The 72,089-nt window shown below is 35.3% G+C and overlaps 3 pseudogenes; 2 read left to right on the top strand and 1 right to left on the bottom strand.

The window, feature by feature from the left end:
* The first annotated feature begins 27,865 nt into the window (after positions 1–27,865).
* On the top strand, positions 27,866–28,509 carry LOC145713956 (ferritin heavy chain pseudogene; annotated as a pseudogene).
* A 17,407-nt stretch (positions 28,510–45,916) lies between these two features.
* Positions 45,917–47,091, bottom strand: LOC145713818 (small ribosomal subunit protein uS2 pseudogene; annotated as a pseudogene).
* A 17,800-nt stretch (positions 47,092–64,891) lies between these two features.
* On the top strand, positions 64,892–66,309 carry LOC145714225 (RNA-binding motif protein, X chromosome-like; annotated as a pseudogene).
* The last annotated feature ends 5,780 nt before the right edge of the window (positions 66,310–72,089 follow it).

The following is a 72,089-nucleotide window of genomic DNA, read 5'->3' as shown; positions in this document are numbered from 1 at the left end:
CTTTTAAGATTCCATCAAGCCCCCTATTTAATATGGTTTTTAAATTTCACAATATGCATAAAAATTCACTGCCAAGGAATATTTCCATATCATACAACACAGGTGCAGAATAGCAGGGAGCTTGAAGTCCTTGGCAAATCTAGTGTGCACAGTAGATGTGCGTGAACAAAACTACACAGCAACATCAAAAATCTTCACATATCTATTCAAGTAAAATTAATCTTTGCATTTCATGAATAGAAATTTAAAATAAGAAATCAAACCACTTCTTTACATTTCCAAAATAACAACTAAAACTGTCTGGGACAAGAAAATTTGTAGCTAGAAAGATTTGTAGTGCAGATCTAGAGGGCACTTCTGTTTCCATTAGAGAAGGAATTCATCTGTAAATGGGAGTATATATTTCATCCTAATAGGATGGGAGAGATATCTGTTTATGTGCAAATCTTCTATTTCAAATAAAGTTTGTGAGCATCGCATGCCTAAAGAACTACCTCTTTTTATGGACGTTTGTAAGCCAAGACCTAGAATTTCTCACCATAATGTTAAGTCTATGTCATCACTGTATCTTATTTCTGCAATGGTTTCCAAACTAGTCTCTCTTCTCCTTACGTTTATTTTTCTAAAATATAAATCTAGTCAAATTCATGATTGTTAATTCCCCAGGCTCATCTAAACTTACTTATACACATAAACACACCTCCCATACACACATAATCAAGCAAACATACTCCTGCATTCCAGAGTCAGCCATTATGTCCTTTCATACCTCTATGCCTTTCTATGTGACCTTCCCTATTGATAGGACTTCACTCAAGCCACTGTGATCCCATTTCAATTCCTCTCTCTTTCAAGGCCAGTTTTATTATTGGTTTTGTTAATATCTTATGGTATTAATAGGATATTAAAGGACTCTCCTTTTCTAGTTATCCTCTACTAAAGAACTCACTCTAGTATCTGAGAGAAATGAGTCCCTAATGACTTTAAAATCTGGGAAATCCCTGTGCTTATTTATTCATACATCAAAGAAGCCATTATTATGGCCTCTGTCCCAACATTATCTGGTTTCTGTGGCTCTCCATTCAAGCCTTGAGCTTCATGCAGCAGTGTTCACCCTTACAAATTTGTTGTTCAGGTCCATAAAATCTGCTTTTCCACATTTTTGTTATGTGACTTGCATTTCATAGAACATGTTTCCTCATCTATAAAATGGAAACCATATCATCAAACTTAGATTTTGGTGAAAATTAAAGGAGTATTTTACATAAATGCTTAATACCACAATCATCACACAACAATATTCAGCATATATCTGTGGAAGAGTAGGAGGGAGAGAGGAAGGAAGAAGAATACTAAAAAGGCAGAGAGAGGGGCATCTGGGTGGCTCAGTCGATTAAGCAACTGACCTTGACTCAGGTCACGGGTTCGTGAGTGCAAGCCCTGCATCAGGCTCTGTGCTGACAACTCAGAGCCTGGAGCTTGCTCCAGATTCTGTGTTTCCCTCTCACCCTGCTTGCTCTCTGTCTCTCAAAAATGAATAAATGTTAAAAATAAATAAAATAAATAAACAAAAATAAAAAGGCACAGAGAAAACAAGAAAAAAATAGTTTTAATAGTACTTATCCTATGTGATAGCCTTCAACTAAATCTTATTTGTTGATTAAGATGAAAAACTATATTTGCAAAATAAGAGTCACTGGTAAAGTTTCCTATTGCTTACTGGTGATGGCTACTTTCAGTGAAATAAACTTTCCTTGGAGAAATTATGTGGGTTTTTCCACTGCTATAATTACCTGCATTGGTATTAGTTGTCATACAGAAATAAACAAAAGTGTCGTTGGATCTATTTGGATTTTAAGCACAAGTGAGACTTTAAAAAATAACCTGATCTCAAATCTGTAGGTTTTAGGAGAGGGAAATCAGGAGAGCCTGATACATAATTGTATTAATATAGTCTCCTCAAGTTTTCAAAACCCATTCATAATCTTTCTTTTTCTTTCTGAGGTTTACAATATAGACAAATCCAAAAGTATAATTATCTCCATTTTATAACTGAGAAAATTCCAGATAACTTGAGTTATCTAAAGTGTGGAATCCAAGTCAAAATATTCTAATTATGTGTATTATTTCTACACTGACATTTAGCAATATCATGGACAATGAAATATTTACCTTGAAACCTTAGGCTCCAAATAGGACCCAAACTTGGCTAAGAACATATGCACTGGGGCCTCTAATTAAAAAAAAAAAAAAATCATAAAGATAGACTTTCATTCTCTGGAACCAGTTGTACGCTGCTCTTCCATTTTGGCTGTTAGATCAATTACAACTTTGTCATTTATGTGGCAGGAAAGGAGATAAATTTCACTCTGTAAGGATGGAAAAGCCACAAACCAAATGGAATTTGATTGAATCACCAATGACACTCATGCCATGCTCTCCTGATCTCATCTTTTAAACAGAGGTTAAGGATATTTTCCTTTTGTCAATGCATCCTTAGAGTAAATAAGGAATCTTTCTTGTGCACAATAAAAACTATGCCTTTGGGGTGCCTGGGTGGTTCAGTTAAGTGCCTGACTCTTGGTTTTGGCTCAGGTCATTATCTCACGGTTTCATGACAGCACAGAGCCTGCTTGAGATTCTCCCTCTTTCTCTACCCCTCCCCCACTTGTACTCTCTCTGTCTCTCTCAAAATAAATAAAATTAAATAAAATAACTAAAAAAAACTATGCCTTTAAGAAAACTATTGCATACTTTCTTCAGCAGACATTTGCATCATGAGAAAGAAATTGATTGTATATGGAAGAACTGAAAGATAATGAAATAACCACTCCTGTTGTTTAATATTTCCAAAATGGCAAACCTGTGATTTCTTATTTATCCTCCTTTCACTATTTGTTTTTTGGCCCAAGCACAAAGCACATAACTTTTTGAATCAAACTTCAAAAAAGAAAAAATTATTGTAACTCATCATTTCTATCTTTTTGAAAAATAAATACTTTTCCCCATTTGTAACAACCCTAGTAAAAACAAGCATTGTCTAATTATTAAACATTGTTAACTAGGTTGATTATATTCATACTAAAGTTTTTTTTTTTTAAGTGAATAACTGCTTAGGTTAGGAAAACAGATTACACTAGGCTATAGCAAATTTTCTGTTAAAACTTCCTTTGGTGACACGTATGTCCATGTAAGCTTCTACTTTAAGCCAGCCATGCCCCTAAAGTTGATGGTACATCATACACACCTTATAATAATCAGTTGTACTACAGTGTCACATAAGGGGTAACAAAGCCTTTGGAGAATTTGGCTCTAGGAATATAGAGTTTGATAAAGACAAAGGAAATTATTTTTCATTTCTTGGAGTTTGCATGAAAGAGTATTAAGAGCACAACTTTTGGAGCTAGGCAGAAATGAATTCATATTCCAGTACTGCCATGTTCTTATCCTGTGGCTATAGGCAAGTCATTCTGCAGAATATCACAAACTTGGAATAACGACACCTATTCCACCTGGATTTTTGAAGATTAAATGAAGTTAAGAATACTTATAAAAGTCTTGATCATCAGTTTAAAATCGTCAATTTTTATCACTTGGTAATGATGTAATTGAATATTGTGCTAAACATGAAATATCTCTTTGCTGTAATTCCAAAAGAGTAAAGAGGAAACTTAAGGAAACATCAGACAAACTTTGATTAATTTCTCTAATTCCGGTGCTTATACTCAACGTATATGACCAGGGAACAATGGAAGCAAATTAGAATATTCTACCAATATGCTTTCCCTAGATTCAGTCATATCTTAAATAAAATTAGACTAGACTTCATAGAAAATTGTGAGGAATGAAATTGCCCCAAGTACCACAGAGAAGCACACTAATTTTCTATGTAACATAAGTTTTGAGCTCAGTAAGAACTGTGTGAAGTGTTCCTTACTGAACTTCAGAAGATAAATGATATCGGAAATTGTCCCTTGCTAATATTCAAAAGCACACATTTCCAAGCATTGGCTTGGGAATTTAAAAACTTAATCACGATCTTGTGCCAGTGTAATTTAAAAACTGACCACTTATTTTTCATTTTCAAATTCTTCCTGACAAAGGTGATTATGAAGGAAAATAAGAACATATTGTGAATATCATAAATTATACAATGCCAGCCAATTATTGAGTGTCACTAAAAATCATCCCATTATGGATAATTGTGATCTAAATGTATGTGAAAACACATCTACTCTATAGCATCAGAGAAGCTTCAGCCTGACTTCTTTAAACCTTAAAATACATCCCTAGCCAGAGAAAATAAAGAGTTAGATTATTTAATACAATGAAAACAGTTACATTTCTGTTAGCTTTCAGTAGCTGGTTCCCATATATTTGTAGCAGTTGAAGATTTCCTTCAATCTTCAACTAATTGAAGTTAGTTGAACTAACTTACTTCATTACTTACATCAAAGGCAGCAATGATAGTTTTCATTTCTCAATAAACACTTGGAGAAAGGGGCCCATCTCATATAATTAACAAATGTGATACAAGAAGTTCAGAATATTATTGTAGGGATCTGACGAAATGGGGGTAAGGTTGGGAAGGTAGCAGAGCAACTTCCTAAACACCAGAGGAAAACGTTTTAGTAAAATTATTTATTGGTCCCTAAATTCATACTGTGGGTTCTAGCTTGCAAATGGACTATTGGTTTAAAAAGAACCATTCTGAGTCCTTAATCTACAGTCTTTTTTCATGTGAGCAGGGGAATGCTACAAGTGGTTCTAATTATACTAGTTATAACTCACCTACCTCATTCTTTCCTGTGTCCAGGAAGAGGCAACTAACATCTAAAAATCATTCAGATAAGACATGGTAACAATCTAAGTGTCCCTTGATGGATGAATGGATAAAGAAAATGAAAAAAAATGTGAGGTGTGTGTGTGTGTGTGTTTGCGCGCACGTGTGTGTGTATATATGTATATATGTGTATATATAGAATATGTGTACCATACATATCATGTATATACATCATATATATGGACAGATAGATAGAAAGATGACAGATAGGAATATTATTCAGTTCTAAAAAAGAAGGAACTCCTGCCATTTTCACAACATGGATGGACCTTGGGGGCATTAAGATAAGTGAAGTAAGTCAGAAGACAGAGGAAGACATATACTATATGATCTCACTTATATGTGGAATCTAAAAAAACACCAAACTCACAGAAACAGAGAGTAGAATGGTTGTTGCCAGGGACTAGGAGTTTGTGGAAATGGGGAGATGTTGGTCAAAGGGTTATAAGTTCTAAGGACCTAATGTACAGCATGGTGACTACAGTTAACAATACTGTATTATATATTTAAAAGTTGCTAAGAGAGTAGATCTTAAAGGTTATCACCACACACACACACACAAAATTCTAGTTACAAAAGGTAATGGAGGTATTGACTAACCTTATTGTGATCATTCCACAATATATATGTGTATCAAATCATAACATCGTACACCCTAGACTTACACAATATTATATGTCAATTATATCTCAATAAATCTGAAAAAATATTTTAATTAAAAAATAAAAATCACTAAAATTTGCCGCATGTGGCATATTTTCAATCATTCCTCTATTTTCTTTAAAGAAAGCAAATTCAGCATGACAAACTATCAAAATTTTCACAATACAATACAGAATATCAGTACCAGTATTTAGTGTATCTGTATTCAGCGACCAAGAATAACTCTACAATATCTACTACTTAATACACCATTATTATTGAACCTCCAGGAGAAAAAAAAATCTGTAATGGAAACAAATTTTAAGGTTCCTTTTTTGCTGTTGTTAGAGAGATAAGACAGATACTCTTAAATAGCAATTCAGGACAATAACATAAGAAATGTCTAGAACCTATATAAATGTAGCCTTTTATAAGCTAATTTTTGAAGTCTAGTTCCTATTTCATAGTAATCTTTGGGATTTATTGATTCCTGACAAAGGTGAATGTTGGAAATGTACTACCTCCTAACACGTTTAATAGAAAAAATATAAGTTTATTTCACTGGCTAGCCGCAAAAGGAAAAGGGGGAAAATGAAGTGAAAGTATTATTATCAGCCTTCCAAACTTAGAAAAATCGAAAGTGAAAAAAAATTGAGTCTTTACATAATGAATAGACTACTTTCTCAAAGTCAGCCTTTTAAAATAATTACTACCACATATTGATTGAAACCAATAAGCTAAGTGTATGATTAGTGTCATTTTAAAACCATCAGCTAATTTAACACTTAGAATATCTGGTACTATTTGTCTGGTTTTGCTGATGCATAAATGACTATACAAAAGTTCACACAACATGGAACAAGTGGAGTCAAGCTTTCAACTGAGGGCTATTTGACACAAAACCCCAAATCTTTCATCACCTCCTAAGAAGGGACTAAAGAATGCTTGCTGCATTCATTCTGCACCCATGTACCTTAAATGAAGTAGCAGTACACTGAGAATATATATCATGGATTATCTCAATTCCCAAGTCTGCTATTATATCATAAAGCTATTATTTATAACTTTTTGCCAACTAAAAGAATACTCACTATTAAAACTAATGTAAAAGCAGGACTTCAATTTAAAGACATATAATGTCACACAATGTAGGGGTGTGGTTACATCTCACATTTGTGTAGTGACTTTTACCTTTGCAATGTAACAGTTTATAAAAAGACAATACTATTTAAAAGATTTTAGTTATAGGCTATTTTCCAGAAGCAAGTGTCTTGGGAATATGTCTCATTTAGCTGTTCTTTAGCATAATGTATCCCCTATGGCTCATTTTCCTAGTTAATGATCAACATCAGCAATATGTCTTTTTAATGTGAATATGAAACTTGTGTTCTGCAAGACTACGGTGGCAGAAGATAGCAACAAGCTTTCCATTTAATTTTGCTTTCCCTTTTTTCAGCAAAGCCGTCTCACTGATAGTTTACAAAATTTATTATTTAGAAAAAGTACTTTATTTACTCCTGGGTAAGGAAAGGAAAAAGTTAATAAAGTTCATAAAATTCCATTGCCTAATGAACTATATTCAAAAATGCACTCTAATGCCCCAAAGATTTATATATAAAGGGCTTGCAAACACTTAACCGTATGACTTAAATCAGTTAAAATAAATACAGTTGCAACTCCAAAACTGACTACACTGAAAATAATTCCAACGTTTCTGAGAATATTCTGTCCATCCTGTTGGGAGAAAGTCATCGCTATAAACAGATGCCATTTTTCTATAAACTGGCTACAAAACAGGCAGTATTCAGTATAGCTCATCTTATTACAAAGATACAGGCAGCCAATGTGTATGGTGACTAGTTCCACGTTTCACGGCCCACTATTGATCTGATTATAACAAATTTTATACAAGAAAAATCTTACAGTGTTTTCTTAGTAGTGTTAAGAAGGAGAGCTAAAATAAATTTAGTCAAGGCTTTCAGTAGTCCAATACCCTCATTTATATCATTACATCATCTGGTAAAATATTACCAAACTTCCAAACTCTCATTAAAGCAAAAATATAAAAAATTAGTTCTGAAATCCTGCAGGAGGAAATGGAATGGACCATGCAGGAATAAATGATGTTCCCTTACTCTTATATTCAGAAATACCTCTTCATGTCTGCGTTTAATACAAATATATTAGAAATTTCCAGCAATATACCATATTAATTTTTTAATTTCACTATAAAACATACATTTCCAATGCCATGTATTCTAAAGTGATGTTTTTCCATTTCTTAGACTGGCTTGTGCCTTGATTTGTTTCTTGATTTATAAATATTTTTAGGAAAATAAATCTGAAAAATTATCTGTATAGAACAGTTTCTTAGTGTTTCTAATGCCCATGGGTTTATTAAATGCTATTTAAAATAATGGATTCAAGAAATAAGTTTGCCATTCATCAAACACAGGGTTTCCTAAAGTCATTTGACCTCAGAACATTTTTCTTCCAATTTTCAAGTAATGTCTATCTATTAAACTTTCACAGATCAAGTGGAAGAACCTTAAGAAAACATTCACATAAGAGAGTTTCATCTGTATTTACAATTTAGTTTAAGTAATACAAATTAATATTTTTAAATTAATATATTACATTTATATATTATAAATAAAAAATAAAAATACTGTTTCTGGAATTTAAATATTCAGTATATGAATTAAATAATGCAATAGACTAGGCAAAAGGGAAATAAAATCGAGGAAATATTGCAAAATGTTGAGCAAAAGGTAAAGTGATTATATGAGAGATAATTAAGAAATGTGATTAAGAGGCACCTAGTGCCTCAGTCAAACATCCAACTCTTGATTTCAGCTCAGGTCATGGTTTGTGGGTTCCAGCCCTGCATGGGGCTCCATGCTGACAGTGTGGATCCTGCTTGGGATTCTCTCTGCCTCTCTCTCTGCCCTCCACCTCCAATCATGCTCGCTCGCTCGCTCTCTCTCGCTCTCAAAATAAATAAATAAATAAACTTTTTATATTAAAAAAAAAAGGAATGTGGTGATTAAGTCAAATACAATACTAGTGCATGTCCTAAAATCAGAGAACATAAACAATCATCAAAGAGACATTGATAAATATCCCTGAGTTGAAGAAAGATCCAAGTTTACAGAATAAAATAGGTCTATGGAATAAACTACTGAATTAAAAAGAAACAAAAATAGCCTATGCTGAAATATATGCTGATGAAATTTCAGAATATCAAAGATAAGCCTTTTCAAAGAGATTTCAGAGCAGAAAAACAACATTCCTACTGAGGTCTAAGAATCAGACATGCATCAAACCCTTTACCAGAAATGCTGGATAGAACATGTGAATAAAATAATTCCTGATCAAATATATTTTGTACTGACTATTCATACCCACTCAGAGGACCAATTCTATGACATAAGACACATACACAAACGCTAAGGAAATTTTCCCATCATGCAATCATATTTTTTAAAATTCTAAAAGGAAGGCTTTTAACAAAATACTTTTATAATAAAGGAATGATATGAGAATTTTAAACAATGGTGGCACAATGTAATAATCTATAAGAAGAAAAGAAGTCCAAAGAAATAAAAGTAAATACATTAGATCTTGCAAATTAGGACATTTTCTTTGAAGCAGTAGGCAATTAATGTCACAGAGTTGTATTTTTCACTCTATAGACCCAGTTGCAAACCTGAATTCTTCCATGAATGATACCAGTTAAATTTTTATCTCTTTATGGTGCTTATAACAATGCCTATGAAAAAGCTGTTTTGTAAAGAGTTTACATATAGACAATTTTACTTCAGATTACTCATTTACCATATATTTCACGACAGAATAAATTGTTTTGAATGTGCTTATCTTATCAAGGGAATGTTTACCATTTCCCTTGTTAGATACAGATGAATGATGTTTTCCAGCATTACTAGCAAGTATGCCTTGGTCCTCCTTGTCAATGAGGCACGATAATTGCCTCTTTTGTCTTTGGCTCCTCCTCTGTAAACTGGACACAATGTTTCTTACTTTTAAGTTTCTCGTCAAATCAAACAAATGGATTATGTATACATAAAGAAAATCTACATAACATGATTTTGCATAGTGTCAGACACAAAATAAGCATTCAGTATAACAGTTGTATTTTATAAAACATAATCATAATGAGAACTAAGCTATAGTCAATGCACAAAGAGGAAGAAGAACCAGACAGATCTAATTATATCTCACAAATATTTTCATATACTGATTTTAAGAACGTTCTTTAAGGTCTCAATATATTTAGTATATTTCATAATGTCAAACTGGTAAGACAGATTTTGATACAGATATATTTTAACTTTCTTCTTTGGAGATATGCTATAGAACTTGTGTTAAATTCAAGAGGTAATTCTTCAATGATATCCTGTAACAACACTCAAACTACTAGCTAATAGGAGTACTTATCTAAAATATACTAAGGTTGGAAAGAGGAAAAATGACAACTGAGTAGGAGGGCCCTACCTTCATCTTGTTCCAAAAACACAACCAGGTAACTATCAAATCACCCTGATACCTGAGAAATCCACCTGAAGACTAAAAGAACAGGGGCGCCTGGGTGGCGCAGTCGGTTAAGCGTCCGACTTCAGCCAGGTAACGATCTCGCGGTCCGTGAGTTCGAGCCCCGCGTCAGGCTCTGGGCTGATGGCTCGGAGCCTGGAGCCTGTTTCCGATTCTGTGTCTCCCTCTCTCTCTGCCCCTCCCCCGTTCATGCTCTGTCTCTCTCTGTCCCAAAAATAAATAAAAAACGTTGATAAAAGAACAAACTCCACAGCTAAAGGGAGAGAAGAGGCCTCATGAAAGAAGGTAAGAAGTGCAGAGACATGGATTAGGGGAGAAAGGAATCACAGGTGCCAAGGAGGGGAGGGAGCTGTGGTCATGGCTAAGGAAGAAAGATAGAGAAAGAGAGAGAGAGAAAGAAAAGGAGAACACTTCCCCAAAGCCACTGGTTTGGAAAACGAGAGGGCTTAATTTTGTGAGTTCTTATAACCGGTGGGGCTTACAGCCTGGAGATTTAAGGTCCAGAGCAAGTTGGCTGGGCTAGAACCTGGAGGGCACTGCATTGCTCCTAGAGAGAAGACGGAAAACAACTCAGGGGCAGACAGCATAGAAACAGTGATCTGAAGAGCATCTGAGGCTCATGAGGAAGATTATTTGCTCTTCCCAGAATGCTTCCATAAAAGGCAACCTTCATAGAGATGCCTCTCTGTGAACAAAGGAGCTGGCTGGTACCATTTCCCTCCCCTCCCCTTTAGTACAAACACAGATCCATCTGCAGGAAGCAGTACAGTGCCCACACTGGTTGCTTAACTTGCTTACACTAAGTCCCACACTCCTGTGCTCTGGCAGGACTGCCCTTCTCAGTCAAGCTCACCTAAGCCTCAGGGCAGTGAGGTCTCTCCCCCATGAAATGAGGACAAGCCCCTGACCACACCAAGTCTCCTGGCCAGAAAGTTCTTCAGGGTCTCAGTTCTGGTAGAAAGAACTCATTGTTAATAATACAATAACAATAGGAACTCACTGATAATAATACAATAACTTACATCAATAGACAGACAAACTAAACAGAAAATAATTAAGGAAACAATGGCTCTGAATGCCACACTGGACCAGATGCACTTAAAAGATGTATTCAGAACATTCTGTCCTAAAGCAGCAGAATACACATTCTTTTCAAGTGCACGTGGGACACTGCACGTGCAGATGCAGAACATATAACATATTAGGTCACAAATCAGGCCTCAACACATACACAAAGATTTAAATCATATCATGCACCTTTTCTGACCACAACACTATGAAACTAGAAGTCAGCCACAAGAAAAATGTGGAAAGACCACAAATACCTGGAGACTAAACAACATGCTACTAAACAATGAATGTGTCAACTGGGAAATCGAAGAAGAAATTAAAAAAAAAAACATGGAAACCAATGAAAATGAAAACACAACATTTCAAAACCTGTGGGAGGCAACAAACGGGGTCCTAACAGGGAAGTATATAGGAGTCAGGCCTACCTCAAGAAGCAAAAAAATTATCAAATAAACAACCTAACCATACACTTAAAGGAGCTTGAAAAGAAAAACAAATGAAGTCTAAAGCCAGCAGAAGGAAATAATAAAGGTCAGAGCAGAAATATAAATGATATAAAAACTAAAAGAAAAAGAACAGATAAATGAAACCATGAGTTGATTCTAACTCCTAGCCTAGATTTATCAATGTAGTGTTGGAAGTCCTAGCCAGAACAATCAGACAATGAAAAGAAATGAAAGGCATCCAGATCGGCAAAGAAAAAGTCAAACTTTCAGTATTTGCAGATGACATGATGCTCTATAGAAAACCTTAAAGTCTCTACCAAAATTGCTAGAACTGATACACAAATTCAGTAAAGTCTCGGGACACAAAATCAAAATACAGAAAACCAGTAATGAAGCAGCAGAAAGAGAAATTAAGGAAGCAATCCCATGTACAATTGCACTAAAAACAATAAGATAGCTAAGAATAAACCTAACCAAAGAGATGAAAGACTTATAGTCCGAAAACTATCAAACATTGATGACAGAAATTGAAGAGGACACAAAGATATGGAAAAACATTTCATGCTCATGGATTGGAAGAACAAATATTGTTAAGATGTCTATACTACCCAAAGCAATCTACACATTTAATTTAATCCTTATTAAATTACCAATAGCATTTTTCACAGAGTTAGGACAAACTATCCTAAAATTTGTACAGAACCACAAAAGATCCTGAATAGCCAAAGCAACCTTGAAAAAGAAAAGCAAAGCTGGAGGCATCACAATTCCAGACCTTAAGTTACATTACAAAGCTGTAGTGATCAAAATAGTATGGTACTGGCACAACAACAGACACATAAATCCATGGAACAGAACAGAAAACCCAGAAACAAACCCACAACTACATGATCAATTAATCTTCAACAAAACAGGAAAGAGTGCTAAACGGGAAAAAAATACTTCAGGTGGGAAAACTGGACAGCAACATGCAAAAGCATGAACCTGTATCACTTTCTTACACCGTGCACAAAAATAAATTCAAAATGGATTAAAGACCTAAATGTGAGACATGGAACCATAAAGATCCTAGAAGAGAACACAGGCAGTTACCTCTTTGACATGGGTCATAGCAACTTCTTCCTAGATACGTCTCCTGAGGTAAGGGAAACAAAAGTAAAAATAAACTATTGACACTTCATCAAAATAAAAAGCTTCTGAACAGCAAAGGAAATAATCAACAAAACTAAAAGGCAACCTACAGAATGGGGAAAGATATTTGCAAATGACCTAAGTGATAAAGGGTTAATATTCAAAATATATAAAGAACTTCTAAAACTCAACACCCAAAAAATGAATAATCCAATTTAAAAAAGTAAAGAAGACATGCATAGACATTTTTCCAAAGAAGACATGCAGATGGCCAACAGACACATGAAAAGATGCTCAACATCACTGATCATCAGGGACATACAAATCAAAACTACAATAAGATATCACCTCAGACCTGTCAAAATGGCTAACATCAAGAACACAAGAAACAACAGGTGTTGGTGAGGATGTGGAGAAAAGGGAACCCTCCTCCAGTGTTAGTGGGAGTGCAAACTGGTTGTAGCCGCTGTGGAAAACAGTATGGAGTTTCCTCAAAAAGTTAAAAATAGAACTACTCTTTTTTTAAGTTTTTTTTTTTTAATTTAATGTTTATTTTTATTTTTGAAAGATAGAGGCAAAGTGTGATCAGGGGAAGAGCAGAGAGAGGAAGACATAGAATCTGAAGCAGGCTCCAGGTACTCAGCTGTCAGCACAGAGCCTCACACAGGGCTCAAACCCACGAACCATGAGATCATGACCTGAGCCGAAGTGGAGGCTTAACCGACTGAGCCACCCAGGTGCCCCCAAAATAACTACACTTGAATACAGCAATTGCATTGCTAGATATTTACCCAAAAAATAATACAATGATACCCATTTAAAGTGAGACATGGACCCTGATGTTTATAGCAGCATTATCTACAATAGCCAAAATATGGACACAGCCCAAGTGTCCTTCGAATGATTAATGAATAAAGAAGGTGTGGTATACATATATACACAATGGAATATTACTCAGCCATGATAAAGAATGAAATTTTGCCATTTGCAATGGCATGAACGGAGCTACAAAGTATTATGATAAGCGCAATACATCAGAGAAGGACATATATCATGATCTCATTCATATGTGGAATTTAAGAAACAAAACAAATGGGCAAAGGGGAAAAAAGAGAGACAGAGAGACAGAGAGAGACAGATAGAGAAAGACATACCAACAAACAGATCTTTAACTACAGAGAACAAACTGGTGGCTACCAGAGGGAAGGAGGTAGGTGGGGAAATGTGTTAAATGGGTGATCAGGATTAAGGAGTGCAGTTATTATGATGAGCACTGGGCATTGTATGGAAGTGTTAAATCACTATATTATACACCTGAAACTAATATTACACCATATGGTAACTAACTGGGATTTAAATAAAAAATTTTAAAAATAAATAAATAAATAAAATATACTATAGTTCAATTGGGTATCTTCAATTTTTTTCATATGATTATTTATTAAAAATGAGTTTTTTGTACCTTATAGCCACTTCATTTTTTTCCCACTGTTCAATAGTATAATGTATAAAGGACTCATATCCAGAATATATAAAGAACTCTTAAAAACTCAACAATAAGAAATCAAACAACCTAGTGAATATACATAATCACTAAAGAAGATACACAGATGGCAAGTAAGTATATGAAAAGATGTTCATCATTTGTCATTATGGAAAAACAAATAAAGCCACTATGAGATATCAACATATACCTATTAGAATAGCTAATATCCAAAAATTGACAATACAAAATGGTAATGAAAATTTAATACAATAGGAACTCACATTCATTGCTAGTGGGAATGTAAAATGATACGACTACTTGGGAAAACAGTTCGGCAATTTCTTATAGAGAAAAACAGTCTTACTGTAGGATCCAACATTCATACTCGCCAGTTAATTGAAAATCTATGTTCACACAAAAACCTATACACAAATGTTTATAGAAGCCTTATTCATAATTGTTCCCAACTGGAAATAATCAAATTGTCCTTCAACAAGTGAATGGATAAACACATTTGGTATTGGAGACAATGGATACTATCAGTGATAAAAGAAACTGATTCACACAAGATGGATTTTACATATTGCTAAGTCAAAGACACCAGATCCAAAAGCCTACGTATTGTGTGATTCTGTATTCAGTATGCTGGAAAAAAAACCAAATTATAGGGATGGAAAACAAATCAGCATTTGTCAGGGATTGGGAGGGACTGATGAACTACAAAGGGGACTCAGGGAAAGTTTGTGGATGATGCAACGGTTCTATATGTTACTAGGTGAAAATATATGATTCTATGCATTTGTCAAAACTTACAGAACAATACATCACAGGGTGAACTTTAATGCATGCAATTTTTGAGAAAAAAAAAAAAAACATAGTATTCCAGGATGGAATGTACCCTGATTCTATGCATTTGTCAAAACTTACAGAATAGTACATCACAGGGTGAACTTTAATGCATGCAATTTAAAAAAAAAAACAAAAAAAACATAGTATTCCAGGATGGAATGTACCCTGTGACAAATAAATCTAACTATATTACCTATATATGATAATAACTAAACTGAATGGGGTAGAGAAAAAGGAGCTGACATAAGTGAGTTTGGAAAATGTTTTGTTTGGGAAATCTAAGACTAAGCACAGAAATAACTGCACATAAACACAATCTTAGTTGATAAATTTGTTTCTTATGGGGGTAGGGTTTAGAACTATGAAACTACATGCACACTAAGATTGAACAAATAAGTAAATAAATGGTAAATGATGTGTCAGGTTCCTTACTACCAGTAAAAGAAGTTACAATAATCAAAGGGAGAAGGCTAAAATGAACTGTAATGATACTAAATTAGAGTCATTGACATTAGTATGAACTTGTGTTTAGTTTAATATGTATAGAGATAGATACCTAAAGAAATGATTATAGATATGTGTGTATACATTTGTTAGTATACATGCATATATTTCTTAGCTCTGTCTGCCAAGAGACTAGCAACAATGACAACCAATACGCAACAAGCATATCCAGCATCAGATGTTGGTTTCTAAACAGCATTCTCAGAAATAACAGAAAACAAAAAAATCCAAGACATCCTTGGAGAAGTGACTAATTCTAGGGCTGGGACAATGAAAATACAAGATGAGCCTGGGTGTATTATGTAGTGCCAAAAAAAGGGAAGTGCTGAGAAAGCAAAAGAATAGAGGCAGATCAAAGGAACACAGGAGCCAAACTAAAGGTGAACCTGATGGCCTAAGTTAGAATAATTTGAGCAATGTAATTAACTAAATTTTAAAATTATTGCACAGTATAAATGTCCTTAAGCCCATACTGATACACATAATTGAATACACAGAAAAATGGGGAAGAAGGTACAAATCTTTGTCACAAAAAATTTCAAATAGTATATGTAGATACGCCTCCCTCTAGGAGATGTGTCTTATACCCACTTCTGGTAGGTAGTATGGGCTGTAATCAAAAATATGTAGTATGGAAAGGAAATGATACTAACCTTACTTTATAGCGAAGAAATCTGGCAGACCTCGTCTTAGCCAAGTAATCAAGGTTAACATCACCAGTTATAAGTCATGCTAGTATCATGTACACCCTAATAATAATACAATGTGATTAAGAAAGACATTTCTCCTGTATGGTATTCTTCCCTAAAACCCAGAATCCTGGTCTAATCACCTACCAAACCCAAATTCAGGGTCATTCTACAAAATACTTGGCCAGTACTTCTCAAAACTATAAAGGCCATCGGAAAACAAGGAAAGGCTAAGAACCTGTCAAAGTCCATTGAAGAGTAGTGATGAAAAATTAATTCAATGTGATATACTGGATTGGATTCTGGAAACTTGAAAGTACTTTATTGTAAAAAAAAAAACCTACAAATCTGAATAAAGTCTAGAGGTTAGCTATAAAAGCAATGTACCATTTTTTTAAGTTTTAATATGTGTTATGTAAAATATTAACATTAAGGAAAGCTGGGTGAACACTCCATACAATCTCTGCAACTGTTTTATAAATCTAATATTCCAAAATAAAAGCTTTAGTTTTTTAAAGTGCATATTGCATTATGATGGATCAATATAAGATAGCTGTTGAACAAACTAGAGAGAAAGAAACTGCAGCTCCTTTAAAATACAGATTTGTGGGCACCATCTCCCCATATAAACTGCATCAGAATTTTCTAGAAATGAAGCCAAGAATATGCATTTTACATGGTCTTTATTCTTATGCATATCAAAACCTGAGTATCACTTTTTAGGAGCCCTGTGCCTTTCATAGGCACAAAACACTTCCAAAGTAGTAATGGTATCAACCAAGGTAATCAAATCTGGAGAAAGTTAAAATCAGCAGGAAGGAAAAGGAAACCTTATACATAAGTCATATATAAGTGCCATATATATATATATATATATATATATATATATACATACACACACACACACACACACACACACACATACATACATATACTAGTTCTGTGTCTCTGGAGAACCCTGACTAATACAGTGTCTATTCTGATCATTTTTTCTACCAATAACACTGCAAGCACATTTTCTTATGAGATACATTGCTATTTTACCAATGTTATATTCACTGATATTTTTTCCACAAGATATGAAATTTAGATACATTGTAAGCAATATGTAGACTTAGATATTCCCATTTTGTTCTTTGCACCAAATAGCACAGAATCAGCATTCCATATCCTGGCTCAGTATCAGAATCACTTGTGGCACTTCTTAAAAGTACATATGCCAAAATTCTATCCTGAACCTGCTGAATTGAAATTGCCTCAATTGATTTTGATTCACAGCCAATGGTTGAAATTCCTACACATAAAATCACTTGACCACAGTATCTCACACAGAATACAGTCCAAGACCACTTTTTTAAATAAAGAACTTGAGGCTGAGGGAGAACAGATGGCTTACTCAAATAGATAATAAGAAGGAACAACATCAGGCTAATATTTTTGTGTTTGTAGAAGCTTCATTTTATTTTCTTATAGATAAATTCCAGGAAAAAACATGAAGAGTGTTCCTCAGTGTATACATATTTTATTACCTGATCCACATCTACAATTGACTAATATAGATAGATTATAATATTCAAGTAATAATCAAGCAGATGTACTTCTATTTTATAAGGTGGGTCATGCCAGGTACACATGAAAATATCTGGAATATAGTTAGAAGACCTCTCAAGTGGCTAAAATCTTGACCATTTCTTGTGTTGTTAAAGTAATAAAACACCATCTGAGGACATGTAAATGGCACTACGTTATGTTCACTGATTTAATCAAAAGAAGGCTGACCGCACATTCTTACTGATGGAACTTTGATGGATTCATTCAAAGAGCTACTATAAATCTTAGCTTATTTTCTAGTAACTAGCAAAAAACTTTCCAGAATCACTTCATATTATGGATATGAAAAATGCAGAGTAATCAATAATCTCAGTTCTCTACTAGTGCTGGCTTAATCTTCCTACATGGCTACTAAGGCAACATTTGTTTCTTTTAAATAATTAAAAATTCACAGAAAAAAACCACACATATAATCAGCTAAAATACATGTTCCTGCTAATTGTACTTTACTTGGCTAATGCCCAGCTTTGGAAGGGTGGGCAAAAATTTTCCATATTATTACTATTTATAAATTATGCCACTCTAACCCAAATTATGAAATATAAGGTATTAATTTATGTTAATCATATCTCTTTAGAATAACATATATATTCGTACCACAATCCACATTAAGGTCCAAATTTTAGCTAACATTAACACTAGCTATTAAATCATAATATGTACATACAAAGGTATACATTCACTACATATATACATACCATTTTTTTTTAAATATTTATTTACTTATTTTGAGAGGGAGAGCAGGCAAGCAGGGAAGGGGCAGAGAGAGAGAGAAACCCAAGCAGGCTCCGCACCATCAGCAAAGAGCCTGATGTGGGGCTTGAGGCCACAAACCATGAGATCATGACCTGAGCTGAAACCAAGAGTCACACGCTTAACCAACTGAGCCACACAAGTGCCCCCACACCATGGTTTTCTTTCTTTTTGTTTTTTTAAAGTTTATTTATTTCTTTTGAGAGAGACAGAGACAGTGCAAGTGAGGGAGGGGCAGAGAGAGAGGGAGACAGAGAATCCCAAGCAGGCTCCCCAATGTCAGCAGGGAGCCCAACATGGGGCTCAAACTAATGAAACTGTGAGATCACAACCTGAGCCGAAACCAAGAGTCCGAAGCTTAACCGACTGAGCCACCCAGGCACCCCATGGTCTTCTAACATGTCACTGAACCTATTGCAAATTATGAAATGAATTACTATTTTATAAAAATAGTCCTATTATTATATTATTACCTGTTCTCTCTTGTTCATTTGACCCAATAACACTCCTTTTCAAGAAGACAGTCTGAGGGATACTCTACATCATTCAGCTATGAAACAGTTTTATAAGACCTAGTGTCCCATACATAGATTTACTCCAATGAACTCATTTAATTTAGAATGTAATCAAACCACATATATTTAATAGCATGGCTAGGAGAATCACCACCATGGTTTATAATAAAACAGTGTCTCTGGGAGAAAAGAAAGTGGATTTTTGGTTCTGCATAGAATCTTATTATTCCTATTTTCATTTCCCCCTCCTACATTTGTAACAACTGAATAAACTTAATATGTTTTTGTCATCTTGTAGCTGTAATCTCTGAAGACAAAATGATTACTAAAGTACTCTGATGTGATCAATGTATTTACCAATCTATAATGGTATAGGAATTAATTTTCATAATCTGGGGAATTGTGTACCTTGATTCATTTATAAAATTTTTTTTCTAAAAATTAGGGACTGTTACCATGAAAAAGGAAAGAGAATTAAGGGAGAAGGGCCACAATGGGAAAACCGCATTTCTCTACAGCATAATTGAGGAATACATTTAAGGACCAAAGTAATGATTTAGAGGGGGAATGAAAGTATTGATGATTGACAGAGACATGGCAAAATAGGGAAGGAAGCACTGTAAATACATTATTTTGGATGCAGAACTGACATGTCCAGTTATCGTTAATGCTTTTAGTCTTTGGCAGTTATTTATGATAAAAGGAATGCTAAGCAATTACATGTACAAGAAAAAAATATTCCCTGCCACCGGAAGTTGCTCTCAGTCCAGCTTTCCCCTTCTGCTCCAGGCCAGGGACTTTACCACACACACAAATGAAAGAGTAATTCATTTCAATAGTTTTCTCCCCCTCAATTTCCAGTTTCAACAGGCTCTCCCCTTTCAACAGGGCTTCCTTTGGATTCACCTTCCTTCCCAAATCCACCAGTTAGTCCACAACATCTTTAACTCAGGTTCTGTAAAAGAATGCTAGGTTTTGTCTTTACACTCAATCCTTCTTCCAATACATACACACACACACACACACACACACACACACACACACACACACATGCTATACAAATTCATATTCCAATGTTTTTGAAGAATCAGCCCTTTTCTGGCAGTCAAGGGAGAAAATCAAGGGATAACACTACTCAATGGAGAACCGAGTCATAAAGGTAATAGCATTTGCCACATTATTAATGAGCCTTTCCTCATGAGTTGCTTGTCATGTAGCACAACCTACACAAGCAAAAGTGAAATGTTAAATAATCTTTCTTACTTAAATAATATATCTAAATCCATTCATTCATATTGGAATAAATGAAGTTTAGAATCATTTTGGCATAAAGCTACTAAGTATATTTCCTAGAAATTTGAAATTCCCTGAATAGGTTGATCTGACTTTAAACGTTCAGAGATGTTTTTGGAAAATGGCAAAAGCCTTCAAGAAAATAAGTCAAAAGGACACTTTATTTTTCATGTATAAGTAAGAACTGAAGAATAAAAGCTCAAAGGGAAGATAATAAATGTGAATAACATACAGGCAGCACTTGACAAAACTCTGCTTTTATAAGTTATGCTTTTCACTGAGTTTTAACATTTGCTGATTGAGGTACATTTTTCTGAAAGAGGAAAACATCAAATAAGCCATTCAGAGTGTGGAAGAAAAGTTTACCAAATTTAAAAATGAGAGTAAATTGGTTACTCATGTCAAATTATAAAGAATAATGATCACATTAAATATAAGCTTATCCTATTAACATTCTGGGTTAATATTACAGTAAGATATGGAGTCATAGCAAAATGTTAAAAAATTATGTTTTTTTCCCCATAGGAAAACTGGTTTCCCTAAAAACATAATTTTAAAAGTATTATGTTTGGAAAGACATACACTTGTGTTCAGTAAAACAAAATATTTGCAGCTTCAACTAAGACATTCTGGATCTTTAGATTGTAAAAATAAATAAAGGAAACCCCATCTAAAATGGAGCTGGAAAGCCCTGACGGGGGCACACTACCACTACCTCTCATTGTCAACTGCAGACCCCAATGGGAAGAATCCGACCTTGAATTCCTCAGCAGGAAAAAAACAAATTGGTTTATTATCCCAGCAAGAGGAAGGAAATTTGTCTTCTTGCCCAGCAACACCAACAGCCAATGAGAAACCCCCACACTCAGTCAAGGAGAAGTTTGAACTCTCACCCTTCTACGATGGACTTTTGTTCTAAACAGCCCTTTCCAATTTCCTTCTTTCATCAGTAAAAGTAAGTCACTTTCCTTTGCTCTCTAGACATGCATATGGTTTGTCATAGTTTGCCTGTCTCGAACTGCAATTCCTCTGCTATTTGCAAATAAACTCGTTGTGCTGGTTAAATAACTGGTGATTTTAAGGTTGACAAGGTTAACTAACATAGTTTCACTAACTCTATTTTCCCTAAACATAATTGCTATGTAGGAAAATGTATGTGAACTTCTGTAGTAATTTGTTCCTGTGACAATAGAAGTAATGATTTTAAACAAAATATTATTGAATACACTGAATAGTTCCAAGTAAATAAATTAGTATATATTCTATTGATTATCAACTCAATGACAACTAATTTTATATTGGTCATATTTGCGTTTTGTTGGTGAACAAAGTGAACTGAAACAGACTCTTGGGCTATGATATTAAAGTCAATGTCTATTGCCATCATTCAACATTCAACACAAAGTTCGACATATATTACATCCTAAATACTTACTGATTAGATATATGGTGTGTTTGGGATATTCTAACTCAGTGTACTCTAGCTGTATTTGAGAATTCCATGGATCTGTTCTTTTGTTTGCGTCTAAATTAAAAATTACTGGAAGCATTTTCAGGATCATCTTGATTTCGTCATAGCTCAATACAGCCTCACAAACTCAGTGTCCATATTTGTTTGTGTGCTCTAAGTCAGGCTGTGTGTGACTGCTGTATGACTGGCATGTCCTCGTGTAAAATGACAACTGTTGTATATCCACCCTTTTGGTCATGTTGACTTGTTTTACCAGCTGCCAAGACTAAAACCCTTTAATTTTTTTAAATGTTTATTTTGAGAAGGAGAAAGTGTGTGCATGAGAAGGGGAGGGGGAGAGAGAGAATCCCAATCAGGCTCTTGACACAGGGCTCAGTCTCACAAACTCTGAGACCATGACCCGAGCTAAAATCAAGAGTCGGATGCTTAAGTGACTGAGCCACTAAACCACCCCTAAAACTTCCTTTTAAGGTGATGACTGGAAATGAACAATAGTTTAATAGAATGACTTCAGCACGTTCAGTTACTGAAGTTATTGAGACTTTTAAAAAAATTGTTTAATGTTTATTTTTGAGAGAGAGAGAGAGAGAGAGAGAGAGCGAGAGAGTGGGGGGAGGGGCAGAGAGAGAGGGAGACACAGAATCTGAAGCAGGCTCCAGGCTCTGAGTTGTCAGAACAGAGCACGATGCAGGGCTCGAACTCACGAACAGTAAGATCATGACCTGAGCCGAAGTCAGACACTTTAACCAACTGAACCACCCAGGCTCCCCAAATTATTCAGACCTAATACTTCATGAAATAAGCTGCATCAGAATAAAGTATCACCTTGCTTTACATGGGTTAATAAAAAAATAACATAGATGGACAATATTTAAATGATGGCTTCCACAAACTGAAAGCAAAATCACATTATGAGCCATTATATTAACTAAAGTGTATCAATCATCTCAGTAAAGAGGGGTCAAGAACTAAGATGATGAATGTATATTGGGGCATATAGGCATGCCATGGCACACCCAAAAGAAAACTTGCATGTTAGTAACTAAATCTAGTCTCAGTGAAAAGTGATTGTGTTTACACAGACAAAAAACATAATGTGATGCATGACTGGAATTTCTTAACTTTATTAGTTTTATAGTCTTATTTGCATATATTTATAACAAATATTAGTAAATGAATATAAATAAAAATCTAAAAATTACTGTTTATTTGTATATATAGTTATAAAATCATACATTTAAGCATACAGATTTTTATGCCTAGTTTTATGTTGATGCATGTTAAAATAAAACTATAATCGTAATCTGTCACCATTGGGTATCTTTGATTTTTTTTTCCTTCTAAAGGAAACAGTTTAAATACATATTCAACATCCATTCCGACGCATTGTTTTAATTTGGAAAAATTAGACTAAAGCTTCTCTTAGGCCTGTCAATCCTTTAATTCATATTTTTGAGCCCCTACTATGTGAAATTTAGCATCAAACAATTAAACAGTCTTTGTCTTAAAAGAGCTCATCATGGTCCAGCAAACTTTCCAAACTACCTAGAGAAGAATCAGTTCAGACTGTCACTTTCTGCTTTTACAAGATGTGTACTTGAGCATATTACATGCTCTCTAATTCACAATTTCTTTACCTATAAAATACAGGCGATAATAAAAACTAACTCAGAGAGTATCTGTAATAATGAGATAACAGAGTCAGCAGCCCAGAGACAGATCAATATTGACTTTAGATTGATAGGTAATATTGATTTTAGATTGATACTTAACTTTTTAAAAGTTTATTTATTTAGAGAGAATACAAGCAGGGGAGGGGCAGAAAGAGAGGGAGAGAAACGATCCTAAGCGGACTCCACGCTATTAGCACAGAGCCTGATGTGGGGCGTGAACCCACGAACCACGAGATCCTAACCTGAGCCAAAAACAAAAGTTGGACACTTAATCAGCTGAGCCACCCAGGCGCCCTGATACTTTACTTTTCATTACCCTTCACTAAATGATTTGTTTATACATATGCATGCACACACACACATACATGTATACATCTATCTATATGTGTATGTGTGTGATGTGTGTGTGTGCATGTATATATATATATATATACACACATATATATACACATATATACACAGTGTATATATATATATATATACACGCACACACACACATCACACACACACTTTTATTTATGGAGAGTGACATAAGCCACCAATGGCTGCTACTTATGGTCTAATTACCTATGAATATACCATAAAGCCTATTGTATGTATTAATTTTTTTAATGTTTATTTTTGAGAGAGAGAGAGAGACAGAGCATGAGAATGAGCATGAGCATAAGCAGGGGAGGAGCATAGAGAGAGGGTGACAAAGAATCTGAAGTTGGCTCCAGGCTTTGAGGTGTCAGCACAGAGCCCAACACAGGGCTTGAGCTCACAGAGTGTGAGATCATGACCTGAGCCGAAGTCAGATGCTTAACCAACTGAGCCACCTAGGCACCCCTGCATGTATTAATTTTTAAAGAATTATATGGTAGATTGAATATCACTTCACTGCAACAAAATGCAAATATGAGTTTATAGAAAAAGTTTCTATGTTAGTATCTATAAAAGTACCTAGCATATAATAGGTGCTCACTAGAAATATACTGAATGAATGAACAAGGGTTAATCACTAATATTGTGTCAGAACTTACTGTCTAGCTATTAATGTTATAACATTTTTAAGTGATAAAGAGAAGTGAAAGTCAAAGAATTTTCACCTCTTATGGCACTGTAAGTTTTATTTGTTGACTCTGCATTTACTATGACTAATGCTGTGATGGTTAATTTTACATGTCAACTTGACTGGGCCAGGGGGTACCCAGATATTTAGTCAAATATTATTCTGTGTATGCCTGTGAGGGTATTTTTCCACGAAGTTAACATTTGAAACAGTAGAGTGAGTAAAGCAGATTGCCCTTCCTAATGTGAGTAAGCCTTCACTCATTTGAAGGCCTGAAGAGAACAATGAGGTGGACCTACCGCCAAGTAAGAGAGAACCCCTCCATCCTGATTGGCTTTGAGCTGGGAAACTGATTTTTTTTTTTTTACTACCTTTTTGACTTGAACTTTCTGGGTTTCTAGCCTGCTAGTCTTTGAGCTACACCATTTGTTCTCCTAGGTCTCAAGTTTGCCAACTGTAGATTTTGGGACTTACTAGCCTCAATAATCACATGTAAATCCTTACATTTATACACCCATACACATATATATACTAATGGTTCTGTTTCTATGCAGGACACTATTACTAATACAACACAAACACTGACCACAAACATTTCAAAGAAACCTTTATCTTATATTCCTGTGGCAATATTTTTAAGAAACATGATCTGCTTTGAAGTTTTCTCATTCTCTGTATTTTTATATTTCTCATTTTAGAAAAACTGAATGTAATGCTTTCATTTATACTTATGTATATTTATTTTGTAGAAATTTGAAGTTCCAGTTCATACTTCTTTATTGATTTCCTTTAGAAAAGTTGGTTAAGTGTTAAGTTGCTCTTATTTATAATACATATTTTACCATTACCTTCTTTCCCTAGGAGGTAATGATGAGGAATGAAATATTACAGAATTACCACTATCACCCCTTAGTAGTCATTCAACAGTATTATTATTTTAAATATTTGAAGAGTATAATTATAGAGATAAATTAGTTATTAAACAATCTTAAGATACAATGAGAAAATGTTCTAAAAAATCAAGATCTCTTCTGCTTAAACAGATTCTTACAGTGAAGTCTACAATGGAATCTTCCAAGAAAATTTTGAAAGTCTACAATTATATTAACACCAAACCCTGGTGTTAAGAAAATACAGGATACAATTTTCTCATTGAGAAAATGATCACGTAGTTCTTTTCCATCTGTAGTGCCATTCTATCATTAAAATCAACTTATCAAGTAGATGTTATTCTCTTTATTTACAGAATCAACAATCACATGCCTCTAAAACTGCCTAGGTAAGTTTATATTGTGACATCTGATATTTGATCTTTTGTTTTCATCATAAACAATGATTATAAAATAGTACCAATGTTCAAAGAGAAATAAAGAGACCAAAAATTACTGCATTAATTAAAGCCTTGGGATTAAGCCTTTCTATGAAAATAGGCATTTTATCCTCACTTTATCTGAGAGCACCTATAATATTCTGTCACTGTATCTTGTACCTTGAGAACAGAGAGCACATTTGATTCTTCTGTATATTTGCAGAATCAAACAGTGTCTGACACATATTTGGAATATCTAAGTGGTTGTTGAATTAATGCACAAATAAATAAATTATAAATACCTAGGTTAGTCTTAAGTCTCCCATTAATATATCCTTGAGTTATAAGAATATATTGCCTTCTAAATTTCCATATACATGCATGATATCTTGTATGTATGTATTTGCAACAATAAGGGGAGAAATAAGGCAGCTTTGTGTTTGTTTAGTTTGTTTTGCTTCTCCACTAGAATGCAAACCTCATCAGAACAGAGACTTCTCTCCTTGTTACTAATGTATGCCCAAATTGCAGACCAGTGCCTGGGCCATATTAGTTAATCAGTAAATATTTGCTGAATGACTGAATGAATTAATGAAAGGCAGTCTGAGATCGGTGGTATTCCCTACCACTGTGTCTCATTCCATAGAATATAACTGGGAGAGAGAGAAAAAAAAAAAAAAAAGCTTTCTGAGTGGCAGTGAAAGTACAGATAAGGTTGGAGGGGAGGAACATATCCACATGGTTAGTGGTGCTTTTTCTAAGAATGCACCTAAACTTTTGTTTTCTGTGAGAGAAAAGAGAAATCTGAATTTACCCAGCAGGAAGGGAATTAGCAAGCCAGGTAAGAGGGAGTAAGCAAATCCAGGATGTCAGTGAAGAGATCATTGACACTGTCCATATTGGGATCCAGACAGGGCAGAAGGAATGTGTTTTTAGGACTAAGCTGAAAGTTTATGAAATGGGAGAGAATAAAGGGAATGAGGAACAAGTGCAAAAACAGTGGAAGATCGAGAGGTAGAAAGACTCGCTGAGATTTTGGAGGTGCTGTTCTGCTGGCAGAAAAATCTGAACCTGACCACGAATAGGAGAGAAGTGAAGTCACTGAAACTAGTAAGGTCTAGGAACTGAGTGAGGAGGCTATCAGAAGTGTCAACATCATGGATGTTGAGCCACAGAGGATAGCTGCCATCCAAATAAAGCCTTATGATACTAAATATACCAATGATACCACAAAAGCACCGTATTTAATGCACAATCACATCAGGACAGTATTCATGTAAATTGTTCAAAGAAACCATGCATGTGATTAACTCAAAACCGTTGCACTTACATTCGTGAGTAACATCTTTATTCATTCATTTTAATGTTCATTTATTTTTGAGAGAGAGAGAGAGAGCGCGAAAGCAGGGGCGGGACAGAGAGAGAGGGAGACACACGGAATCCAAAGCAGCCTATAGGCTCCAAGCTGCCAGCACAAAGCCTGATGTGGGGCTCAAACGCACAAACCGCAAGATCATGACCTGAGCCCACGTCGGAGGCTTAACCAACTGAGCCACCCAGGCTCCCCATGAGTGACATTTTGAAATATTACAGAGACCACACACTCAGCACAGAGTCACCCTGTGTCACTCAGGTTACTTAGAACCTAGAACAGCACTCGCGCTCCACCTACCCTGCCCTTGCCTCTAGGCCCTCCACAGTCCTGGGCCCCTTTCCCTCTGACCCCAATGATCGGTGAACGGATCCTCACCTGTCATCCAACTCCTGGGTAATGTGATGGACCCTCCAGTTCCAGCCCAGAGCTCCAGAGCCGCCAGCCCAGGAACTCACCCGCCTCTGGCCTTCCTCTTCACCCACTCTGAAAAGGCACCAGGGACCCGCCGCTACCGCCTTCGGCCTCACCTCCCTCGTTTCTGAGCCACCTTCGCCTTCGCCTTGGTGCCAGCGCCGCCAGCCATGGCCACCGCGCCGTCCTCTCAAGTGCGCCAGAACTACCACCCCGAATGCGAGGCTGCCAGATCAACCTGGAGCTCTACGCCTCCTACGTGTACCTGTCGATGGCCTTCTATTTCGACCGCGCCGACGTGGCCCTGGAGAATTTCTCCAAGTTCTTCCAGCGCCAGTCCCACGAGGAGAGCCAGCATGCCGAGAAGCTGATGCAGCTGCAGAACCAGCGTGGGGGCCGCATCCGCCTCCGCGACATCGTGAAGCCTGACCGCGACAACTGGGAGAACGGCCTCAACGCCATGGAGTGCGCCTTTCACCTGGAGAAGAGCCTGAACCAGAGCCTGCTCGACCTGCACCAGCTGGCCACCGACAAGAACGACGCCCATCTGTGCAGCTTCCTGGAGACCAACTACCTCCACGAGCCACGAGCAAGTCAAGGTCATCAGAGTTGGGGGGCTACATCACCAGCCTGCGCAAGATGGGGGCCCCGGAAGATGGCTTGGCAAAGTACCTCTTTGACAAGCTCACCCTGGGCATCAGCGACAAGAACTGAGTTGGGACTGCCTTCCCATAGCCACAGGGTGCATGGTGACTTCCCCTGGTCACCATGCCGGGCATGCATTTTGCAGTATTGCTTTTGCAAAACGTCCCAGTTTTTTTTTCTTCCAGTTTTCCATAAATAAAATTATTTGGTTTCAATCACGTTATTTGGTTTCTGAATAAATGAAAGTCTCTGGTTGATTTGTGTGCACATCTCTCACCTTTTAAGTTTTAAAATCAGTAACGAGGAGTCCCTTTGCCCACCCAACCCCACCTGTATGCAGCTCAGGATCTCTTAAGATGGAGGGAGAAGGTATTCCATGGGACCCTGGAAAATACAATATTAATCTTACCCTTATAAACGATTTGGGTATATGAGGATGGGGGTTGAATGGGGTGAGTTTGGGCCCTGATGAATGTGGGTATATGTGAATAGTAAAAGTATAGGAACATGGCCTGATGATCGTGACTGCAGTTGCCTCTGGGGAAGAAGTGAAGGGAACGGGATTGGGCAGAGTTTAAAATAGAGAGGGTTTTGGCTTTATCTGAAATGTTTATGTTCATTAAATAATACAAATGCTAATGGTTAAATCTGTATAGCAAGATGGAGATCTCAGAAGTCAGAATGTCAGAGCACTTCTGACAACCTTATCCTGGGCAACAGTGTTAATAGGAAACAAGTCTTAGGCCAGCTTCACCCTACATACTGGTAGTAATTTCCTGTGGTCAATGCTTGCCATACATGTTGCATTACAAAACTACCACTTATGTGTGTTTTCTTTAATTTGTATCATAGGTATATCTGTATATGTGTATGTGTATGTGTATATGTATTCATTCCAGCCAGCAGCAGAGTTCATTGTGAATATCCAGACCAGATTCTGAATGTTTACTTAGGAAGACACTCTTTGCTGAAAAGCACTGCATTATTGGAAATGATATAACTGCTTTCTAGACCTTTCCTAAGCCAGGTTGTATTTCTGCCTTTGGGTTTCATGAATCTAATTTTGATTTAGTTTTTGTTATTTGCTATCAGGAAAACTTAAGCCGAGGCACCTGGTGGCTCAGTCAGTTGAGCCCCCAACTCTTGATTTCAGCTCAGGTCAAGATTTCACAGTTGGTAAGATCGAACTTTGTTCTGTCAGTGGGGAGCCTGCTTCTCTCTCTCTCTCTCTCTCTCTCTCTCTCTCTCTCTGCCCCACCCCCTGCTCATGCACACTCATGTGCAATCTTTCTCTCTCTCAAAATAATTAAACTTTTTAAAAAAAGAAAGAAAACTGAAGCCAATATATCTTCTTGTTATCACCACACCTTTACCAGGTTCCACTGTAATTATTTCTAGTAGAATATAAAGCTCCTCTAGAGCAGTAAGTGACATTTTCTTCTTTATCCCCAGTATAGAGTCCACTGAAAGGAAAAAGAATGAAAGCATGGAAGGAATAAAATTTTTTAAATTACCTGGATGGAAATACAGAGTAGTTGAAGGGGGCTACCATAGGCATCCCTTCTCACCTGAAAGTATTTCCTTTATAATTTACAGCTTTTAATTCCTTAGACCAGCCTTCCCAAGACATCAGTATCAGCCAGTGCCACAAACTATTGGCACATGTTCAGTGAAAAATGAATTCATAAATATATACATATACACACATGCACATATACACATACACATATATAATGTTTGCATTTGTTGAATTAGCAGGATTTTTTGTTTTATTTTTAAGTTTTTGTTTACTCTGGAAATTCTAAGTTTCTAATGTAAAAAAAATATATACACAATGAATTTATGACAAGGGAATAAAATATTCACCATTTCCCAAATATCTGATCATGGGATCCTTTTTCTATGAAATCTCACAGAACAGTATTCTAAAGAAAATGATTGGAAACAACATCAAAAGATCTCATTGTATGTTGTTCCAGAAGCACATGACTGGCAGCTAAACCTCACTCTCTTTCACTAAAAAATCACCATGAAAAACTGGAATCTTTGCTGTGAAGTTTCTAGCACAGTAAGTTTTAAGGCAGAAGTGTAATATGGAGAGTCCTCACCATGACACTGGATAGATATCACACACCTTCCATTTTGTTTCCTGATGGATAACTCCCAACACTGTATTTTTCCATCATATCCTAATCTCCATTTGTAAAAGAATGACTTCTGGAAATGATAACATTGATAGTTCTCCAGTATTTAAACCCAAGTTGAGCGAAGGTCCAAAGCTGCTAAGTAGCTTATATTATTCACCTATGTATTCAACTCACCAGCAGCAGAATTCTTAATTTTGATTTTCCAGATTAGACTGCTGAATTTTTGTCAGTAATATACCTTTTGGTCAAAAGCAGTTGGTGCCTGAATTTTCTGGAAATGAGTTGGCCGTTCCTCTCTCCAAAGCATGCTAAAATCCCTCAAAATGCACATATTTAATTCTGAGAAAAAAAAATAAGGCATATATGCTACAAAGCATTTAATTAGTAAAGTCCAAGATTGTTAAATTAATATATAATGAGTAATGTGCTTAGTGTGCAGCACCTTACCCCTCTTTTTCCTCCAATGGAGGTCATCAACACTGTCTGCATCATTATTTGATTTAGGTTGAGCACCCTATTGCAATGCATTCCTCTACAGGTTCCATAGAGGGTCTATCATGTTTCTTTCTAGGCCTAAAGTACATGATACAATTCTATAGACTGAAGATGCATTATTCCCAAACAAGAGTGGGCACAAGGCAATATCTAAATGTGAACTCTTGCAGATTTTTTAATTTAAATTTGTTCCCACAACTAGTCTTACGTATCAATTCTCATGACACCTCCAACAAATTTGATAAAGTACCTATTTTATTCTCAGGCAGATATCAACAACATACAAAACCACTATCTCCTATATAAGGAAAATATTCTATCATTTTAATAAATGATTATATTATGCTAGAGAATAAGGTGATTAAAGTAAGCTTCTCGACAAGAAAAGTATTTCAGTCTGGCCCACATTATTAACCACAACGTTCATCTGTTTACTGTGTGGCTACTTAACTTGATTCAATAAGCATTCATTTTAATAAATGAGTTTGTGCTAGGGAATCAAAGTTAAATAAGACATGAACTTAGCCTAGTTAAACCAGATGTATTAGCATTTTGCCAATTTTCTAAGAGTAAAATACAAGTCCAATATGAGATTATTTTAACAACTAATTAAATCAAGAGTATAAGTAGGAAGTGTTTTCATTTATCACTCTCCACTTTACAAAGAGGTATGCTACACAGTCATTCAACAAAATTTCACCAAGAGAATGTAGCATTTTTCAGTAATGTATGAGGAAGAATATAGGCCAGCTATTCTTCCTCTTAGAACAGTCGACTGTAAACAAATCTAAAGCATCATCATAATGACAACCAACTGGGTAAATTATGCTGTCAAAATAACATGTTAAGAAATTTCCTCCTTCTGATAATGAGGGATGGATGTTACCTGAGGGGGACAGAAAATTTGAGAAAGAACAATAATGCAACATGAATAACAGATTAAATTTCATCAAATAAAGATTCCTCATTTGTTTACATATTTTATGCTGTTGTCGCCTGGAGACAGGAGGCACTTGAAGGTATATTTTACTATATATACTTGAAGGTATATTTTCATTCACTTACATGAATTACCACATTTCTGCTTCATCACAAGAGGTGGTGTTATTGTTATCCCCATTTTACAGATGATCACAGTGAACTCAGAGATACATTAATTCTCTGATGCCCCACAATAAGTGGCTGAACTTGAATTTCAAGTTGACATAGTCTAACTTGAGGATCTAGGCACCTAACCATTAGTCTATATGGTAATAACTAAAGGAGAAGCTTACAAGACCTATGAGTTATATATAACATGACAAAGTCTGCTGTGAGAAGTTAGTAAGGAAGAAATCCTACAAGCCTGATTGTACTTACAGAAATCTTAACCCAGCAGGACATATCTGTAACAGATTAATCAGTTAATTGCCAACAGTACAAACTGACAGCCTCTGGTCTAAGAAGTCAAAGAGATTTATGGAATTATTCAAAGGACGGTAAATTTGGACACAGAGCCTTCTACTTTGCATTTCTGTAACTGCACAAATTCAAAAAAGTGAACCCTGGCTGTGATTAGGCATAAGTCAATTGCTGGGAACTTGTGAAGAAATTCAGTGAAGCTATGAAATAAAAATAGAAAGATTAAATGCAAATAGGAAGAGATTATTTTAAATGGCTAGTAGAGTGAGCATATTTAACCAATCAATATAATGCCTAGTAAGAAATGAAATTACATGAATGAGCATCGATTTTTCCCATCCAACATTCTGTGGTTAGTTACAGAGTATGATTACTCTATTGCTACCAATCTGAATTTCACATTTTGAGAAATGATTTTTTTTAATTTTTTTAACATTTATTTATTATTGAGAGACAGAGAGAGATAGACTGTGAGCAGGGGAGGGGCAGAGAGGGAGACACAGAATCTGAAGCAGGCTCCAGGCTCTGAGCTTGTCAGCACAGAGCCTGATGTGGGGCTCAAACTCACAAACCAAGAGATCATGACCTGAGCTGAAGTTGGACGCTTAACCGACTGAGCCACCCAGGCGCCCCTTTGAGAAAAGATTTTCAATCCCTTTCTTCTAGAGGCCTCTAATAAAGTACTAGAAAATGGCTCTTTTTGCTATAGTCCCCCAAAGTTTGCTTTTCTGGTTCTAAACATCATATAGAAAGAGTGGGAATGGCAGGTCCCAAGAGTCATTATTAGCCAAGTAGGAGAGGATGAATTTATGATAGGATACATCCACATAGTTAAGCGCTTTCTCTACTAATGCACCTAAACTGTATGTTCTCTGCAAGAGAAAACAGAAGTCTATACTTACTTAAAAGAAGGGAATTGGCAAACTAGGTGAAGAGGGTGAACAAATCAGGATGTCAGTGAAGACATCATTGAAACTGTTTTAGGGTTCAATCAGGAAAGAGTGTGTTTCTAGGACTGTGCTGAAAGATAGAGACTAGAGAGGATAAAAAGAGTGAAGAATAAGTTCAAAATGGATGAAAGATGGAGTAGAAAGATTCACTGAGACTTTGGAGGCGGTGCTCTGCTGTCAGGAAGGCGTGAACCTGATCATGACTAGAAGGGAGAAAAGTGGAGGTTCCTGGAGTTAATAAGGTGTAGGTACTATGTGAAGAGACTATCAGAAGTGTCACAAGCATCAACATAGGCTCTTTAGGCTCTTTTCTGTACATTTAGGTGATCTGCTTTGTGTTGAGAATTCCATTCTTGCAGGATGCCAAGAACTTAAAATAATAAAACATAATAATAATTAACATTTCCATAGCACTTTATAATGTGATATCATGGTGGTCACTTTTTCTTATTTTCACCTCTCATAGACCCCTTTGTTATTATAATTGCAAAATTCATTCAGACATTTTGCCTTCTCTGCCAAAACATCTCTTTTTTGGGGCTGCTTCTAAGCTTCTCTTTTTTTTTATTTTGCATTATTCAAATTATGCTGGGTTTATTTATATAACATTTAAAATGTACAAAATGATACTTTAATTTATCTAAATACTTTTGAAATCTATGATTCTAAGCATGCTCCAGTTTATTTTTTTCTTCTATTTTTTTATTTTTTTTAATATAATTTATTGTCAAATTGGCTAACATACAGTGTGTAAGTGTGCTCTTGGTTTTTGGGGTAGTTTCCCATGGCTCATCACTTACATACAACACCCAGTGCTCATCCCAACAAGTGTCCCCTTTAATGCCCATCACCCATTTTCCCCTCTTCTCCACCCCCCATCCACCCACGGCTTGTTCTCTGTATTTGAGTCTCTTATGGTTTGCCTCCCTCCCTCTCTGTAACTATTTTTTCCCCTTCCCTTCCCCCATGGTCTTCTGTTAAGTTTCTCAAGATCCACATATGAGTGAAAACATATATTTGTCTTTCTCTGATTGACTAATTTCACTCAACATAATACCTTCCAGTTCCATCCACATTGCTGCAAATGGCAAGATTTCATTCTTTTTCATCGCCAAGAAACATTTCATTGTGTGTATGTGGGTGTGTATATATATATATATATATATATATATATATACACCACATCTTTATCCATTCATCAGTTGGTGGACATTTAGGCTCTTTCCATAATTTGACTATTGTTGAAAGTGCTGCTATAAACATTGGGGTACATGTACCCCTAAGAATCAGCACTCCTGAATCCTTTGGATAGATTCCTAGTAGTGCTAATGCTGGGTTGTAGGGTAGTTCTAGTTTTAATTTTTTGAGGAACCTCCACACTGTTTTCCACAGTGGCTGTACCTGTTTGCATTCCTGCCAACTGGTGGGAAAATCCCATTTCTCCACATCCTCACCAGCATCTGGATCCTGAGTTGTTCATTTTAGCCACTCTGACCTGGTGTGAGGTGGTATCTCAGTGTGGTATGGTTTTGATTTGTATTTCCCTGATGATGAGTGATGCTGAGCATCTTTTCATGTGTCTTTTGGCTATATGGATGTCTTCTTTAGAAAAGTGTCTATTCATGTCTTCTGCCCATTTCTTAACTGCATTATTTATTTTTTGGGTACTGAGTTTGGTAAGTTCTTTACAGATTTTGGATACCAACTCTTTATCCAAATGCATGGAGGTTCAAGAACATCCTACTAAAGAATTCATGGGTCAACCAGGCCACTAAAGAAGAAATTTAAAAACATATGGAAACAAACAAAAATGAAAACACAACCATCCAAACCCTTTGGGATGCAGCAAAGGCAGTCCTAAGAGGAAAATACATTGCAATACAGGCCTATCTTAAGAAACAAGAAAAATCCCAAATACAAAATCTAACAGCACACCTAAAGGAACTAGAAGCAGAACAACAAAGAAACCCCAAACCCAGAAGAAGAAGAGAAATAATAAAGATCAGAGCAGAAACAATATAGAATCAAAAAAAAAAAAAAACAGATCAATGAAACTAAGAATTGGTCTTTTGAAAAAATAAACAAGACTAATAAACCCCTAGCCAGACTTTTCAAAAAGAAAAGAGGAACCAAATAGATAAAAATCACGAATGAAAATGGATTTATCACAACCAATCCCTCAGAAATACAAGTAATTATCAGAGAATACTATGAAAAATTATATGCCAACAAACTGGACAACGTGGAAGAAATGGAAAAATTCCTAGACACCCACACACTACCAAAACTCAAACGGGAAGGGATAGAAAATTTGAACAGACCCATAATTAGTGAAGAAATTGAATCAGTTATCAAAAATCTCCCAACAAATAAGCTTTTCTTATCGTGTGTTCAGGAAGCCACTTTCTTCAGATCTAGGGTCAGGGTTAGGATTAGTGTGTGTGCCTAGTATTTTGCAGTTCAGAGACTTCTCCAGAAGGTTAGGGTTAGGGTTTGGGCTACGGTTAGACTTAAGGATTAGAGTTAGGGGTTAGAGTTACAGTTAGGTTTAGGATAAGTGTTAGGGTATTTGCCTGGTATTTTGCAGTGCAGAGTCCTCTCCAGATAATAAAACTGACTTCTTCTGGGGTTAGGATTAGAGTTAGGGTTAGGGTTAAGGTTAGGGGTTAGTTAGGGTATGCACCTGGTATCCTACAGTTCAGAGACCTCTTCAGCTGTCAAACCCCAGAGTTCTGGGGTGTTAGAACAGACATGTATGCCAAAACATCTTAATGTGAAAGGTGAAAAGGTCAAGGTGTTTGACAGTAAGGTGTTAAGATGTTCTTAAGATCTGTAAAATTGACTTTGAGTATATATCTTAGTTTTGAGCAAAGCCAATTTGAAGCGTGTTTTCTAAACACACACACACACACGATTTAGCTGATTTGGGGACTCCATGAAGTCATTTGGAGAACAAATATATACCTTTGTCTTGGGTGGTTAACGCCATCAAGTTATAGAATAGCAGGTGCCAGCCTGGGAAATAATTGAACTGCCAGGCAGAGCAGCAGCAATTCCGTGGCTCTAAGTGGTAAAAAGAAAGTGATGTGTATTTGTGCAAACATTATCCCAGCACCCCATTTTCAATGCTTGCTCTGTCAGCATTTCTTTCCCCAGTTGTACAAAATACTCAAGTACTACTGATATATTATTTTTTTCTTTTTTAAAGTACAAAAAATTCAGTTTTGGTTGAAGTAAAAAAAAAAAACACCCATGCTTATCAAACTAAATGAGTTGGTTTGTGCATTAAAGTTACAAAATGTGAAAATTTCTATCATAGCTCTTCCTTTGTGATAATATGCTTGCTTATCTTATTTTTGTTGGAAGAGACTAATATATTTAATATAAAATATAAATTAGAATCTAAAGTTCACAGTGGGAAGTGAAATTATTACAGTTTGAAGAATGGGGTGATATTTGTGAAATTACAGCTATTTATTACTGGACTTCATGTTCAAAGATGTCTCTTCTGATGGTGATTATAATCTTCGAGTGTGGGTGTGACTGAAAAGCAAATATGTGATCAGAATTTTAAGGTGATAATTTAACTTTTACCTAATATAACACTTGCAAAGTTCTGTTCTATTAGCAACTGTGTATTATTACAATATTTTTCTTTAAATAGAGAACTACTTAACTAGGTATTTCTAAGACATTTCATTTCTTTTATTTATTGTTCAGGAAGCAATGACCTAAAGGCTCAAAGAATTCTCATATCTAGACAGTATTTGAATAAATCAGAAGTAAAAGTAAAAAAATCTCCCTTCCCCTAGCCAAGTAAATCCTTGAATACAAAGTTGACAAATGTTCTTCTTAAAGCAGCAATCAGGCTGATCAAATTACTACCGCATTATGAGTCAAAGTATAATTTCTGAAGGATGTTCCAGTGTGACCTTTTGGATATTCTTGTACCTCTCTTCTTTATAGTTTCTCCAATTTAGTTTTTTGAGCTGTTGCTCTTTCTTATCCATGTTTTCCTTCTATCGTGTATGTGTTGCTAAGAGTAAAAATGACTGCTCAACCAATTCAATTTAAACAAAGTGAATTATATTTCTATTGCCTTAAGTACCAGTTCTACAGTGAAAACTTACTCTAATCTCTCTGGCTTATTATGACTAGAAGACTTGGAAAATGTCTCATGTAATCATCTGCCTATAGTCACTAATGCTAACAGGTAGGCCCTGTCTCAGTTTCCAAAAGATTTCAAGCCTTGCTGGAGAGGGAAGTCATGATTGTGATCAATACTCAGTTGATCCGGCTGCTCCTGTAGTTTCACTTTATGTTTCACTTCCAGTAACCTGATTCTTTTCTGGGATCAAGTCCTCACCCTATGACTCCGTTTCTTATACGAACTCTATAATTAGTCCTGATCTTGATAAGCAACCCAGCACATCAAGGGATTCGTCAGGTTTGAGATTCTGATTTTCTCATGTTCCTGGCCCTGCCACTTGAGACCTGATTCTGAACCCTTAAACCCCAGGCCTTAGGGCTAGCTTCCTGTTTCCTTGCATCTGTTAACAAGCAATTGCCCTGTCTACTTGCAACATCTTAATATATTACCCCCCTGTAGATTCCTGGTTTTTGCCTTGTACACTAGCTATTATTGTAGCTCCTCAGGTTGACCAGTTACCTGTCAGTTTCTCTAAAGATAACTGACTGTTCCTGTCTGGCTAGACTTCCTGATTTCACCAGCAACTTTTCCTCTGGTGAGTATATCTAGTTCCAGGTCCAAACTCTATAGGACTGGCCCCTGTCTTGCAATCAAACCTTCTATGAAGAGCCATTCTAGAGAGAAAACCGAAATTTTCCATGCTAGCTAACACTATGTGTTCCAAGATGTCCTTGAAGATGGTTACCAGAAAATTTAATACTGTATACTACATATTTGTTCAGAACTTTCCACAAATCTTTTCTTCTCTCTGAAAATACAGATTCATATCTCCAAAATCTAGTAGACATAAGAGCTATAAAATTTTACATAAAATATGCACATTCTTTAAAAATATTTCTTTATTTTACCACATGTAAAATTTATCTATCAGAAAAAGTACAGTCACATTTCTGCTTAATCTACTAAAACATGTTACCTATTTAAATGAGTCATTATAAGCTTGTCATGTAAAAGATATCAATTTAAACACCACAAAAGAAAACCAGTGCCCCCATCAACATGACATTCAAATTAATACATGAACTACAAGAGACAAAGAAAAAACATCAGACTTACAGAGAGGAAAAAAGTATGACCTCGTGCTTGCTTCTTCCAACATCAATAGATTTTTAAAATTGGAGTTAAGTTGAATTTCATTCACATTTTCAATCTGTGCTTGAACATATTTTTACCCAGAAAAATGAAGCCCTTTTCACACTAATTCCCCTTATCTATGTCATCTTCACTTATAATATAATCTGATGAAGACATGTTACTTCCTTAAATATACTTCACATTATCCTCTCAAAATGTATCCATTAGCATCACCTGACATAAGACATAGGAAGTAAATGCATAATAATATGGTTCAGATTCATATCTCTATTTCTGAAATAGTACTTTTTAGGATTACACTAGGAAAATACTATGAAATAAAATATAAATCTTCAGCAAAAACCCTCCAATTTCTAAAAATACATTCAAAATCAATGGTAAATCCTTTTGAGAGGTAGTATATCATGGATTTTAAGAATTTGAGGATAAAAATGGGTTAAAATCCTGACTCTACATTGTATTTGCTGTATAACTTTCGATAAGTCTTTCCTCCATTTCATCATTTGTCTACACAACCATACTTTGAAAAATACTGAATGAGCTAATTTATATAAACTGTTTAGCAGTGTGCCTAGCAGGTGGGAAATGTTCAGTAAACAGTAGCTAATATTATCATCTTATTATCAATAATCAGTACATTCCTATAGCCTTTATTTTCACTTAACTTGTATTATAATATTCTAAAATGCTTTTGATGACACTTATACCATTTTATCACAGACACTGTGTGGGGATTTTTAATATTTAATCAGGCTGTGGTATTTTGCTTTGGCAAAAGAGTGTGTTGAGATATGTAGAAAAGACAAATGAAAACATTAAAAAGGTGCATTTTAAGTAATTTATTTTTTGACAATACATTCAGAGCACAGGAAAATCTATCCTTTTGTATGCATTCTTTTGAAACCTCTTGCCCAGACAGGCTGCAGGATCATTCATCATTTCCTACTGTTTCTACATCCATCACATCTTTTCCCACTAGTCTCCATACAACCCCCTTAGCTTTTCTGACTATAGCAACAAGCAGAACTAACCATGAAGAAATTCAGAGACTTGGGATGAGAAGCATAATGGCCTGCTATGACCTGAGGTCTCTATAGTCCATGGCCCTCAGAGTATTCTTATCTATCATGAGAAATATCTTATTATATCCCAGCTGTGCACAAGACTAGGCTAGGCATTAGAGAAAGCAAGTTAAGTGGGCATAATCTGCCAGCTCTGTCATGCATCTTTAGGAGTTGATTATTTAGCATTTATCAAATGTCCCTTGTGCTGTCTCTGTCCAAACAAATCAAGGTCTCTGCTTTGAAAAACCTTGTGTCTTAATAAGGTCAAAAATAAAAGAGCTACAGTAGATATATGCAGGAGATGCTAGATATAGAATTATGTATTTTTGGTAAGGAAAGTAAACAAATAGAATACAATCCTCCTCTTTCTCTCCTGTGGCACTGTGGTATTGCTGAGTTAAAATGTTGACAGTGGAGAGAAATTCAAGATGATGTAGTGGTAAGAATTATTACAAACATATCCCCATCTCTCCCTTTATTCAGAGGCCCCCTTTTTAGTTCTCATTTTCTCTGTAAGTCAGAAAACTTGCATCAAACATATTTAATGTTCCCAGAATTGTGCTCTGTTTGGGGTGGAGGTTCAACATAGGGTACAGTACCTACTTTCAAAAACCTAAGAATTCCTCACCTTTAGGGAGGGAAGATGCATACACCTGAAATAACCAGAAAACAGTCCTAATGAAAATATTACATTCTATGTGTTATCATATAGAAAACAGGGGCTGAATGGGATTGGAAAATAAATTAGAGAAAACAGAATAGTTTAAAAATTATGGATTCAATTAAATTGCAAGTGACGTTTTAGTGTCAAATTTAAAACACTGTATAGGGTTGTTTTCTTTATATTTATCTTTAATTTTTTCTTTAAGCTGAAGAATAAGAGAATATTCAAGATTTGCAAATGCTATTTAAACACAAAAACTTGAGACTGATCCCCTCATACAGTAATGACGAAGAAAAGAGAAACAGAAGACTTTTGCATAGACTGATATACTCTCTTATTCTGAGAGATATATTCTCAGAGATTGTTCTAAATATATCTAGTTCAATATATATATTGTTCAACATATATATATATATATATACATATATATATATATATTGTTCTAAATATATCTCAGAGATTCTCTGAGAGAATATATATAGATTCTCTGAGAGAATATATATATATATATATATATATATATATATACACACACATATATATTGTTCTAAATATATCTCAGAGATTCTCTGAGAGAGAAATTATAAGGGTAGTGACTGATTGAAGATCTGTGGAAAAACCCACCTTTTAAGGGTTGGGCAGAGGAAAAGAATCCAGAAGATAAGCCAGAGGCAGTGGTCATAACGATCAGAGGAAAGTCAGGAGTACGGAAGCCCAAGATATTAATTTTCTATTGTTTTTATGAGACTGATGCGCTGCCGACTGTGCAAAGAGGGCTGCTGTATTATTTTTAAAATACTTTTGTTCTTGTTACAAGAGCATGTAATATAAGATATACCCTCTTAGCAAATGTTTATGCATACAAGAGCTGCGTAACAAATTACCTCAGGTTTAGCAACTTAAAGCAATAGCCATTTATTCTATCACAGTTATGTTGGTCTGGGCACAAGGTCTCAAGGTCTAAAATCCAAGTATCAGCCAGGATGGTCTATTATCTGGAGACTCCGGGAAAGAATCTGTGTCCAAACCCATTCGAGTTGTTGGTAGAGTTCAACTATATCTACAGGACAGTAGTTATAGGACTGAGGTCCACATTTCCTTACTGGTTGTTGGCCAGGGGCCCACTTAAGGCTGTCTACATTCCTTCACCCATATCTACCCTACTCTCCACTCTATCTTTAAACCAGCATTGGAGAGTCAATTCCTTCTTTCACTTGGAATCTCTCTGACTTCCCCTTCTGAAACCAACTGGAGAAAACCGTACTTTAAAAGGGCTCACTTGATTGGGATAGACCACCTGGATAATCTCCATATTTTAATGGAAACTGACTTGGGACTTTGATTATATCTGCAAGATCCCTTCAGAAGAGTCCCCATATTAGCGTTTGATTGAATAGCCGAAGACCAGGAATCTTGGGATGTAGACATCTTTAGAATTTTGTCTACCACATCTAATAACCCAAGAAATAAGACTTCAAGAACAAATGAATAAACCAAGTGAAAATAACTATGGGAGGCTAAGGGAGGTCAAGAACTAAGTAAAAGACACTGTATTGTTAATCTGGTAGAGAATGGTGACTTTTGAGTGAGCTAATTTGGCAGTGATGGAATTAAAGACAGTATGGGAAGAGAGATGGAATTGCAAGGAAATGAAGATTGAATGGGTGGTTGAAAAGGACAGACACTAAATACAGCATAAGAAAGAGAAATCGAATCCTAGATATATTTAGAACAATGTTGAAGAATTCCGAAGATGAATAGAAAACCTTAAAAAAAAAGCACTTAGAAAAACATAACAAACTCGATTGTAATCATGGAAGCCAAAAGATGGTGCAATGTTATTTACTTTAATTGCTCAGAAAAAAATTATTGTTAACCTAATAGTTTGTGCCTACCAAAACTGTCTCTCAACAAGGAGAGAAAAACAACAACACAAAACAATTTTAAGATACATGAAAATGGGGAGATTTTACCAAAAATAAGCCTACACTGAAGAGACTTCTAAGCGGTCTACTTACTAAAGAAAATGCTTAACAGTAAAAAGAAAAAAAAAGACAAAGTGGACATATCTAACAAGTATTTTCTGTGTAAAATAAGAATAATAATAGCAACAGTAAGTGTAATCTGTGGAGCTTCAAAAAGGGCAAATGCAAAATACTTAATATAATAAATGTCAAAATTGAGTTGATAAAAGTTAAAGGGTTTTAGAGTTTTTGCATTGGTCAGTAGATATCTGAATTATTAACTTTAAATTGTGTTAAATAAATATTCAGAATAAAATATCAATTATAACCAGTAAAAGAAAATTGTTATATGCATTCAAAACCAGTAAAAGGAAAAATGATATGTGAAAGCAAACAAAAACAGCTTAATTAATCCCCCAGTTAAAAACACCAAGAAGACAAAAATAACTCAAAGAAAATGAAACAAACATAAAAGGAAAAGTAAATGTACAGAAAATAATCAGGCACTATCAGCATTCATTATACCTGTTGTCATATATAAAATTTATATGAATAGAAACCTATACACCAGACATTCCTGGACTACTGCTTATTGGGGAAAATCTATAAAAACAGAAGCAATAGCAGGTGTGATTGTCCTCTGTCACCCTTTCAATTCTAGGACAATGAGGAGAATTTCAGTGTACGTTTCAGACTGGAAAAAGGTCCTTACACATGAGCTGTGGACCTTTTAAGTATCATTAATCCATGGAAAGCATTAAGTCCCTCCCTGGTTAGATCAGGAGCCAGTAACTACATCAGCAATTTGACATGGCAGAACCTTGGCTTTAGCCCTGCCCTGCAATCTCAGCATTCATAGTAGATAGGTAGCATTATCTGCCCCTTCTGGTTCAAGCCATGTGACTGCAGCCACATGATTTGTCAACATATCAGCAAGATCTGACATGCTCCCTTCATATAACCTGGGGCTGGGGTCCAAGCCATAATATGTACCAGGATTTTCTTGGTCACCAGACCACAACTCATCTCCATAGAGCTTTATAGGCCTGTATGAAGTCAATTCTTTTCTTTCTAGGAACCAACCTCTAGAAGACCAATCTGGGATAAGCTAACTCTTATTTCTCAATAATATATGAACTAAGGTTACTAACTAAGACACATATTTTCAGGTTATATAAAAATACCAAATTTCAGCTATAAGCTCTTTATAAGAACATACACCAAAAACCCAAGGTCAAGTAAAAATTGAAATTAAAATAATCAATAAATATATACCAAGAAAACACTAATGAAATTATGGTTGAGTCTGATATACTAACATCAGAAAAAATATACCTAAGCAGATAGGTTTTCTATATATCAAATAAATATACTATGTATAGAGAAAAGTGTCAGTTCTCTAAGAACATATTAAATTGTAATTCTTGTATGTGGTAAAACAGTCTTACAGTAGGTGAAACTAAATTGGCCAGAATTACAAGTTGAAATAGACAGATACAACAACATAGCAAAAGATTTCAACGTAACTCAGTTTCTTACAAGTCAAGCAGACAAAATATTAAGATACAGAAAATTTGAACAAAATGTTGACACAATTTACTTACTGGTCATAAGCAGAACTCTGGAGCAACAAGTGGAGAATATTTAAGTACATATTGAACATTTAGACATGACCACCTAACCCATAAGGCAACTCTCAAAAAATGTCAAAGAAACGGTGTTATACAGACTACTTTTAAATAACTCATTCATCAAAAAAGAAATCGTAAGAAAGATTTAAAAAATACTTACAACTGGGGCGCCTGGGTGGCTCAGTCAGTTAAGCGTCCGACTTCGGCTCAGGTCATGATCTCACGGTCCGTGGGTTCGAGCCCCGCGTCGGGCTCTGTGCTGACAGCTCAGAGCCTGGAGCCTGTTTCAGATTCTGTGTCTCCCTCTCTCTGTGACCCTCCCCCGTTCATGCTCTGTCTCTCTCTGTCTCAAAAACAAATAAATGTTAAAAAAAATTTTTAAAAGAAAAAAAAAATACAACTAACCAAAAATAAAATGCTGTATATCAAAAGATGTATTGCAGACCATGAGAATTTTTAAAACTACTATCAGATATCTAAATGCCAAAATAAAGTTGTTCTAGTGAACTGCATAGGTGAATTCCTTTATTAGCTAGGAAAGGGTAAAAAATGCGCTGCTGTGATTCAAAATCTAGAAGCAAAAGCAAATGCTTTATCATTTTGATATTAAAAATGTACATGTTATGAATAAGGAAAAAAATGTAAGGTAGGGAGGGTATGAAAGATAAGAATAAGTGATAAAATTGAATATAATATTTGCATCTTAAATCACATACAGGGGGAAAATATTGCTATTAAATTAAAAAAAAAAAACTTCTAAGAAGTAAGAAGAAGAAGAGGTCCAAAAACTTTAGAAACAAATATGTAAATATCATGGAAAACAGAACCAGCAATGGCCCTTAATCACATATATAATAAGAGAAATATAAATTGAAACTACAGTGAGGCATCATTTCTAAAAACAGATGAATGTTTTGAAAACATGCTGTTGTTGAGGCTGTGAGAAAACAATCACTTTCATACATTCCTAGCAGAAATTTAAAACCATATCACCTCTAAGAATTTGATATTAGCAAATTATTAATTAGCAAAATTAAACATGCATTTGCCCCTTGACCCAGAAATTTCACTTCTAGGAATCTGCCCCTAAGATACACTCACAGAAATATGAATTGACTAACACACAGGGCTATTTATGTCCCTCCTATTTGCAAAAGCAAAAAAGTTGTAAAAAAGAAAAACAATGAAAGAAAGATGTTACATCATTTTGGGTACCTTTTGGGTAACAAAGGTATAAGAATTTATACACACACTCATACATATACACCCATATGTGCTAATATTTTCAGAAAGAAACAGTAAAGGGATAAACCAAATGTTAATTAGAAGAAATAGTAAACTTTAGATAGGAAGAAGACAAAATTGAGGTGGTGGGAAGAACAGGAAGGAAAGGCAGAGGATTTTTAATGTGCTTTGTTTTATAGTTTTGACCTTAGAACGCTTTTCTTATTTTGTGTATTTGAAAGATAACATTAAATTTTAAAAAGTAAGGCAATCCCTAAAATAAAATTTTAAAAAAGTGAAACTCACTAATGTTACTTTACATGAAATTGGTAGCATAATTGCAAAGATATTTATCTCAATTAATATAAAAATAGAATTTTGACTGAATATACTCCTAACTGGACCAAAGCTAAAGATGACTAAATCTTAAATTGCCCCTACTGGTCCTGTTATTAAGTTTGTTATTATAATCTTAAAACTAGTAGAAGCATATAAACATACTCCACTATACACAAAATAGATTAAAGCATATAAGTAATATACTGATATCATTAGGAACCAAGATTTTCAGTAGAGAAGACAAAGATATAAATCAAGTTCAATAAAATCCTGTGATTTCCATTTAAATGTGGGAAATCAGTGTAATGAATTGGTAATTTACTTACTTTCTTAGAACTTTTTTGTCAACGTTATATTTCCATTTTCTAATTAAGAGCCCATGGAAGAACAGCTTAACACCACTCAGTAATTGTTGATCCAGTGGCGTGAGCCGTGGGGGCTGCAGACCAGTCTTCAGTCGGACTGGCGAGTTGCATGCTCCGGTCTTCAGCAAGGAACCACCGACAGGCACAGAGGTCACCTGAGTCCCTTCGGACCCGGCTACAACCTGGAGTTTAGTAGCAATAAACTCAGGAGCTAGAGAGGTCCCTGTACCCTGGAATTCCTTCTTAGTCACAGACTGTTTAGCAGAGGCACGCTCTTCTTCTTCAGTCCCCGGAATCTCCGCCAAACTAGAGATCAGGCACAACCGCCGCGAGTGCTCACGCGAGACCGTGCTGCGCATGAGCAGAATCTCCCGCCCAGCGTTCGCCCCCTTTGACCCACAGAATGGGTGCGTGTTGTTGTGTGGGGTCACCGTGTCCACACAGCACAACGAAGAATCTCTGTTACACGGGACAATGGGAGGCAAGTTGACTTAAGCCTCTGTGAGAGTCTAGTGGTCGGCCCTGGGATGTAGTAACTTCTGGAAGTCACGGCTCCCAGAAGGCTGCCTGGCTCTGACGAGTGAAGTTTCCAGGAGTGAAGTGGCTAGCATTAGAAGTGGCCCTGCTGGCAACTACAACTTAAACTACAGCCTGCTGGCAAGTGTTCCTGAACGATATATTGACAGCACCTGGACTTTCAGTGGCAACAGTGGCCTCAGCTGCCAGCAGAAGGTTCTCAGGTTCTCTTCAGACGTATGATGTAGGTGGCATCACTTTTCCTTTTGTAGATGTACTGTTTCATTTGAAAGTCAAGGCTAGTTCCATCTAAGAGGGTTCCTGCTGCAAGGAATTTAAGGACATCCTCCGTCCTCCTCCATTCTCGAGGAGGCCTCAAGGTCCAGACGTTGTGAAAGTTTCACTTCCTGACAGGAACCCGAGATAATGCTGTATGGACTCCCCTCTGAGTAGCACAGAAGGGTAGAATTTATTATTTTTTCTTTTTAAAATAAATTAAATACATGTCTCTTAGCTCTCTACTGAGATGCTCAAAAAAACTGTGGTAGTCCAGTAGAAAATGCAAACTTACGACCCAGATATAATTTCCAAATATTATTTTCCACTGAAAGGAACTACCAGGGCTCCTTGCAGGTAACATGTGACTCCAAGCTGTGATCAAATATATTCAAGGTGAGCCTAGTCATCTTGTCATTTCTGAAATCCTACACCTAATCTCTATCACAGACCATAAAAGAACATAGGAGTCAAGGTGAAGAGACTCCCATTAGCCAAAGATAGCACAATTTGAGCTTCAAAAAGAATAAATACTGAGATGTAGCAAATCTTTTAAAATTGGTAATGACATGTATTAACATAATTATACTTAATCCTTCATTATTCCTATTTTGAGATTTTAAGCAGCTCATTATTCAGGAAATTCATACATAAGGTAAAATAATCAATGAGACTTGCACAGCATTGCTCATGAAATATTCTTGCCAAAATAAAATAAAATAAGATGAAATAAAATAAATTGAATCATTTAGACATCTGGATCTAACTAACAGTTACAGGAAATTTTGACAAATAAGAAAATACAATGGGAATTTTAAACACACAAAATAGAAACAGTATATGAAAATACAATAAGCCAAAGAATTTAGAAGTTAGGAAATAATAAATATAAGTTCAGAAATTTATGAAACTCAAAAAAAGAAATTTCTGAAATTCAAAATAAATATACAATGGAGAGAATCAACAGGATAAAAGTTGATTATTAAAAAACATTAAAACACTGGTAAAATTAAGAACAGCAGCACATATAAACAATATGAGGGAGGAAAAGGGGGAAAACAATAAGTAGAGATAAAACTCAGATTACAGAAAGAAAAACAATGAAGAATTTTATGACAATGAGCTTGAAAAAAAAGACAAAATAGTCAATTTCCTGAAAAATAATGTTATAAAAATTGACTCAAAAACATTGTCTCATCACAAATAAATTGAATCAGTATTTTAAAATGTAAAACAATATCCAACACAAGGCATAGGTGGTTTTTAGCCAAATTTTATCAAATTGCAAAGAAGAGATAAATGCAATCTTACGAACACATTTTTAGAGAATACAAAAAAAGATTACTCCCCAATTCGGTTAATGATGAGAATATAACCTCAATCGCAAAACCTCACCATGGCAGACTGAGAAAGAGAAAAAGAAACTGGAGAACAAAGCTCTTTTTAATATAAATACAAAGATCCTAGATACAATGTTAGCAAATTAAACTCAGCACTGTAAAGAAATATAATAGTGTACATCATGACCAGTTGGTCTTTTTAGAGCTTTTCAAGATTGTGTTGTCTTTTCCTAACAGTACTCTGGTTGCCATGTTAAGAAGAGACTGAAATGGAGGAAGAGGCAGAGGTGGGAGAGCAGCTAGGAGTTGGGTTGCCAGATAAAATTTTTATTGGCAAAATCTGGCCACTCTAGGAGACTACTGCAATAATTGAGATGAGATGTGTTGTTGGCTTGTACCAGGTTGGTGGTTAGGCAGATGGTGAGCAGTGATCAGATTCTGGAAACATTTTGATATTAAACTCAACAGACTTTTTTGATGGTTTGGATATGGGTTATTTTCTATCCTTCTGTCTTTCATCACTTGCCCCACTCTGTTCTAGGCCATTGTCATCCCTAACTGCAATTCTGAAACAGCTTCCAAATTGCTGTTTTCTGTAGCCCTATCCCTTTACAGTTCCAAATTCCTGTCTAAGTAATATTTCTAAAAATGCAAATCTGATTATTCACTACCCAAGTCCTTTCAATGACTTAGTTTTGCCTGTTAGATAATGTCTGACTCCTAAAAATAGATGACATTCGCTCTGCAAGGCCATCACATCACCCTCTGTCTGGCTAAGTCCTATTCATTCTCTAATTCTTAACATAAATGTGGCATTCTCAGGAAGACCATCACTAAGACAGGTCTGTACCATTGCAATAGGCTCTCATAAAATTCTCGTTTCTCCTACCATACCATTTATCAAGCACTACTATTATCATTTATTTAACTGGATGTTTTCTCAACTGTTTTTGTAACTTAGGGGAGGAGAGACACATAAGTATCTTGTTTATTATTGTAACCCTAGACCTTGAAGAATATTTGATGTGGAGTACATAAAATAAATATTTTAAATGAGTTATTAATAAATTCATTAATTATGTATTTGCATTTCATATTTGCACAAGGATTATTGAGACCTACAAAATAGCAAATGCTGTGCTTCATAACAGCACACGACAAGATGCCACTAATTATTTACTAAAAATAACTACATAGAATGAGTTTTTTAACTTCAAATAGAAATTTATATAGACTTCACAAAACATAATTTTAACATTGTACATTTTGACGTTTTACTTTAAGAATTACTTCAATCTCTCATTAACTAGTACTTACTTCATTTCTACAGTATGAAAATAAAATGAACTTTTATATCTATATATTTTATGTCACTACTTATCAGTAAGATGACTAAAAAGAATAAACTCATTAGAGAACATTTCTTTCTATTACTGTAACCAATAGTGAAAGGCAATGAAGTGATGCTAAAATGGAAGTCAATGAGGCATAAAAATTATAAAAGAAAAAGGACCATATTTAAAACTTTGGGGAAGGGTTAATAGTCTGAGTGTTCATGTTACTGATAAACTCAACTTCACATCAAAAAATAAGATTTCATAACACAAAACCAGAAATATTGTGAACTTGTGGCCTTTTTAGAAGTAGTGACTTTTCTAGTTCTGGCTTGAATTTGACCCACTATTAATTTTACGTATTTACCAGACTTATTCATGTGGAAAAACCTTATATGCAGCGCCCAATGCCCAGAATTTCCTTTATACAACTGTTTTCTCTTCCTTTGTAAAAACAAACTAGCACTTCTTAGATAATAGTTGATCTTGTGACCTAGAATATATTATGACTGCTCAAAAATGACGAGGATTTCAAAGATAGATGGGATAGTGCAAGCACATATGAACTCAGTTAAAATGGATTCTCATTGTCTAAGTTTTAACAATATATGCATAACAGAGAAAATGCTACTATAATTATTTTGAACAAGTTGAGTCTGTAAATAAAAGCAAGACTATTTATTTATAATCATAAAAAATTTAGTATGAAGTTTAACAAGGAAGTTATAATACAAATAAAAAGTGATATAGTAATTTTAATTTAATTTAGGAGTTAATGATATAGGAGTGTAATGCATATAATATTCTTTTTTCTATTAAGTAATTCTCTTTTTATGAAGAGTAGCCTTGCACCTTTCTCGATATTTGCTACTGCAAGCCAAATTGTTTAGGAAAATTAAGATCCTACAGAACCAAATTGATTATAGCTGGTGTTCTCCCACCATATATAGGAAGAAAGAAATTTCAACTGTTTTTTCTAAGACAAAGAATGGACTAAATATCATATTTCTCACTGAATAGTACATGAAATCTCTGAATGACAAAATTAAATATAATTAGATAATGATAAAGATTTCTTGTTTCCAATAATGATAACAGACTAGATCAATATACAACGTTTAATTGGCACCAGACTATAAAGCATTGGACAAATGAGAGTGAAAGCTAACCAGGGTGTAAGGTATCAAAAAAGAAAGAAACTTAAGAGAAAGACGTAAGTTTGATATAATTACTGAAGCTTTTTTATTAAAAGAATGGGACCAGGAATGCCAATGTGAATTATCTTAAAGGCCACAACTATATCCCATGCCCCACTCAAGAATTAATTAGCTGATATCCAGAACTTGCAACGTGAAGTGGTCTCTTGCCATTTGGATTGTTTCCTACCTAAATACGAGGATGACCATAGCTGTAAACTTCCCAAGTCTGCTTGTTGAGACAGAATTTCTCTGTTTCATTAGAATAACTTCCTAAAATCGAAAACACTCCATCAGAAAAAAATTTAAATATTTGGATAAAGTTTGCCAAAATTTCATTCAGAAAGTCCGTAACAATGTACACCATAAACATTAGTGTATAAGAGTGATTTTCCCACAGTTGCCTGCCCAGTGCCTATTCTCTTCTCACTAACAGAAAGCACATTTCATTCCAGATGGCAATGTGTTCAGCCCAAAACTGCATTTCCCAGTGATATTGCACCCAAGAGTGAGCAGTGAGTTGAAGCATAAATCGGGTAAGTCTTCTGGATGTTCTCTATTCTTCCTCCTTCTCCTGCTTGGACTAAGGACATGAAGTAGGGCTATAGCAGGAATTCTGGAGCTGAGGAGAACCTGAGAATCAACATCACTTGCTAAGCATGATGATAACCTTGGAACTACCAAATCAAGCCCTAGATTGCATACACATGTAACTTATTTTAGATGAGAAAGGAAGAAACTTCTATATTATTAAAGCCATTTATTATATATATATTCTTTTAGGAATCCTATTTTTAATTATGTTGACAAAAGTATTTATTCTTAGTTTAATTTTAAGTTCTTTCAGGGCTTAGTACCAGTTCATCTTCACCAGGCTTATGTATTTGTGAGCTTTTTTCTCTGTCTTATCCAGTTCCAAAGTTTTTAATAAATCCTAGGTGTGATGACACACACACATTATCTCTGTCTGAGAACTCTCGTCAGAAATCCGGATCCAGCTGCTTTCTTGAAATCTGAGATTTTCATTGAAATGTCTCAAAGGATACTAAAACTTAAAAAATTCCCCACCCTATACATGTAGCCTTCTCCCTAACAATGAACACACCTCTTCTAACATGTTTTATCTTAGTGAAAAGATATTTATGTCCAATAAATCACATACATCAAAAACCTAGTCTTTCAGTCTGGTACATCTTTTTCTCGTGATGAGTTAATTCATTATCTCTGGTAGTGCACAAATAAAGTAGTGTTATAGATGGTTTCCCTATATCCAAATTGTCCCCTTTTAATCTATTCTTAAGTACTTCAACCAGTGTGAACTTTTAGAAATGTGAATTTGAAAATGTGCCTCATACACGGACAACACACACACACACACACACACACACACACACACACACACACACCTTAAATCAGTCAATGATTTCCCATGATTTTCAGATAAAGACCAAAAATGTTAATATGGCTGATAAGGCCATGCATGTTCCAGTCTCTACTACTGCCCATGCATCATGTAGCACTATAATCCTCTTTTCTCCTTTATAGCCACATTAGCTTCTTTCACTTCCATGACCATATCATGGTTACTTTCTTCTTAGGATCTCTGACAATACTTCCCCTTCATCCCAATGACTCTGATTACTACTACTCATTCTTTAATTTTCAACACAATGAAAACTTTCTGAGGGATCCTTTTTGATTCCCTCTCTGGGTCGTATCTCCTGGTTATCTCTCTAGCACTGTGTAATACAAGTATCACCTTCTATCTAGTACTGTATGAAATTTGACCCACATTTTTATCCTTAATGCCTAACATAGTGTCTACTGTGATAATGGCACTACCATTAAATATTTGATGACTAAATTAATAAATAATCTGTATTTGTGCTAGCTAGAATTTATCTTCATGTGTTTCTTATGAGAGAACATGTGTGGTTCATTTTCTCTGCTCTACACACAGAACTGACAAACCACCTGGCATATAAATATTTTTTACTTTCTTTCTCTTTCCAAATACTGTGGATTTTACTCTCTTCTGCATTTATTATTGCAGAAGTTTCAAGGGTCATTTTTTATGCCTTGGAGTAAAACTGATTTTCTGCCTCCTTGAGTGTAGAATTATTAATTTTTTTCTTGAAATATTTTACCAATTCACTAGGATAAGATGAGGTATTTTCTTGGTAAGCACTTTGTCTTATAAGTCAAACCTCTCTTCAGTTGTATAATGTTTTCTTAAATTATATCTTATATTGATGTTTTTTCATTACCCTTTGGTTTTGATCTCCTTGGGAAGATAAATGTTCTCATTCTCTCTTCTCCATGTCTTATCCTGTAGTTGATGATTGTCTTCCTCTTTTTTTGTTACTCTGTGTTCAGGGGAAATGTCCTAGGTTTGTCCTCCACAGGATGGATTCAGTTTCTGTAACACCATCATTCTGCTTCATTGTTTTCAAGACTGAATTTCAATCTGCAGTATTAAATCTTTGCCATGTTGCCTTATCTCACTGTACTGTCTATTCCTTTCTTCCTGACTTTGAAATCAACTCAATTTTGATCATGATTGGTATTTTCTTTATAGCTTTCAACGCTGTTACTGAGAACATAATTCATTATCAATTTCTTAAAACTAATTTCTGTTTATGTGGTACAGCTTTATCCCAAAGTTGGGTTTTTGTTTTGTTTTGTGATTGTTGTTTTGTGACTTGTGATATCTATGAAATAGAAGATATAAAACTTAATCTGTCGTTAGGTCAGTTTCAGGTCTAAATCAGTGAATTCTCCGTTCTTATAATAACCATGAGATTACTATTAGAACTATTTACTTAATTTTCAAAACAAAGAGAGAACTGATTAGCCCACCCAACAGCTGGTGCGAAAGAGTTTTTATTGTTGCTATTTTGTAATTGTAAGCTTTCCTTTTGTAATGTAATGCTGTTTGTAATGTGTAAGTTTTCTGATCTAAGGAAGGATATTGGTTTCACTGCCTGGTTGGTTATGTGCCCATGAGGTAGAGATCTGTTTCTGGATATTCTTAGAAATTCTTTTTTTCTTTCATTAGCAGACATGGTAAATAACTACATTTTCCAAAGGACTCCATTCCAATAGTTCTCTCATCTCAGAATGAGACTGACTGTAGAATGAGAGACATGAATGGGGCAGATTGGGGAGGACAGATGATACAGTCCTCTCTTTTTGAGGGGTAAAATGAATCAATTTAACAAATAGATGAATGGAAGTTTTTATGGTTTCCTCTTCCCTCCACATCTCTGTTATTTATACAACATTCTGCCTCATGAGCTCACTTATACTTTAGGAAATAAAAATATGTCTTTGAGCCTTGTAGATTAAAGATTCTTAGTTTCCAATGCTGTTAAAAGTCTGAAACTTTTGAGACACCTGGGTGACTCAGTTAGTAAGTGTCCCCGACTTTTGGTTTGGTTCAGGTCATGATCTCCTGTTCAGTGAGATCCAGCCCCATATCGGGCTCTGCACTGACAGCGCATAGTCTGCTGTGGATTCTCTCTCTCTCTCTCTCTCTCTCTCTCTCTCTCTCTCGTTCTCTCTCTGTCTCTCTCTCTCTCTCTCATTCTCTCTCTCTCTCTCTGCCCCTCCCCTGCTTGCTCTCCCTTTCTCTCTCTCTCTCAAAATAAATAAATAAACTTTTTTTAAAAAGTCTGAAACTTTTTGGAAGATTTAATGTTTATTCCAGTGGTTGGAGAACAAGTTAGTGATCAGTCTGCCATCATAACTTGAAAATTCCTCTTTAATATCTGCAGTGTTCTCAAGGAGAAAATTATTACAGATTCTAAAGACTGACAAAGACTCTTTTGGTAAAAAAATAAATGTCATGTAGAAACCACCTATTAATAATTTTAATTTTTTTCTTTTTATGTACTTTGAACTAAAATTTAAACTCCAATAATATTTTTATTACTTATTATTTTATTATATTAACAGTTCAAAATAATAATTCGAATGTTAATATGTACTGTAGGTGACAAAATATATATTCATTGGCAATATCAGATCTTCTGTTTCACTTAATCAACTGTACACTGATTAGTTAATATTTGAGGGAAAATGAGTGTGTTTGATCACTGGGTATTGATGGTGAAATGATACAACTAATTTACTTATTTTTGTGCTGGTAATATTTTATTTGATCTCACTACATAGAAGGCAAAGCCTTCTAGAAATCAGAATGTGACTTTTATATATATTTAATGATTCTTCTACATTAACTGCCTTTGATTATATTTTTCTCAGTAGAAGAAAATGTTATACTTCTATTACCAATGTTGTTATAGCACATATTCAAAAATCAAACTCCTGCTGCTATAATAATTAACTTAAATGTGTGTAACAGTTTTGTGGGAATTATTTAATTATTCAAAATTCATAATTGTTCACTGATACAAAGTAGAAAAAACTATTTCTTTTAAACTTATTTTGTTTTCTAAAGGGTTTTGATAGAATAGGTATATGAATAATATTTTGGCAATCATTTCAGAGTTTTTAAAACTAGATTTTTCATGAGTTAGATATAGATGATATTAATTTTTAATTTATACTTTATCTGCTTAACAACAGAATATGAGAGGACCTATAAAAATAGATAAAAAAGGACCAAAATAGAAAGAAAAAACTTTATGAATTCTTGAATTTGTAAGAAGGTAATATTATAATGACAGGGGGTGACAATTTCTGTCATTTATTAAACATTAAGTTTTACTAAAGTAAAATAAAAAAATAAAATCAAGATGAATCTAACATAAAAATATAAATTCAGAACATATGAATCTCATTATGTAATAAAAGGGAACATCAAATGAAAGATGCCTAGACCTGTTTCAAAATTTTTTACATTATCATAGTGTTAAATGGACTTAAATAAGTCCCACCCATTCACTTATTCATCTACTTCGTTCAATTATTTAACATATATGTATTGAGCAGTTGCTCTGTACCAGGCACATTTATTAAGTGATAGGTTATAGCAGGAAAACAAAGTACAAACAAAAACCTCTGACCTCATGAAGTTTATACTTTATTAAGGAAAACAGAACATTAACAAATCAAAAAGTAAGATATATGTTATCTGTTGGTAATTGTTGAGCAGTTTAAGGACTACAGGCTGGAGTCGGGGAGGTGTGAGTGTTCAAATTAAGATAGCAGAGGACCTTATTCTCATCCACATGAAATGAAAAAATACTTTCTCACCTGTAAATAATTTTGCCTGCTGACAAGGTCAGTTTTTTCTCTTACAAGCAGCTTTACATTAGTTCACGTGTCTTAGCAAATGGTTGATGAAGACCCCAGAATTCCATCTTACAGAATACGGTATACCTGCTTTACACAGGAAATTTATAAGTGCAAGAGTCTTTAGTGATCCACCTTGTCGAGAGGAAAATTTCAGTATTGCTTCTATGGGGGGAAAAATTCAGATATTGTGCAAAACCATTTCCCAGGGGCCTGTGGGGTTTGAGTCACCTACTAAATATACATTGAAATAACAAATTGCTGCATTGGCTTCATTAGTATTCATGATATTACCTTTGGAAAATATCTACCAAAAACAATTTTGATTTTGGCAGATTTACTATTATTCTGTCATTTCTGAAAGTAATTGGAAAATAAGATCGGTTATTTCTAGAGACAATTCCTGGTTCATAACATTAAGACTATTTAATCTATGTTCGGAACACCTGTCATCCTCTTTGCTATTATAGGATACACATCTAATTATTTTAAAGTATGCACAAGAAAAGTTAAATATAATTCAAAGTAAAAGACTAAATTTTGGCCTTATTTTCTTCTCTATGATATTGAAGTCTTATGAGAATACCCATATAAATTCTTATATTTATATTAAAATGCAAGCTTACATGATTACCTTATATGGATCGAAGTATTACTTTTAGAAAGTTAAAGATGATTTATACAAATATAAAATAGACATTTCTTATTAAATTTTTTTTTAATGTTTGTTCATTTTTTGAGAAAAAGACAGAGTGTGAGCGGGGGAGGGGCAGAGAGAGAGGGAGACACAGAATCCAAAGAAGGCTCCAGGCTCTGAGCTGTTGGCACAGAGCCCGAAGCGGGGCTTGTACCTACAGACCTCAAGATTGTGAGCTGATCTGAAGTCGGACACTTAACCCACTGAGCCACCTAAAATGGCACCTAAAAAGGGTGCCACTGGACACCCCTAAAATAAACATCTTATTCAACTCATTAATTAATGAGAAAAACTACTAAGATGGTAAAAACTGGCTCCAAGAGCATTTCATGAAAAGGGGTTTATATAGTCTAACAAGAAAAACATCTAAAATATTTTAAAGTAAGGCTGCTAGGTTAGATACAAAACTCATTATTGTCCTATGGGGCAATCAAACCATAACCATCACAATTATCTTTTCTATCAGAGAGAAACTTACATGTTTGCAAGTAACTTTATAGTGTCTGGGTTCTGATCAAATAGTAAATAGCAAACTCAAACACAGGTACATTTCCCTAGAAAATTATATAATTTTCTAATAACTCACTAGGGTGAGTTTATTGAACAATGTCAGAATAACATTGAAAACACATGCTACCCACCTTTTCTGCCTTTTTTCCATTTTTAATAATTTTCTTAACAATCTCCCTGTCTTAGTTCAGGAAAGTATAACAAATAAAAGGTTTGATAGCTTAAACAACATTTATTTCTCACAGTTCTGACAGGAAGACCAACATCAAGGTGTCAGCATGTTTGGGTTCTCATGAGGACCCTTTCTTAGTTTGGAGATGGCCATGTTATTTGTGTCTTCATGTGGAAGAAAGAGAGATTATCTCCTTCATGTTTTGTCTTATAAAGGCACTAATTCCATTCATGAATGCTCCACTTTCATGACCTAATTACCTTCCAGAGGTCTCATCTCCAAATACTATCACATTGGGGATTAGGGTTTCAACATAGCAATTTGGGGAAGACACGAGCATTCAGTCTAGCATTCCCTGTTTTGACCATAAATAATCTCCAAATATTGATTAGGGAAAAAAATATTGGCCTGCTTATAGTTTAGACTGTTTATTTTTACTGATGCAATAAGAGGTGTTAAATAACTGCATAAGCTTCCTTGATCATGTAATATTTTACAGATTCTGAAGCAAAACTATTACCTTTTGTTTGTAAACCTTATTGAAGAATCCAAGATTGAAGAACCTGAGAACCACTTAAAGGACTCTATAAAGTCTAGGCGAAGAAGTTAAGCCCAAGAAAATCTCTCCCCTAGGGGCACCTGGGTGACTCAGTCGGTTAAGCATCCACCTGACTCTTGGTTTCAGCTCAGGTCATGATCTCACAGTTCATGAGTTCGAGCCCCGCATCAGTTCTGTGCTGATGTGTTGGAGCCTGCTTGGGATTTCTCTCTCCCTCTCTCCCTGCCCCTCCCCAACTTGCTCTGTCTCTTTCTCTAAAAAAAATAAACATTTAAAAAATTTCTTTTAAAAAAATAAAATTTCTCCCCTAGGTTTTGCTATTGTATCCATAGAATTAGTAACATCCTCTTTCCTCAATGTCCCCAAAATAAGTGAGGTTTCCTGGCCTGCCAAGAAGTGACTTCATCATTTATGAGGCTGAAGCCCTGTAAGCCAGGTACCAGGCCAATTTTCTGTGAGGGTTTAGTAGACAGAAGTGCCTTTGTTCTTTAATGGTGAGTTTGCTGAACCTGATTAAAAGTGGTTCATTCCCACATAGAACACCATAGTGTGCCTTTGGTTGCACAATCAACTTTTCCAATTTGAAGTAAAATGGAGACAGATTCTTATTTAATAATGAAAATAACTATTGCCACAAAAATAAGAAAACTCCTTAAATATTTATTTCTGAATTGTGAGACTTCATTGAGAATTAGACTCCATTTTAAAATGTTTCATTTCTATTTATAAAAGGATAAAAAAACTTCTAAATTGAGGGTAAGTGATCTACATGGAAGAAAAGGTGATTCCTTATATATTAATCAGTAGATAGAGCATTGAAACAATATCAACAATATTGCAAATAAATAACCACTATTAAAATTTTATGATCAGTTTATTCAGTCCTTTGTAATTAATTCTTATTCCCCTGGACCTTGGATTAGCAATATGCTTTCATGAAGTCATCTTCTTGTGAAATAGTCTTAGAAAACCTAATTCAACCCTCTAGTACCGTTGGAAAGATTTCTAAGTGATATAAACTTGATAGTCTTTAGTTAAGAGTCTGTTATTTCACTTATCAATAGTTAAGATATTTGGTAGAGTCCTTTTATTGAGTCACAGAGACCTTTTTTGAATACATGAGTTCTAACTTTTGAGTCTTCAAGTAAAAATCAGAGGAAAGCAAAGTTCATGTATAGATGAGAATACATGGCTGTTGTTAATTTACTACAATAATCAAGAGTATCAAAATGGAAGTCAGCTATTAGGGTGTACAATGCAATACTATTTCATGAGATTCTAATCCATTGTCATTTGAAGATAATAGCTAAATATTATAAATAATGAGTACATTGACAAATACCCAGGGCTTTGCTGTGAAGTGTAAAATCTCTTAAATTTTTATATTAAAATCATTTTATGTGCAAAATTAACTTAGGCAAGGATGAGATTTTTATTTTTTTAATTATTCTTTTTATTCATCTCTTAAAATAGTATTGAACTAGTTAATAAATATGGATCATACCAAATATACCTAAATTTTTATAGTATTTTGTTGTTGTTTTTAATAAGGAGAAAGAAGAATTCTTTCTGATTTTCGAGAGCCTGCTGAGAAGTCTCAAAGATACTTTCAGGTGTATACATATATTAATTTTTTTAGTTAAAGGTCTGATCTTGAGAAGACAAAATCAAAACAATTATCAAGGAAGATTTAGGTACTTGATTAAGGTAGAATGATAGGCACCTGAGACACAATATTTGCTTATCTATTTAATCCATGTGGTAATATAATGTTTTAAAATAAACTAGAAAAAGGTTACAATGGTTGTCAGAATTTTAGCTCTTTAAAAATGAGGACTCTTTGTTCTTTTAGTTTTTAATAATCTATAACAGAGGTTAGCTAAACCATGGCCCATAGGCCTACTCATGAGTTCATGGGTACAGTTCATAAGCTAACAATGGTTTTTATATCCTCAAATGTTTGAAAAAATTTAAAATAGGGATAACATTTTGTGAGATATGAAAATTCAATGCCCATAAATATTATTGAACACAACCACACTTAATTATTTACACTATTGACAAGGAAAATTTTTTCTTTACCTTTCAAGATTCTTTTGGCTGGTGTAAGAATTAAATTGACATAAGACAGATTGGCAGAAGAAAATGTAATTTAATTCTGTATGTATGGGAGCTCTAGAAGAATATGAAGCTCAGGCGCCATCAGGCAATTGAGACTTATGGACTATCCGGAGCTAAGGAGAAGTGGGTAGGTGTCAGGGGATTCAAAGGGAAGGAAGAGAATTCAAAGGAAAAAAAAAGAGTATATGTTTGGTAAACAAATGATTGCTGGACTGTACAGAAACAGTGAGACACAGAGACTAATTTTATCAAACATGCTTTGCTATGTTTCTCCCTGTCTACCACACCTAATTCATATTATACTGTCATTATCTATGGTGATAGCTCTCTGCTGGAGCAGGTCCTCTGTAAATTCTTTTCGTTAGTTGAAAGGCAAAAAAGAAAAACCTCTTGGGTCTCCTGTTTCTTAAAAGTAATCAGCCTAAAACAATCCACATGACAGAGAGACACATTTTTGGGTGGCAATTTTTCTTCCCCTCTACATATTGTCTATGGCTGTTTTTCCAGTACAGTGACAGAGTAGTTGTGACAGATTTTAGGGTCCTTATAGTCCTCAAAGCCAAAAATATTTAATATATGGCCCTTTACAGGAAAAAAAATTGCTGACTGCTGTTCTAGAACTCAATGAAGTCAACACAAGGCTCTGAAAATTGAGTGAGATACTGAATTTCTGCTCTCTGAGCATATTACACAAAGAGTAGGTAAGCTTTTTACTCCTCCTTATTAAAACTTAAAACTTTAAGAGCAGTTGTCATTTTAACAAAGAGAAAATCAACTAAAAGATTCACAGCTCCTTCTTTATAAATTATCTTGTGAATTAGCTCATCAGCATTGAGCAAAATTTGTCAAAATGTTAATAATACATTTCAACTCTTCTTTTCAGTCCATTATTTGTAGTTATATAAACCAAGACTAAATTCCCTTAGTGCAAAAATTCCACAACTTTCTGTATATATCCAGGTTTTTTCTTTTGTTATCATCATTCACATTTTGACAGAGACACCTTATTTTACAAACTTCTTTCTTTCCTTCTTTTTTTAATAAAACACATCCTATTACCTTGCATACACACCTGTGTTTTTCTGCTATTATCGACTTAATAGTGTCTCAGTTACTCATAGTAACTCTTTAACCAATTCAATTTCTTTTTCACAAAGAAATTATACCTCACACAAAACAATTAACAGATGAACCAACTCATGAGTCCATATAAGAATCTTAGAAAATTATGTACAGACATCCATACTACTTTGTACATAATTGCCATTGCATAAGAACTTTGTCAGAATTACGAATATATAGTAGCTTAAAATTTTTCACAATCCTAATCAGGTCTATAAATGAATTTGCTCTCTGATCAATAAGCCAATATAAAAGGTTTATGAATTTCAGATTTATTAGTCTCTTCATGAAAAAAACAGACTTAAATATAATAAAAAATAAAATACATTGTATTATATTTAATACTTATACCAATCTGAGAAGTCATAAAACTGTTTTGAAGCTAGTCTAATTTGTACAAAGATTCTCTTTGAATATGTGAGCTTGGGTTCTTACATATACATGCTCACAGTTTCTATAAGAAATTTTTTCTCTTAAAAGGCTAGCTCTGGAAAACAGTGTGGAGGTTCCTCAAAAAATTAAAAGTAGACCTACCCTATGACCCAGCAATAGCACTGCTAGGAATTTACCCAAGGGATACAAGAGTGATGATGCATAGGGGCACTTGTACCCCAATGTTTATAGCAGCACTTTCAACAATAGCCAAATTATGGAAAGAGCCTAAATGTCCATCAACTGACGAAGGGATAAAGAAATTGTGGTTTATATACACAATGGAATACTACATGGCAATGAGAAAGAATGAAATATGGCCTTTTGTAGCAACGTGGATGGAACTGGAGAGTGTTATGCTAAGTGAAATAAGCCATACAGAGAAAGACAGATATATGTTTTCACTCTTATGTGGATCCTGAGAAACTTAACAGAAGTCCTTGGGGGAGGGGAAGAAAAAAAACAGAGGTTAGAGAGGGAGAGAGCCAAAGCATAAGAGACCCTTAAAAAATGAGAACAAACTGAGGGCTGATGGGGGGTGGGAGGGAGGGGAGGGCGGGTGATGGGTATTGAGGAGGGCACCTTTTGGGATGAGCACTGGGTGTTGTATGGAAACGAATTTGACAAAAAATTTCATATTAAAAAAAAGGCTGGCATATTTAAGGTATCAGCTTCTTTATTTTCTGTGTACCTTTAGAAATGCTAGATATAGAGAAGCATTTATAAATCTCTAATAACTCATTAAAATAAAGCTCCATTAATTTTGGAGACTGTATAATGTAATTCATCAACACTCTTTGGAGATAGGAAAATATTTCAGATTACAAGAGGCTTTTCTCAATTATACACCCCAGCAGTAAGAGAGCTTACAGGTTCATTTTTCTACCTCAGCCATAAGTCAAAAATAAATGTAGAAACATACAAATGTATCTCCTCAGATATCAAAAGACTGTTTTTGGTCCTATGCTAAGTTGCAAAAGGGTGACTTTTGTGATAGTGAAACTAAAAAAGCAATTGTCAAACCTTCTATTATAACTTCCATGGAGCAGGACAAGCAAATGGTAAATACATACCTGCCACTGGGTCCTGCAAGGCTGGGGGCTGAGGAGCCAAGACACTGGCTGCATATCAAGAAGAATAAGAGATAACATCCTTTGGGAAACAGCCTTACATTGGACTGAGGGAGAGAAAAATATACTACCCCAAAATATGCCTCTTTGGCATATTGATTATTTTAAGCTAGTTAATTTTTTTATTTTTTTGAATATTTATTTTTGAGAGAGAGAGACAGAGCATGAGAGGTGAAGGGCAGAGAGAAAGAGGGAGACACAGAATCCAAAGCAGGCTCCAGGCTCTGAGTTGTCAGCATAGACACGAATTTTGAGATCCTGACCTGAGCCGAAACCAAAAGTCAGATGCTTAACCAACTGAGCTACCCAGGTCCTCCAGCAAGCTGCCATCTTAAATCTCATCTCCAGCTAATGTAAATATTTTAAAAGTGCTGTACTAACCTAAGGGTAAAAAAGTGGAGATGGATGCTCCACTTTTTATACATGTCCTATTTTACAAATCTGGGGGGGGGGGGGGTTCAGATGTTTTACATTAATAATGTCCTATTGTACAAATTTGGGAGGGGGTGGTGTTATAGGTGTTTATGTTATTATTATGTTTTCTAATAACATGTATGTTACATATATTCTTTTTTTCTGGTGTATTATTTATCTATGGTGCACATTACCTCAAACTTCAGCTGGGCAAAAACTCAAGAGCAATTTAGCAGGGTGGATCTGGCTTAGGGTCTCTCATGATGTTCAGTCACATGTCAGCCAAGGCTGCCAATATCTGAAGAATTGACTAGAGCTAGAGAATCTGTTTCTATGGTACCTCACTCACATGTCTAGTGCTGGCTTTTGGGAGGAGGACTCAGCTCTTCCCTACTTTGCCTATCCATGGGCTTCTTTATTTTTACCATCTGTCAAATTGCTTCTCACAGAAGAAGTAATCCAAGAGACAGCAAGGTGGAAACTGCACTGCCTTTTATGACCTCACTTTGGAAGTCACACACCGTTGGACACCTCTTCAATATGGGAGGAAGCTATAAAGGGGCATACATATCCAAAATGTGAAGTACTGGGGGCCATCTTGGAGGATGGTTATTACAGTACGTGTCATATACTATACTTTATTTATTTTTGTAATGTTTATTCATTTTTGAGAGGGAGACAGAGAGAGACAGAGACAGAGAGAGAGAGGCAGAGAGAGAGGGAGACAGAGAATCCGAAGCAGTCTCCAGGCTCCAAGCTGTCAGCACATCAGAGCCTGATGTGGGGCTTGAACTCGGTGAACCATGAGATCATGACCTAGGCCCAAGTCAGACACTTAACCAACTGAGCCACCCAGGCGCCCCCATATATTATATTTTAAAAAGAAAGAAAGAAATATGTCTTTCCTGAGCAACATATGGAAGACCAATTAATCTCCCTAATTATTCTCAGAATACCATGAAAGAATGTAATTTATATAATTCTTTATAAATCCATAACCTCACCCATAAGAAAAAATTCCACAGAGCTTATATGCAATATTTATTCAATGACTAACTTTCACAAAATAAATTTACTTGAAATTGTTGATTACCTTGATAAAATAGGAGAAGCCTGATATCTTTACATGGCCATATGTTGGCATAATGTGACAGACCATTTTCATTTTCAGTATTTTGTTTAAAGTTTGAACATATTTTTTCTACATAAAAATAAATAATTTTTGAGGAGTATATTGGTCATTACATCTATAATCTACATCTATACATTATAGTACATATGAGAAAATGATAGTATTACATTAAGTAAATTATATGTAGACTCTAATAAATTTAACTTCTAAAGGAATATTGCCATTAAAAATATGCTTAATTATTGTATGTCAAGAGTATATGTTTAACTTCTTTCCATATTTATTTCAAAAACAGTAAAATTAATGTTATTTCTCCTTTAAAACATGGGTACAAATATTAAGAGTTAGCAAAGTTAATGGAATTTTGCATACCCATATATATCCTGTTGATCAGATAAGCTATACTCAAACTATGAAGTTGTGTATTGTATTTAAAGCCTACATGTTGTTTTCTCCTGTGTTATAACAGAAGAAGTTTTCTATGCTGTTATAGGAGAATTTTAATCTTTTACTTGGAAAATTGCAACACTAGTACACAAGTCAAGTCTTAACACATTTAACATTTGCTTATTGAAAGCAATGTCATAAAGTCAAATAGGTAGCCAATTAATTTATTGAATTAAAATTTGATATGAGGTTCACCCTTGTTATGCAGTAGTGCTAGCAGCTTCCTTCTAATGTTCTTAGAACCAGCAGCCCTCCCTAGTGCTGAGCTGCTGAAAAGTCCCTGCCTGCAAGCTTGTAAGAGCTTGAAATCATCATCTCCCCTCCAACTCTCACCAGGGAAAAAAAATGGTTGAAGCAGGTGGCCCAGGAAAACTTCTCATTGGTGATCTTAATACAGAAACAAACGAGAAAGCCCTTGAAGCATTGTTTGATAAATGTGGATGAATAGTGGAAGTTCTAGTGGTGAAAGATGGTGAAACCAACAAATCAAGAGGATTCGCTTTTGTCACATTTGAAAGCCCAGCAGGTGTTAAGGATACAGCCAGAGACGTGAATGGAAAGTCCTTAGATGGGAAAGCCATCAAGGTAGAAGAAGCAACTAAACCATCATTTGAAAGTGGTAGATGTGGACCACCTCCACCTCCAAGAAGCAGAGGCCCTTCAAGAGGTCTTAGAGGTGGAAGAGGAGGAAGTGGAAGAACCAAGGGACCTCCCTCACGTTGAAGGCACATGGATGATGGTGGCTATTCCATGAATTTTAACCTAAGTTCTTCCAGGTGACCACTTCCAGTAACAAGGATCACCACCATGAAGTAGCTGTCCTACTCATAAAGATATTCCCCTTTCAGACCAGTTTGCAGCAGCAGTGCAGTGGAAAGAAGAGCTCCTGTGCAATGTGGAAGAGATAGTTATGAAGGCCCACCTTGAAGTGAACCCCTGCCCTCTTGTAGAGGTGTTTGTTTGTCCCCAAGGGATGATGGGTATTATACTAAAGGCAGCTATTCAACCAGAGATTACCCAAATTCTTTTTTTTTTTTTTTTTTTTAATTTTTTTTTTCAACGTTTTTTATTTATTTTTGGGACAGAGAGAGACAGAGCATGAACGGGGGAGGGGCAGAGAGAGAGGGAGACACAGAATCGGAAACAGGCTCCAGGCTCCGAGCCATCAGCCCAGAGCCTGACGCGGGGCTCGAACTCACGGACCGCGAGATCGTGACCTGGCTGAAGTCGGACGCTTAACCGACTGCGCCACCCAGGCGCCCCGAGATTACCCAAATTCTTGTGATACAAGGGATTATGCATCACCACCAAGAGATTTTACCTACTGTGATTATCATCATTCCAGTTCACATGATGACTACCCATCAAGAGGCTATAGTGATAGAGATGGCTATGGTCCTGATCCTAACTATTCAGATCTTCCGAGTGGAGCTTCCTATAGAGATTCATATGAAAGTTATGGTAACTCACATAGTGCTCCACCTACACAAGGGCCCCTGCCATCTTATGGTGGAAGTAGTCGCTATGATTACAGCAGCTCACATAATGGATATGGTGGAAGTCAAGACAGTTACTCAGGCAGCTGAAGTGATCTCTACTCAAATGATACAGTTGGCACACAAGAAAGAGAGCTTTCCCTTTCTATAGAAAGGATGTATCCCCTTCCATGTGATTCCTACAGCACTGCAAGCTGCAGAGCACCTAGTAGTGGTAGCTGTGGAGGAAGCCAGTCTGATAGAGGGGGAAGAAGAAGCAGATATTAAAAACAAACAAAACCTTGGACCAAAATCCCCGTTAAAAGAAACAAACAAAAAAGTGGGACCTTTTCTGCCATAAATACCCAAGGGCTACTAAAAGGAAAAAATGTATCACCTTTTTAAAATTTCCTGTTAAGTTCCCTTACCATAATTTTTTATGTTTTTGTGAGGGAAATAAAAGTAAAACCTGTTTAATCCTATTGGACTTTATGGCATTACTTTCAATAAGCAAATGTTAAATGTGTTAACACTTGATTTGTATACTAGTGTTGTAGTTTTCCAAGTAAAAGTGTCCCAAAAGACCACTTGCTATATCCGATTTTTCCCAGTAAATGAGGCAAGTAATTCTAAGACCTTCCATAAATATCTAGCCATCTAAAATGGAAAGGTGAATCCTTCTGCTTATATAAATAAGCTTGCTATTAAAGGCTGGTGGGAGTATGCTACTCTTAGGATTTCAGAGTGTCTTCAAACCAAAATCTCAATGTTTTTCTTATGAAAAACCTGGAATCAGATACTTATGTAAGGAAAGTGCTACTTGTCCAGTAAATCCCAAAAAGCAAATGGATAATGCAGGCCATATTTTGCCTTTCTGGTATTTCCTTGGGAATCTACAAGAACCTCCCCTTTCCTGTCCCCCAATAAGACCATTTAACTGTGTGTCAAGCAACTACAGAAAACTAAGTAGAAAGTTTGGCCAGAACAAAACAAAAAAAAAAATTTGATATGATTCCAATCTTCTTAAATATATTAAGACTTGTTTTGTGACGTATCATATGATCTATCCTTGAAAATGTTCCATGCACACTTGAGAAGATTGTGTATTCTTCTGCTGTTGTATGGAATGTTCTATATTATATATGTTAGTTTTATTTAGTTTAAAGTATAGTTCAAGTCCAATATCTCCTTACTGATTTTCTGTCTGGATGATCTATCCATTGTTGAAAGTAGGGTATTGAAGTCCCCTACCAGTATTACATTGGTATCTATTTCTTTCTTCAGATATGTTAGTATTTGCATAATATATTTTGGTGCTCCATTGTTGGGTGCATATAAATTTACAATTATTATATCCTTTTGATGAATTGACCTCTTTATCATTATATAATGACCTTCTTTGTTTCTTGTTACTGTTTTTGGCTTAAAATCTATTTGACTGATGTAAGTATAGTTTCCTCTCTTCTCTTTGGTTTTTATTTTCTTGTAGTGTCTTTTTCCATCCCCTTACTTTAAACCTATGTGTGTCCTTAAAGCTTAAGGGAGTTTCTGGTAGATAGTGTGTAGTTGGGTCTTGTTTTTTATCCATCCAGCTATTTTATGCCTTTTTGATGGTAGAATTCATTCCATTAATATTTAAAGTAATTATTGATATATAAGAACCTACTAATGCCATTTTACTGTTTTATAGTTGTTCATTAGTTCCCTTGTTCATTTTTTCCTCTTTTGCTGCCTTCCTTTGTGAATTTATGATCTTCTGTATTGGTATACTTTGATTCTCTTCACTTTATCTTTTGTGAATCTACCATAGATTTTTGCTTTGTGGTTACCCTGAGGATTACATAAAACATTTTAAACATACAACAGTCTCTTTTATACTGATAACAACTAATCTTCAATTGCCTATAAAAACTCTACACTTTACTCAACCCATTTATTTTTGTTATTTTATTGAAATATATTTGACATATAACAATTGTGTAACTTAGGTGTACAATATGTTGATTTGATACATTTATATATTGCAATATGATTGCCATTGTAGCATTAGCTAACACCTTATCATAGTACATAATTATCATTTCTATTTTGTTCTGGGAATAATTAAGATTTAATTAATAATTAATAATTAAGATCAAGTCTCTTAGCAAGTTTGATGTTTCTGGTAATCACTATACTGTACATTAGATCTCCAGGACTTATTTATTTGCTACTTGCAGTTTGTAACCTTTAAACAGTCTCTCTCTTATCCCCCAGCCCCTGATAACCACAATGTTACTGGTTTTAAGAGTTTGGCTTTTTCTTAGATTCCACATATAAGTGATATCATACTACATTTGTCTTTCTGTGTCTGATTTATCTCACTTAGCATAATGTCTTCAGGGTTCATCCATGTTGTCACAAATTAGAGGATTTCCATCTTTCTCATGGCCGAATAACATCTTATTGTATAAGTATATATATTCCACTTCTTCTTCATCCATTAGTCTTTTGACAGGCACTTAAGTTTTCTCCATATCTTTGGCTATTGAGAATGATAGCTGCAGTAAACATGGGGGTGTATATATCTCTTTGATATTGTGTTTTCATTTCCTTTGGGTATGTTCTAAGATGTGGAATTGCTGGATCATTTAATTGACCTATTCTTAATTATTTTTTCTTTCTTTTTTTAATATAATTTACTGTCAAGTTAGCTAATATACAGTGTATACAGTGTGATCTTGGCTTCGGGAGTAGATTACTGTGATTCATTACTTATATAAAATATGCAGTGCTCATCCTGACAAGTGCCTCCTCAATGCTCATCACCCATTTCCCTGCCCCCCCGCCCCTTCCACCCTCAGTTTGTTCTCTGCTTTTAAGAGTATCTTATTGTTTGCCTCCATCTCTGTTTATAACTATTCATTTTCTTTCCCTTCCCCCATGGACTTCTATTAATTTTCTCAACTTCCGCATATGAGTGAAAACATATGATATCTTTCTCTGACTGACTTATTTCACTTAGCATAATACCCTCCAGTTCCATCCACATTGTTGCAAATGGCAGGATTTCATTCTTCTTCATCGCTGAGAAGTATTCCATTGTGTGTGTGTGTGTGTGTGTGTGTGTGTGTGTGTGTGTATACACATACATATATATCATATCTTTATCCATTCATCAGTCGATGGACATTTGGGCTCTTTCCATAATTTGGTTATTGTTGATAGCACTGCTATAAACATTGGGGTACATGTGCCCCTATGAATCATCACTCCTGTATCCTTTGGATAATTTCCTAATAGTGCTATTGCTGGGTTGTAGGGTAATTCTATCTTTAATTTTTAGAGGAATCTCCACACTCTTCCAGAGTGGCTGTACCAGTTTACATTCCCACCAACAATGCAAGAGAGTTCCCCTTTCTCCACACCCTGACCAACATCTGTTGTTTCCTGAGTTGTTAATTTCAGTCACTCTGACAAGTGTGAGGTAGTATCTCAAACTGGCTTTGATTTGTATTTCCCTGATAATGAACGATGTTGAGCATCTTTTCATGTGTCTATTAGCCATTTGGATGTCTTCTTTGAAAAGTGTCTATTCATATCTTCTGCCCATTTCTTCACTTGATTATTTGTTTTTTCAGGTGTGGAGTTCAGTGAGTTCTTTATAGATTTTGTATACTAACCCTTTATCCAATATGTCATTTGCAAATATCTTTTCCCGTTCCATCAGTGGCCTTTGAGATTTGTTGATTGTTTCCTTTGCAGTGCAGAAGCTTTTTATCTTGATGAGGTCCCAATAGTTCATTTTGGCTATTAATTCCCTTGCCTTTGAAGATGTATCAAGTAAGAAATTGCTGCGACCTAGATCAAAAAGGTTGTCGACTGCTTTCTCCTCTAGGGCTTTGATGGTTTCCTGCTGCACATTCAGGTCCTTCATCCATTTTGAGTTTATTTTTGTGTATGGTGTAAGAAAGTGGCCTAGTTTCATTCTTCTGCATGTTGCTGTCCAGTTCTCCCAGCACCATTTGCCAAAGAGACTTGGCTTTTTTCTACTGGATACTCTTTCCTGCTTTGTCGAAGATTAGTTGGCCATTCAATTGTGAGTCCAATTCTGGGTTCTCTATTCCATTCCATAGGTCTATGTGTCTGTTTTTGTGCCAATAGCATACTGTCTTGATGATTACAACTTTGTAGTAGAGGCTAAAGTCAGGAATTGTGATGCCTTCCTCTTTCGTTTTCTTTTTCAACATTACTTTGGCTATTCGGGTCTTTTGGGGTTCCACACAAATTTTAGGATTGTTTGTTCTAGCTCTGAGAAGAATGTTAGTGCAATTTTGATTGGGATTGAATTGAATGTATAGATTGCTTTGGGTAATATCAACATTTTAACAATATTTATTCTTCCAATCCATGAGCATGGAATGTTTTTCCATTTCTTTTTGTCTTCTTCAATTTCTTTCATAAGCTTTCTATAGTTTTCAGTGTACATATCTTTCCCCTCATTGGTTAGATTTATTCCTAAGTATTTTATGCTTCTTGGTGCAATTGTAAATGGGATCAATTCCTTGATATCTCTTTCTGTTGCTTCATTATTGGTGTATAGAAATACAACCGATTTCTGTACATTGATTTTATAGCCTGTGACTTTGCTGAATTCATATATTAGTTCTAGCAGTTTTTCGGTGGAGTCTTTCAGGTTTTCCAGGTAGAGCATCATGTCATCTGTGAAAAGTGAAAGTTTGACTTCTTCTTTCCCAATTTGGATGCCTTCAATTTCATTTTGTTGTCTGTTCGCTGAGGCTATGACTTCCAACATTATATTAAACAACAGTGGTAAAGTAGACATCCTTGTCGTGTTCCTGATCTGTTTTTCCTCATTGAGGATGATATTAGCTGTGGGCCTTTCATATATGGTTTTTATGATGTTAAGGTATATTCCTTCTCTCCTGACTTTCTTGAGAGTTTTTATTAAGAAAGGGTGCTGGGGGCGCCCAGGTGGCTCAGTCGGTTGAGTGTCCGACTTCAGCTCAGGTCATGATCTCATAGTTTGTGAGTTCGAGCCCCGCGTCAGGTTCTGTGCTGACAGCTTGGAGCCTAGAGCCTGCTTCCGATTCTCTGCCTCCTTCTCTCTCTCTCTGCTCCTCCTCCACTTGTGCTCTGTCTCTCTCTGTCTCTCAAAAATAAATAAATGTAAAAAAAATTTTAATAAAGAAAGGATTCTTGGCTGCATATTTTTCCTATTCAGCACATGGAATATTTCCAGCCATTCCCTTCTGGCCTGCCAAGTTTCATTAGACAGGTCTGTTACTACCCTTATGTGTCTACCCTTGTAGGTTAAAGTCTGTTTGTCCCTAGCTGCTTTCAGAATTCTCTATCTTTGTATTTTTCCAGTTTCACTATGATATGTCATGGTGTTGACCTGTTTTGTTGATTTTGAAGGGAGTTCTCTGTGCCTGGACTTTCAGGTGTTTTTTGGAGAGTGTTACTTGCTCTCTGTTTTTGTGACTTAGGTTACTTTATCTCCCTACTCATAGTGATGATTTGGACCCTCCACCAGGTGTGTTTGATTTGTCATTGAAGTAGCCCTGAAAAGGAAAACAAACAGACAAACAAAAAACAAATAGATAAGAAAAAAACACAAACAAGCAAACAACAACAACAACAAAAAAAAACAAAACAAAAAACGAGAAACATCAGCTACAAGTAAACAACAGTGTGGAGGTGGTGCTGATGGAAGAAGCCTTATCCCATACAAAGAGAGTAATGACAGGGGTGGGGAATAAACATTGACCAGGCAGAGAGACTATGCTGCTTAATCCAGAGAGAAAGAAAGGAAAATAAAGAAAGAGGTGGAGAACAAGAAAAGAAGATAAAGTAGTCCAGACAGAGAAACTATATGGCATAATTATTCCAGGGAGAGAGAAAGGAAAATAAAGACGGAGGTGTAAAACATGTATCAAGAGAAAGTATTACATGTGTCTGCTTAAACTAACCAACAACCAGAGTAACCAGACCAGAGGAAGGAAGAGATAAGAAGGAGAAAAGGAAGGAAGCGTATATCTATATCATAAGAATTGTCCAAGAATTAA

The sequence above is a fragment of the Panthera onca genome, chromosome X, assembly GCF_046562875.1.
Source record: "Panthera onca isolate mPanOnc1 chromosome X, mPanOnc1 haplotype 2, whole genome shotgun sequence".
NCBI classification, from domain to species: Eukaryota; Metazoa; Chordata; class Mammalia; order Carnivora; family Felidae; genus Panthera; species Panthera onca.
This window is presented reverse-complemented; position numbering and strand designations above follow the sequence as displayed.